At 30.7% G+C, this 60,563-nt stretch overlaps 2 protein-coding genes across 2 annotated transcripts; one reads left to right on the top strand and one right to left on the bottom strand.

Annotated features, from left to right (window-relative positions):
- The first annotated feature begins 2,678 nt into the window (after positions 1-2,678).
- Positions 2,679-33,042, top strand: LOC128393465 (5-hydroxytryptamine receptor 2A-like). Its single transcript, XM_053353649.1, has 3 exons — positions 2,679-3,472; positions 3,997-4,715; positions 32,163-33,042. The coding sequence occupies exons 2-3, from the start codon at positions 4,026-4,028 to the stop codon at positions 32,919-32,921; spliced, it is 1,449 nt and encodes a 482-aa protein (XP_053209624.1). The 5' UTR covers positions 2,679-3,472; positions 3,997-4,025; the 3' UTR covers positions 32,922-33,042.
- Positions 33,043-33,199: 157 nt separating this feature from the next.
- On the bottom strand, positions 33,200-39,186 carry LOC128393463 (endoplasmic reticulum transmembrane helix translocase-like). Its single transcript, XM_053353646.1, has 14 exons — positions 38,971-39,186; positions 38,330-38,892; positions 37,322-38,141; positions 36,922-37,242; positions 36,714-36,842; positions 36,290-36,624; positions 35,951-36,187; positions 35,724-35,835; positions 35,434-35,633; positions 34,896-35,346; positions 34,601-34,797; positions 34,257-34,511; positions 34,034-34,177; positions 33,200-33,951 (listed from the first exon to the last, which is right to left on the bottom strand). The coding sequence occupies exons 2-14, from the start codon at positions 38,591-38,593 to the stop codon at positions 33,844-33,846; spliced, it is 3,573 nt and encodes a 1,190-aa protein (XP_053209621.1). The 5' UTR covers positions 38,594-38,892; positions 38,971-39,186; the 3' UTR covers positions 33,200-33,843.
- Between the last annotated feature and the right edge of the window lie 21,377 nt (positions 39,187-60,563).

The raw sequence follows: 60,563 nt of genomic DNA, 5'->3' as shown, positions 1-60,563 counted from the left end.
CATTTTGTTTTCTATTATCATGATTAGAAAAACAGATTCACCCAATGAGAGATTTAATATCAGAATTAAGCTAAAAAATCTTCTCTTGTTCCTGAATTCAAGTAATTGGATGACAAGGAAAGAGAGAGAGAGAGTGAGATTACAGAATTATCTTCCTCATCATCTTGTACATTTAAATGAAAATAGTAAATCGTAATGATGACTTGAAGACCTATGGCTGATAATAAAAGAGGATAAAGATGAACATAAAGAGAGAGAGAGAGGATAAATGATGATGATGAAGTAAAATTAGTTAACAGTTATTTAGATTAATGTTATTGTTGATTGTTGATTGCTGGATAAAATTGGTTAGGTTGGAGATGTTCAACAATCACATTACGATTTGATTGTTGAGATGCATTAGGATAATAGTCCATCATCTCTAATTTTATGTATATTACTCATCTTCTCATCATCATCACCATCCCCAGCATCCACCCACCTCATCCCACCCTTGATGAAATGCTCTCTAACTCTATCCCACTTAGATTCGTAAGTAATTGAAAAACATTGAGAGAGAGAGAGAGACTATCAGAGGCAAAACAAAGCTCGAACAAACCAATAAAAGGGAAGAAATTAGAACATTTAAAAAGACATGGAAACTTTCAGGGTAAAAGAAAAGAGATAATTTGAAATGATGAACAAGACGAAGAAAAAAAATCATGACGATAAAACTGCAAGTAGTAGATAAAAGTGATTGAACATTAACAAGATATAAACTCTTATCTTTCATGATTTCCAATTGAAACTTCAGGGTTATTATTTCGTTGTTGATATGAATGGATTATCGGAGCTGGTGGATGATAACATGAGGCGGCTGAGAGAGAGAGAGAGAGAGAGAGAGAGAGAGAGAGAGAGAGAGAGAGAGAGAGAGAGAGTTGTTATTGTTTGATAATATAAAGTAACTAAGTTGACAATGGAGTTTACTATTTGTTTGTTTACATTGTTGATTGGGTTGAAGAAAGTAAAAGTTACTCATTGTTTTCCCATGATGATCATGATCATTTCTCATCTTAAGAATTTACATCAACAGTGAAAACGATATTATCACCAAGAAGAAATAAACAGAATGCTGGAAGAAGATGAAGTTTCTGTTTCCTTTTTCTTGTCTGAGTTTTTTTTTCTAATTCAATTTTCGTAACTATTATTATTCTTATATATATAATATTTACTCAGTAGCACCGAGAAAGATAATTATATAACATATATAATATACATTTCTTCATTATGACCAGTAGCTTATTGACTTTACATCGTTATAAGTCATCATCTTAGTGGACACTAACTAATAATTCATCTGTTGATGGTCAGTAAAATTTTTATTCGGTAATTAAAATCTATATATATACAGATTATCACCTGAAACTTGACCATCACTGTTGATCAGCAATTGACATGTTCTCAAGCGAGATAATTATTATCACGTTTATCTGATTTACAGAATTGATATCATATAAGTTCAACTGAATGGGAACAAAGTTGTTTGAACTTTATTCCTTGGGAGTGAAAAATGATTCCACCTTTCTAAACGATAACTAAACGATAATCATATTGGAATTGGAATAACCTGTAACCATAAACTATTGAACTTTTTGAACCACATGGTGACTCTGTTTTTTTCTTGTTCTCCATGAAAAGTTTCAATGTCTCCCTCATGGAATTGAGATATTGTTTTTTTTCCTCTTCATTTAAAGTTACTTGTTGTTGTTGTTATTTTTATTTATCATTGGTTATTGTTTCATGTTAATGGTAATTGAACATTTTCCCATTGAGAGATACTAATGATTCATGATATGAGAGCTCAGGTAAATTGGAACTTTTTTATTTTTCTTTACATTTCATTCTTACCTTAACTCAGTGAATGAAAGAAATGAAAACGCAAAGGATTAAATGTATGGGTTGGAAATAGAGAGAACTTTTCTTTTCTCTGTTGATTTTACTATTTTTCTCTATTGTGTCAGAGAAAAAGGTTAATAACAGGTAAGAAGATGAAAAGAACCATTTTTAAATTGTGAGCCAAATAAAGAAGATGATAAAAGTTATAAGAAGAGAGAGAGAAAGAAGAAAACAGAAAAACTGATAAAAAAGTAGAAAAAGAGCTTAGAGTTTTCTCTAGTCTCTTGTTTTTCATCATCATCTGTCCTCAGAATCAAAGGTAAGTATTAAAGGTCGAAAGTCTTAATGAGTCTTAAAACTTTTTTTCGTAAACTAATTGATAATAATTTCGATAATGAAATGATAGTATTAATAAAGATAATTTAAATTCAATGAATATTGAGTAATATTGAGAGTATGGAGCTTTTTCCTTTTCGAACTCCCAAACTCACCTGAGAAACTAACTGAACTTTTTTATCTCCCTCTCACTTACTCACTTACTCACTCACTCACTCACTCTCTCTCTCTCTCATTCTCTCTCTATTTGAATAAAAAGATTGAAAAATCGGAAAATCAAATGATTAAGGATAATCATAAGTCTCATCTTCATAATTATTGATATCATTATCATCATTAACTATGAATTACACTGAGCATTATGATTGATGATAAATGACAAACTCCGCTCACTCACAATCTCTCTCTTTCTCACCTCGCTTTTTCCTCCACCTACTGAGCCAATATATGATAAGAAAGTACTACTATTTGCTGTCTAGCTCATGATGAAAAGCGCATGAACAGAATCAGAGACCTACCATGGAAAATTTAACATGAGTTAGTATTGAACATCGATTGACTTTCAATCCAAGTGAAACTAAGACACAGAGAAGATAAGAAAAAGAGAGAAAAAAACTTTATCATCGAATTTTTTTCTCATACAAAATCAAACTCTCTCTCTCTCTCTCTCTCTCTCTCTCTCTCTCTCTCTCTCTCTTATTCTCACTCTATTTCCTTATCCCATCACCATCTGACTCCCAGCTACATATAAATCCATATGACTTAAATATCTTCAGTATTAGTTTCAACTTACAATCTTCACCTCAAACATTACGATGATTCCAATTGATATTCATAACTTTTATCGTTGTTCATCAGTGAGAATTTTGTTTTATCAATGATCGTAAATTAAAGGGATGATCTTACCCACTGGTGGAAAAATAAAGACAAACTAAACCTTCGTAAAGGATTTTTCTCCTTAAAGTTATTCCTTTGAATTTCCTCAGAATTTATCAAAAGTTTATCCCTCACCTTGATTGCCTTACCTTCATCTCTCTCTCTCACCTCATCATCCATCTCTTCATCTTGACCATCATCATTGTCCAATGTAAACTTGATAAGCTTATGTCAAGCAAATGAAATACCCAAAGTGACATTGATCAAGTTGTATCAAGGATTAACAACAACAATAACAGCCCAAAGTTCAGTGTATGTTCAAAGTTTCAACCGGGAAAAACTCACAACTCACCCTGAATTCATAAAGCAAAGGAAATAACAAAAAGTAAGAGAAACTAAATTGATATAAATTGACTTGAAAAATAAGGTGATGATGATGGTGATGAGAAAATATTATTATTATTTTTTCCACAATATTAACAAAACTCATGTATTACTTTGATTATTTTCATAAGTTCCAGTTAATTCAGTAAAGTGATAATAGTAATAATAAAGTTTACAAAAGAAACAAACAAAAACTAATCATCATAAGATATCAAAATTTATATAAATAAATAAAAAGTTAATTAGTGTAATAGCCAATGGAAAACTGACAATTCCATTCTAATTGGATAATAATAGTAAATCATTTAAGTGGCGAAGTAAAAATTAACTGACCAGTTGAATATTACTACGATTTCATTGATATAATTACTTTGATAATGTGAATTATTTTAGTAGAAAGAAAGAAGCAAAAAATTTACCGTTATTTTGATCATCACTTGGATAACTTTTTCGAGGAAGTGAAACTAAGTGCTCTAAAAAGTTCTAATTGTCATTTTCTTATTCTCGAATTATTTTCATGCAAAGTTGACCTGATTTCTTTGACGATTAACGATATGCTCAACGGTGATATTCAACCTTCATCTTCAACAAGTGACCTAACAACAATATATTCAGTGTTTTCATCCTCATCTCTTGACCATTTGAACAATGTAACATCCGAACTGGTCAATCAATCAGTTTTCACAATCGCTATCTCATCGGCTCTTGGGGTACTCATATTGATCACAATTCTGGGAAATATATTTGTAATCTATGCGATACTTTTTGACCGTATATTACGTCGGGTGGGTAATTACCTGGTCCTTTCATTGGCTATAGCTGATTTCATGGTTGCCTGTACAGTTATGCCAATCAGTGCTTTCTATGAGGTGACCAATGAGTGGACCTTTGGCTCTGTTTTATGTGAAATTTGGACCTCAGCTGATGTACTTTGCTGTACAGCATCAATCTTACACCTTCTTGCCATTGCTCTTGACCGTTACTGGGCAGTTACCCGGGTCAACCATATACAACAGCGTAACCTTGCCCTTGTTAACAGGATGATCGCCGCTGTTTGGTCCGTATCATTACTCATCTCATTAGCACCGATCCTTGGATGGAAAGATCCAGATTTTTTGAAACGAATTGAAACTGAAAAGGTTTGCCTTATATCTCAAGATATTGCATATCAAATATTTGCAACAGTTTCCAGTTTCTATGCTCCCCTGGTAGTTATCTTATTCCTTTATTGGAGAATCTACAAGGTAAGTACAAAAGAGAAGAAGAAAAAATGTTCGAAAAAGAGAAGCAAAAAAAATTGAAATCAAATTCGAAATATATCACATATCATGTAATCTATTATTACTCAGGATGAAAGTGAGAATATTAATTTTCACCATGGAAGGAATCATTTTCTCATCAAACTGATGAAACTCTTTTCGATTCTCAGCTAATTGTTACCTTGATAGTTTACAGGTTGATATTAATTGTGAGTAAAAAAAAATCTACTGAATGAATAATGAATCGTATCAGATTTTTACCCTTTCTGTTGACAAGAAAATCATGATAATTATATTATCATGGTAATGATAACTTGTTTATTAGTATTCAAAACATTCAATGATAAATTTCATTCTTCTGGTATAAATTGAACTTCCCATGAAATTAGTGGCAACATGATAAGTTGAATGTGTGTACAAACAAATGTCATTGTCCACTCAATCGTAGTGGACAATTGAATAATGTTCAGCCTGAGAAAATTTCCTGAAAAGTTGATAATTGAAATTATAAAATTGTCAATTGCATTTCTCATGATAAATTGTTGTTGTTGTTGTTGTTGTTGTTTTCATTTACTAACCTTGATTAAAAATTAATTTGATACTTTTTGATGTATAAAAAAACAAATCAAAACAATTTAATTGATTTGGTTAAAAGTTTTATGTTGAATTAATTGGGAATTGAGAGTTTAGTTTCATTTGAAAGTTTTTATCATCTAATAGCATGGAAAGAGATTGGATTTAGTTTCCAATTGGAAACTGAAAGGATGATGATGATGATGATGATCGAGTAGATGAAAGAGTAGTGATGATAATCAAGGTAAGAATTTGAAGCAATGAAGAGACAAGAAAATTTGATCAAATTAATTGAACTTAGTTAAGTTAATTGCTGTGAATAAGCTTCTTTTTTTTCTCAATTAGATTTTATCATCTTTTAATCCGATCGTCAAAATTTTTTTTCTTAATCAGAATCAATCTCTTACCTTTTATCATCTCCAATCATCATCATCATCTTCATCTTCATCATTATCTTATCTGTCTCTCTCTCTCTTTTTCATTGAAGTAAATCAATAAAATCAATCTGATTGTTGAATTGATGAACAAGGTTAAAGTTTAAATGTCAATCTAAAAGCAGAGAAAATCAATTAATTTCCCTTAATAATGACGAAAATTAATCTACGATATCTAATCTATTTCTCTGTAGTTAATTGTTAATCCATGTTGATGATTAAAGCAAATTGCCCACAAGGAGCCATTAATAATCTACTAATTAGTTTTCTAGTTAATTGTTTCACAATCAACAAATATGATTAAAATTCAACAGCGGAAAAAAACGTTATTAATATTTACAGTTTATGTTGATCAGAATAACAAAAATTTTCTCAATATTTTTCGTTTACCTGTTAAACCATCATGATTATTTACCGTTAGTAAATTAATTCCTAATTTCGTGATCTGAAATTCTAATCAAATCATGATAATCTAATCATGGTGATGATATTTTGCTGTTCAATGATTCAGGTCAAGTGATAATCTGTTTTTTTTACCGTTATTCAAGTTTATCATGATGATAATCATCTGGTCAATCATTTGGTCAGCATACAATTAACATGGTTCATTGAATTTGGAAATTTAATTGTTTGGAATTCAAATGTTATTTTCATGGGGAAGGGAAAATAAATTTTTCTATTCAATTTTCGAGTCAGAACTTTTTTTTCCTCTTTTCTATTCGAGTTTTCAATTTCTTCTGAACCTTTTGAAAAGTTCTGTTGGAATTGAATTAAAACAATAATTGTTAACTGTTAATATTATGATGGAAATGATTTTAAAGGCAAAAAAGGTAAAGCAATTAAACCGGAACCGGAACTTGCAGGTAAACTTCCTGAATCAATATTAGAGGAAATGAAATTAGATTCTCATCTCATGTTAACATTGAGACGATGAAAATATAATTACTACAATTAAATTACAGACAATTTAAAAAGTATTCATATTACTATTATTATTAAATTGTCATGACTCTTGAAGACTCAGAATCAACAGTTAACATGAGATGAATGAATATAATGAGAGAGTAAAAATCAAACGAAAATTCTGAATCAACCAAATTGAAATTGGAATCGGAATTAAATTGTTGATTGTTAGACTTAAATTTTGTAGTATTATTATACATCCAATAAAAGATTAGAATTAATCATCTAATCAATCGTCTGAATGAATTTTTAGTTTAAATTGTTTTGATGAAAGAGAGAGGATGATGACGATGATGATGATGAAAAGAGAAAAATTTTCTCCATCAACTTTACCCTGAGGCTATTTGTGTTTACCTTTAGTTGGGAAATTCATTTAAACTCATTACGATTTGTAATTTAAAAAGCGATTCTGATTAATGTTCATTTGATTTGTTATTGTCTTTTTTCAAATATTATCATTATCATGTTATTATTATTAAATAATGACTTTTACTATTGTTTTTGACGCTCATTGAATATCACAATCAACTTTTCATGGTGTTTTCACCATGTTCTGGAAAGTTAAGTGTTCAGATGGTTTAAGTTATTTTCTTCACTTGCTTTTCTTTACTCGAGAACAAATATTTAGTTAAATTACCGGAGTAGTAGTAAGTTGATTCTCACTGGTTGTTGACACATAAAATTTAATTTTCTCTAAATTTTTATTACATTTAATCAAAGAAAACAACAACTTATGTATGAAAATAGGATGCGAAGTGGAAGGGAAAAGGATGGAGAGTGTCAGTGGGAGGTGGAAGGTGGAAGGTGGTAAAGTAACTACAAGAAAGTTTCGTCTCTCTTTTGACAAAATGATTACATGGAAATGAATGAGAAGAAAGAAGAAGATAAAAAAACGAGGAAGATAAAGATGAAAGGAAGAAGAAGATGATAAAAGTAAAGAATGATGATTAGGAAGATGATAAGTGACAGAGTGAGAGACGAAAAGTTAAATCAGATTCTGTATTTACTTGGGTATCTAACGAAGTTGGTTACCAGGGTAACATGTATTCTGAGTTGATGAAGATAAAGATGAAAATGATGATAAATAAGGTGAAGTTTATTAGGTGAATATAAAAAAAGGTAAAGATGATGAAGGACAATCATGATGAGGATGAGGATGCTAAAGTTCATAACTAAGGGTTAGAAATTCAAGTTTGCAAAATCAAATGAAATTGAATTTTCTCATGAAATTCGTGAGATTTGGATGCTATTTATTACACTTACTTAGATGAAGACGAGATGAAAGTATTTACAAGAGAGAGAGAGAGAGAGAGAGAGAGAGATTATAAAGCTCTTTCTTCATCATCATCAGAATCATCATTGATCATCATCGCATTTTCATTTCTCATTTGGGTGACATGTATTATTAGACTGATCAATATGAGTACAAGTATTTTTTTCCTGGATGATAAAAGTTAAAATGATGAAGAGAAATAGTGAAAAATAATAAATATATAAAATTGAAATTTCAGGTTGACTGAGCTCCATGAGGGTTTGGTGATTTATCCGGAATTCCAAGTCAATTGGGTGAGTAAAAGAGAGATTGAGAAAAAAAAATGAGCTGAGTTTGTGTTAAATTATTCCTGATAAACTTCACTATCTATTAACACAATGATAATATTAGACACTTAGATATATAATAATAAGTATATATAAATTTTTTTATCGTCTTCATGATTGTATCAGTTGAATGAGAAATAATTTTCAGGGTGAAAAAAATTGACTCAAAATTTGACACATGAACTTTTCTTTCCATCATCATTTTTTACAGGCGATTATGTTTACTTTGGCTAAATGATATTATTACTTTTCATTATTATTATCTTTCCAATTGGTAGCAATTAAATGTCGACAATCATCATCATCAACAATTTACTATTTACTACAATCAACATGTAGCTATCATATTGATAATATAATTCTGATCAATTGAGGAAAATGTTTCCACTTCAACTGATTAATATTGATTGAATTTAAATCATGAAATAAAATCAATGTTTTAAAAATATCATCCAACTTTAGATTATTATTATTATCATCATTATTTAGTAAGTTAACCAGTGACAATTTAAAATAAACTGCAAGTGATTAACTTATCTAATTCCTTGTTTGAATAATTATATATATCATGATAATCGTAATCATGTTGGTGCTGATTATCATGATATGAAAGTTTTATCTCAACAATCAAATGAATTTGAATTGTTAATCATTGCGATCATCGTTAGTTGAGCTTTACAACTTGACAACTAATTAACGGTAACAATTAGACTTTAATTGTTATTGTCATTTTTATCTACATGATAAATTGAGTAAAATATTTAAAGCTCAGATTTTTTGAAACATTCAACACAATTAATGAAATATATATTAGATTATCATGGAAACCATTGTAACCATTGATACAAATTTTTCCGTAACAATCAAAAAGTTAATTGTAATGAAATTTGTTATTATATAAAATCAGAATACGATTAATATGATGAGTATAACAATGAATTTCAGTTGATTGTTTGAAATTTAGTTATTAAATACATGAGAAAATTTCAATTTGTACAAATATTTCATGAAATTTTCATCAAAATTTGTGAAAATTGAATCAATAATTAAAGAGAAACAGTTAATCAAAGTGCTAACAGCAAACTTTCTGGTTATTGTGAATTCTCATTAAACCATGGGAACGATTTTTTCACTCCCGAATGAAATTCTGGCCATTTGAATATCGATTCCAATGATATCATCATGTTTACGAAGGCAATGAATACACAATGAACACGAAAAGTTTAACTATTAGAAAGTGTCCAGAACAACAGGAAGATAATAAGAGAAATGTTTGAAACTGTTTGAAAAGAGAAATATAATAAAAAAAATAACAATGAGAAATGTTCAGAATTCATATCATCATGATTGTTATTCATTGGTATCTACTTTTTGGTTCATGACAAACAATCTGAACAATGTAATCATTTTTCAATGAATGAATAATAATCAACATTCACCAATTATCTTTGTATGATCACCATGAAACCATTAAAAAATCATCAAAATTTTGAAGAAAAAAAACATGAGAAAAAAAAGTTTCCACTGAAAATTGAATTTTCTCCCCTGGAAACATGAATAGCACAATTGTCAGGGTCAAGCAAGGTAAATATTGAGGGTGATAGTCGATGATTATGACACCATGATGATAGATGATGATGGTGATGATGAAGGGACAACATGATGGTTGAGGGGGAAAAAGGTTAGATGGTCGAAGGAATTTCTTTTTTCTTTTCTTTTCTTTTCTCCCCTGAAATTCAAGGTGAAAAAAAAGCAGAAGCGAAAAAAAGTTCCAACAGTTTTTCATGTTTACTTTAGTTGACAAGCCACTTACCTGAAGAGATGCTTTCAAATCTCTTCGTCAACACTTACACAGAACTGGATGGTGATGATAGAGATGCATCAACATCTCAAAGGGATGCAAAAAATAAGAGTAAAGATGATGAAGATTCAGATGAAAGGGAAAATATTATCAAAGAAAAAAAAGAAAGCAAAGAAAAGAGAAGAGAAGAAAAAATCTTCCGAATATGTACAGAGAGAGAGAGAGAGAGAGAGAGAGAGAGAGAGAGAGAGAGAGAGAGAGTCTCATCTTCATCAGATTTCATTTTATCACTTTTCATTTAACTTCCTTCTCCATTTGAGTAAACAATTCAGTTACATGATGAACAAATAATCATGATGCAATAGAAGATGAAGAAAACCATCATCATGATATTCTGGCTCAATGGCAAGTCTATGGCTTTCATGGTTCATAACCAAGGTGAATTATAATCTACTGTTGATAACAATAATATTTATCATCATCATGACGATAATATTAACTATTAATATATAAAGAGAATGGAGAAAAATTTTTTTTTACCGTTATTGACATTGGAATCAAGTCTTTCTCATGGTCTTTTATGAACATTGTACTTGTAACAAGCCACTTGAAAGAGTAAACTCTGAGAAACTGAGTCTCTGAATCACATTCATCCAGTTAATTAACTTTCATTCATCATCTTGATTCATGATAATTTGACAAAGAAAATTCTGATCATAATCAATGGTTAACACATGAAATTTAATATTTCAACATTTTCATCAATCATATTATCATTACTATGAATAACCTATCATATGAATTTCCGGTAAACTCATTAGCAACTTTCTAATATTATTTTCTCTCAATATTCAATTCAATTGATTATCCGGAAGCTTAAGGCTACCTGATATTGGACAATCAACAACGGAAAAGGTCAATATTTAGCTTTCGCTAGATTTACTGTATGATTATTATTATTATTATTGTTATTACATTCAATTACCTTGAGTACATATTATTATTATTACCATGTCCAGTATGTTCAGTTTAGATGAGTAAAGTTAAAGTGAACTTTGTATTTTCCATGATGAAATTGATTCCAATTGAGATTTGACCATTTCAAACGTAAATATCATTTCAATCTCATGAAATATATTAGATGCGAAATGATATTAATCAGATTCAGTTTCAGAATTGGAATGATAACAAATATCAACATTGAAATAATCATGTAAACAAATGAAGAGAAAAGAAAAAAAAAGTTCTCAAACCATTAGAACTTTTTTTTTGTTCCTTTCCATGTATCAAAATATTGACAAAGAGCTTTCAGATAACATTATTATTATTACATATGAAACTCGTTTTACAGTTACTTGAATTCATCATCATGTTTATCAGAATTTTCTATCTCTATCTCTCTCTCTCTCTCTCATTCTCCTCTTCCTTCCCTATCAACAGGAAATCCGAAGTTATCATTAAGGTGGATGCTGATTATGATGATGAAATTTTCTTCATCTCTGTCTACTTGACTTGATCATATTCTATGAATATTTTATGTAAAAATATTGAGAATCGAACTTTCATCATTTTTTTCTTCTCTCTCTCTCTCTCTCTCTCTCTCATTTTCGAACATCAAAATTACATCTTCCTCTATTCAACCGCCACCCACTTCCCACCCATTCTCATTCACCATGTTACTGATGATTTTCAACAATGAAACTCAGGGTGGTATTGATGGTGGAAATGTTGTAATAATAGTTGCCTTTTGTACTGAAAATCAACATCTAATTCATTTACTGATTACTTATCTAAACTGTTTCATCAGTTTAATACTGAACATGCATCATGCTTTATATTCAGAACTTTTTTTTCCTATTCACCAACCTTTTAACTGGTTACTGTTTTTTTTCTAGCATTTCCAACTTTCAACATAATATATAACCATGATAATAATTGAATAAGTGAAAGATGAAAAAAATTGTTCACTAGCAATTAAATTAAAAACCAGGGAGTGAAAATTATCATCATTTACTAGAAATCTTAATCTGTTAATGGTTAGTTTATATTGTAACAATTAGAAATCATTATGATAAAAGCTACTGAACAAATTTCCATGGTAAAAGAAAATGATTTCCAGAACTTTTCTCATCTTCTACTCAGTGTGATGTAAATTATCTTGATTCTGATTATGATGATAATGATGGAAAGAGAGAGAGAGAGAGATGATTCTGAGTAGTGAATTTAATAATGATTGGATTAACTGGTTCAATGGGAAATAGAAAATCAACTTTTATATCTGATAAACTGTGGAAATGTTCATGAAGAGAGAGAGAAATTTTCTTCCATGCTATTAAATGATCTTTCAGAAAGTCATCAACTTGTTCATGATGATTTTCTTGATCACAAGAGATTGAACAATATTGAAGAATCGTAAGTTTCTCATTTATCTCATATCTTTTTTTTTGTTCGTTGGAAATTGAACTTTAAAGAATAGCTTGAAAAGCGACCTGTTGGACATTCAAATGAATCGTTGCAACGAAATTATCGCTTTAGCTATAAGCTTTTAAGGCCAAAATCTAATGTACATTGTACATAATCTAACAGTTCGCCAAGGTATAATATCATCATAATGTGAAGACTGGCAATTATATTTCACTTCATCTTCTTAAATCCAACCTTTACACTATCATTATAATCGTTACACAGGGTGAATATAATATTTATCTACCTGAGTAGTTGATTGAAAATGTTGAAATAAAAGGTAAAGAGTAACTTTAGTGTTAGTCATTAATGATGTAAGTTAACCTTTGGAAACTTTGAGATTGTTACATGGTGGATAATGATATGAACATGATGGAGAGATGAGAAAGTAAAGAGGATCAATTAACAGTTTAGAAAGATGATGATGAGTAGAAGAAGATGAAGATGAAGATGATGATGATGGCGATGAAAAAGATGCGATTTCTCTGTAAATGTGAGTTTTATTTCCTGTCACCTTGATAACCTTTTATTTCTTTGGATACATAACATTAGGTACGAAAATGATAATGATAATGATGACAGAAAAGAATCAGTTAAGAAGTTCCTTCTCTCTCTCTCTCTCTCTCTCTCTGAATTTATCAGGTACACTGAGTATATTATTCTTGATGAAGATGAACTTTCCACTTGGAAAATTTTTTCTCTTCCTTTTTGAGTGGTGAAAGTGTATGAAATTTTCATGATAATGATGTTGAATTGGGTGAATCATCATCTCTACTCCATGAGTTTCTCATGTAATAACAAAAACATCTCATTCAATTTTGATAGATTGTGATTATAAACTTATTTATATGGATTCTAAAAGGTAGGAAACCTGTTGATTAGGATTGATTAACTTTCAATACCTTTTTTCTGGAGCAAAAGTTTCATTCATTTAATAACAGTACATGAGAATCATCATCATCATGTTGTCAAACGTATCATGATAATGATAATAGTGTTTCATGTGGGTTGTTACCTCGTCATCTTCCCACTGTAGGCACGTAGTATTTACTATCATAATAATAGTGATATTAATACAAAGGTGATATGAAGATGAATGAGGTTTGAAATGTCTCATGAAAGGTAAAGGTTTAGATGAGATGAAAGAGGAAACTCCAAAACGATAATAATAATGATTGAATTTCGAAGAGACAAAAATCTTTGGAATCACAATTTTAATCTTGGTTCTTTTTATATATTTACTATTATTATCACTTTAGTATCATGAAGTTATCATCAACAATTGAAAATGAACTGGAAACTTTATTGAGTTGATGGTAAAATTTTCGCTCAGCAGCAAAATTTGAATAATATTGAATCTTTTTTTTTATATTCTTTTTGTTCAATCAACTGGATGGAAACTTTCATGATCATTTCAATAGAGACCAATAAAGTTCTGAGATTGAGATTTAAGATAAATGTTATGTTGATTAACGGATTAAAACTATACTATCTGTGTATTATATATGTAATATATATAAGATTTATCGTTTCCATGTCTATGAATAAGTAAAAAAAAGGCATAAGGATTTGATTCTGGAACTTGATCCTGATAATACAAAAGTAAATTGTATATTAATCATCACATGATGGTCATGATGATTTCTGATAATTGTGTTGATGAATAGAAATATAAACCTGGACTCGAAAGATAATCGTAGTGATGAATATAAATAGGAATAAGAATGTTGATCAAGTTAAAGGTATTATCATTATTGATACACAAAAGGACTTGACCATTGGTCGATGATGATAATGAGAGAGAAAGAGGTAGTGAGAGAGAGAGAGAGAGGAAAGAAAAATATTCCTACGAGGAGAAAAAGTTTTCTTTCTTATTCTGATTCAATCAGCAACGATAATCATGATGATGAATTCAAGTGAATCTGTTATATTCTCTTAGCTGTAAGTCTTGGATATTCAGTTCATTGGATGAAAATGATGAAACTCAGAGATATATACAGTAACCATCATGATAAAGAGTAAAGTTGTTGACTAGAAAAAAAAAGTAAACTGTTAACTGGAATTTGTGTCAACCTTTTACTCACAAGATTCTGATAAATGCCTTTGATAAAATCATCAAACTCTAATCTAATCTAATCTCATTCTTTCCATGGATATTATTATTATATTAAATCCACTGTTCTCAATTCATTATAATATCATCATCGTACAGAACTTTTTCCCCCAGCAAAGTATCAAAAAATCATTCCTAAAACTTGAGATTCCAAATAAAATGATTTTACCCCATTCTCACTTTACTTTAGTATAACAAGAAAATCACTAGACATTGGTAACATTGCGATCTACTGAATTACAAAAGATATGAAATAAAAAATATTAATCTAATAATATTCAGTAACAGTTGAGCTGATTGTCCATCATGTATCTGTCAAAGTCTATCAATCATATTTACCATGATATTATCTATCATATTTTTATAATCTACTGAGCAAATGAATATGATAATCGTTGAAAAATTATCTTAATCCCTATTGGCTAGCATTGGATATGATAAAAACTCCCAAGGATAACTGTTAATATCTCATTATAATCCTGAATGATGGTGATGATAATTAGTGATGATTATGTTAGTTGATAAACAAAAAAAGGTTCATCATCAAAGTTTTTGTATATTAACCATATATTAGTAAATAAACCTTGACATAGTTAATCAAATCATACCCTTAAGGTTAATATTGATTAACATGATCAAAGTTATGATGATGATGATGTATTAATATTATCCCTTTATCCTCATTTTTATCCATATTTTCAGGATTCTCAAAGTAATTAATTGATCTTTGAGTAGGTTAACAAATCTCTAGTGAGATAATATGAGTTTTTTGCTCATCATCAGGAAAAAAATCAATCGATTCATGATCAATAATATGATTGCAAATATCTTTCATCTATCAAGCAATTAGTTGAAGTTTTTTTTGCTGTTAACTCATAATTAATAATTTCTCTATTTAAATTAATCATATTGGTCAACATTCAGATATAAGTTGACCGTTTTTATTTCAATTCAATTCACCTGAATATCAATGAGTGTAAATAATGAAAATATCAATTGATTCTTGATGGTGAAATTTGTTTCCAGTTATCATGAAAACTTAATTTTCCTCTCCATTTATTAATAAGGTTTCTTTATTGAAACAATCAACTGATTGCTAATATTTACTCAAGTATTACTACATTAACAGTTTACTTAAAGTTAAATGATTTAATCAATGAAACAATCAGTAGATTTATCAATGATAATGGTCCACAATTAAGTTGAACCAAGTTGATGATGAAATGACTTTTCATCATTAATTCAATCTGAAGATTGCAATTGCTTTAATTATATTATTGATACAATTGATTGCCAATTGTTGGATTAAACATTGTTGAGATATGAATATTTAATATAAAGTTAATTGTGTGTAAAAAATTTTTACTAAATCAATAATTGTCTTATTAAAATTAAGCTTGAGGAATGATGATTTTTATAAATAATAATAATAAGATTTACGAAAAGTTAATTTAGTTTTTAAATTGAATGATTATTTTGAATCCAATTTCATGATAATCATGAGGTAATGATGGTGATCAAAAATCAATGATAGTAAACAATTGAATTGATTTAATTGTACTCACTGAATCGTCCTGAACTTTCAACAATAAAATCAAGCATCTGAATCAATGAACTTTTTTTTATTACCAACACCACAATTTACATAATATTTGATTGCGACTTTTTGGTTTATTGTTTTCCAATCAAATTAATTTAGACAATTCCTGAATATTATTCATTGTTATCGGAATTTATATTATTATATTGATAAATAAATTCCATAAAGTTATGTGTAAAGTTGAAAGGAAAAAGCAAAGAAAACGAAAACAGCTCAAAGTTAATCCAGTTATAGTTTTTTTTGTTGAGATAATTAGAATTTCAAGTTTCATGTTAAGCTGAGTTTCCCCCTGTTCATTGGGCTGATAGTTATTGATGCAAGAAAAAAACATGAATACTCTGAATAATGAATTGAAATGCTAATAACAGACAAACATATTATTAATAATATCTAATGGTAATGATGATGATGGGGAACAAAAAAAGATGAGCAAGATTATTATTATTATTTTGATGGGTTTCCTTCATCATCTTTGCTGCTCCCTTGTTTTAAATCATCATCCAAAGGCTCATCATCATGTAATATATATTTAAATTGTTTGAATTAATTTTGTTGATCATTTTTCTTGTGCATCAATATGATGACTGAAAAATGTTTATTCTAAATTACATGTTGTTTTCCAATCACTTTTGATCGTCTTGCTGATTCTTTTAATATTTCCACTCTCGAAATCACTTTTCGTTCACCAGCGCGATTTTTTGAATACCACATTAGCTAAACACTAAGAAAAATATTAATTGTGGCTGAGTGCAATTAAAGCTTGTTGAACCCCAGATATGGTCAGAGCGATGAGAAACAAGTTAAATCAAAATGTATCACAAAATAATCTTATGAGTTATCATGAAAAATATCATTTTCAAAATGAAAAATTTATAATTGATAAAATTACCTGACAATAGAATCACTTTAGTAGTTAGGAAAAGGTAGAAAAGGTAGACTCTGGACCAAGTATTTTTCGGGCCAGAATTGTTTGCATGTGTTCAATATTAGCATCATTAGATTCGTAGATTTTTCTACATCTAGAAGACCATGACTTCATCGCATTTTGAATGAAGTTGATTGGTACAGATTTGATCTCCCGTCGAATAGCTGATTTAAATTTGTGAACGTCAGTGATACATTTACGGCTCAGCCTATTTTTCAGGTAACCCCACAAAAAATAATTACAATGGGCTGCATCAGGTGAATTTGCCAGCCATTGATTGTGGGGAAGGAAATTTCTTTTCGAGGAATCCGATGATCTTTTTCGAGCGATGAGAAGGGGCGGAGTCCTGTTGGAACAAGTAATTCCCATCGGGATATAATTTAGGTAGGTAAACTTTGATAAAAGGTTTCAAAACCTTATCAATATAAAACGATGATTGATCTTAACATTTGACAACAATTTTTCTGGGTGAAATTGTTTCATCTCTGATAACCGGAAGTTCTGGTTGAAAGTATTAAATTGTGTTTTCAACGGTTTTTTAACTGAAAGGGAAGTGCTGAAAGGTCAGAAAGACAGTTATGATGGTTCTTTTGCTTACGTTGGTGATAATTGTGATTGTAGTTCTTTTACTGTTTCGGGTGTTTCATTTGAATAATTTAAAGTATGGAACATATCCCTTGCCTAAGTATGAGATTGTAAATATTGTTTCATTATGGAACATAGATCTCTCGAGGATCTCAAGTCTCGTGTGAGAAACAACGGCGAGATTGCAGATGCAGACCAGGATGAAACGCAGGATATTTACCGCCGCCTCAGAGCTCAATTTCTCCGTATAATGGAGCACCTTGTCGGTATCCACGAAGAGATTATTACCCGTGCAATTTTTCTTTTGAAGCACAAAATGCAGATACAACAAAAATAATATATAAACCATTAAATTATTGGAACGATCAAGCGATTATTTCATTAAAGAGTTAAAATGACTTGCTGATCATCCAAATATTTAATGCTTTCAATTATTTTAGCATATGCAATATTATGCATACCATATGCATTTACCTAAAAATATTCTTTTGCATAAAATTCTAATGAAAAATATAATATTGCAAATTTCCATCAAAATGGGAAAAAAGCAAAAGTTTGATTTTATTGCGTTCATCAAAATCATTTGAAATCATAAGATTTATTTAATTTAAATTAGAAAAAAATGAATAATAATTTGAGGGAAAGAAAGAGAAAAAAATTTCACCCTGAAAACTTTATTAGTTGTAAGGAAACTATTGCTTCTGGCTCGGTTGACATTTCTGGCTCAAACGGACATCTCTAGCTCAATTGACATTTCTAACGCAGATACATTTCTGGCTCAGTTTTTGTTGTAACCGTCACCATCACCATCACCATCACCATCACCATCACCATCACCATCACCATCACCATCACCATCACCATCACCATCACCATCACCATCAACATCACACACACTCTATCTTTCTCTCTTTTCTCTCTCTTTATCATGGAGATAGATAAAATTCTCTCCCGTTTCCCCTCCGCAAGAATTGGGCAGAAATCCGCCTCTGGCGGACATATACAAATTTCCTGAAGAGGAAAAAAGACAGAGGTTGGTCGGGTGGAAATTTTCATTAAATATGTAAGGATAAGGGACAAGGCAATGTCTCGGTGGTGTGGACCAGTAGGGGATGTAAGTTTGCGGGGGTTATATTGTTCAGCTTCGGTGGGTGCAATATGGGCAAGAAAGAGAGTGAGTAAGGGGGATTCAGTGGCCCTCCTTGTAACATCAAGTTACACAGGACTACTGATGCCCCCTATCTGAACCCACTGTCGGCTTCTCATCATCCCCAAGGGTCGGTTCATTTGTTATGATCCACAAGAGGGGAGGTCGGGAGTGGGTTGAGATGTCAACTTTATGTGTGTTAGAAATGTATTTTAAATGATAACCTGTTCTAGAGATGTCAGTTCTAATGTATACGAAATGTTGGTTTCATTATGTTTCAGAAATGTACCTGAGCTAGAACTGTCACTTGAGCCAGAAATGTCAACTCTGAGCCGAAAATGTCTTATGAACCAGATGCAATCTGTTATATAAAATGTTGACCGGTTATAATTAATTAACACTCGACAACTGAGTTGTCACACTTTGGCTACTATTTTGGCAATTCTCCAACATGGCGACAAAAAGGCTCAATGAGCTAAAGCGTAAATGACACAAACAGTTGATTTTCTGGGGATACGTAATTAGTTTAATCAAGTCTCAAGGACGAGTTTAGGTTAATTATAATTAGTCACCAAGTTATACAGCAATAATTTGAGACGAGACTTAAGTGTTTAAGTGAATACAACAAATACAAAGGGGTCAAGACTTAATGTCCTTCTGAGAAGGTGATGACGGATAAACTGAAGTTGGAGTCTAATTAACTTTACTTAGTTAAACTTAGTTTAGCTCTACTTAATTAATCTAAGATTGGTAAGGTATTTATACAATACAGAGAAAGGAAAAGGAAGTCAAAGGTTACAAAGGTGAGGAAGAGGAAACAGAAGCAACTAAGTTGCAACACACAGCAAGTGATAGTAACTAAGTTACAAATCAAGGGGTTGTCACAAAATTACACATCATCCTCCCCGACTGAAATTAGACCAAGTCCTCTTGGCGACCAGTAACATCAATGGTTAGATTTCTTCCGTTTTCAACGATTCGATTAACAGGAAAGGCCACAAGTTGAGTTGGTTTGAAACACAATTGATGTTGTTTCAATTTCTTATCATCATTAATGACAGTGTGATCAAATCTTACGATAGAACCAACTTCATTCAATGGCATATCATAGATTCTAATCTTTCGGTTTCCAAATGTTACTTCGAACTTAGTTCTACGATCTTGATGATCAATTGTACTTCTTATGTTATTTGAACCACAAGAAACAATCGCTATTGACTCCAAAAATTTTACTCTTGTTCTGAGCTTTTCAATCTCTTGTTTCAATGAACTAAGTTCATCATCTTTTCTCGATTTCTTATTTTCTTTTAATTCTTGGTAGCGTTTCAAACAATTAGCTCGATTATGTTCTTGATCTGAGATCAACCGTTCACACAAAAGACAATAGTCAGGGTTAAACTTGCAGTGATTAACATGATGAGCATAATATTTCGGGATAGTCTTTTCTTGACAATCGGGAGCATAGAAACAAATAACCACAAGTTCATTAAATTTTCTCCATGATTTCGGTTGACCATCATTCGGCATAGGCTTAACTTTGAGTGGATTTCGAGAGCATCGCCAGGGACAAGTAGCATTAGATCCTTTAGCTTCTTTATAAGCTCGGCTACAATTTCGGCAAAAGGTCACATTACAAACGACACAAAGCATCGGTTTCGTAGCGACATTGAGACAAAAACAACACTCAAAATCTTTAACAGCATTTATATCAACAAAATTTGAGGAACTAAGTTCCGTCGGTTTAACTGTTATCACATTACTCTCAACCCAAGCGGATATAAGTGGATGAGTATTTGGATTCGGAGGAACATAATGAGTAACATGATCAATCTCAAATTCAAAATTCTGTGATTCAATCAAGGCATCAATTGGATCTCCAGTAAGATCAATAGGTTCCCAAGATAAATCTCCAGGTCTTAATCGATGCATAATTTTGAACTGAGTTCGGAACAGTTATCACAATGGTTGAAATGAACTGAGTTCAAATGGTTATCACAAACAACAGATTAAGTTAATTACTTAAAAATTTCCAAAGAAACAAAAGAAAAATTAACTTAAATTATTAATAAACAATTAACACAATTGAACTAAGTTCAAACATTAGTAACACAACAATGACAAAGGAAAAGGAAATGTTTCCAATGGTAACGGCTCGTGGCTCTCAAGCTGGACAGTGGCGACTTAGTTGTGATGACAATTAACATAATCTTGAGTTGACAATTAAATTCAAATGAAAATTTTAGTAAAGAAAAGAAATAGAAAAATAAATATAATTAAAGTTGATTTTGATTCAAATTCAATTTGGATCATTCGCTTTGGTTATGTTACAAAAAAAATTAATTTTGTCAAGTGTCATGCGGTTGTCATGTTAGACTCGACAGCATTTCGGCACCTTCGATGAAAATCAATCTGATTCATCAATCAAATCAAACAAATCATCACGATTAGTTGTACCAGGAATAATTTCTTGATTCTCAGAATCATCAGGATAATTTTCCTTTCTTTTCACTTTTCTTCTTCGTTTCGTCTTTGTCAACTCAGTTGATTGTAAATTTTTATCGATGAGATTATCATATGCTTCATAATATGGTTTCATCCTCTTAACATGACAATCAATTAGTTTAACTGGTCCATCCAAATTAATTAATTCATAATTAACATTATTAAACTTTCGTTTAATTTTATATGGTCCTCGATATCGATCCATGAACTTTTTTGGAGTTCCTTTCTTCAATATCGGTTGATTGATACAAACTAAATCTCCAACATTGTAATTTGGTTCAAACATTTTCTTATCATAGTAAAATTTTGATTTCTCTTGAGCAAATTCAATATTTTCTTTTGCTTTTTCTCTTACTTGTTCACGATGTTTCAAATCATCTTCGATCTTAGATCTTTCTCTTATCTTCGGAATTAGTTTTATCTTTGCTTGCCATGGTGATCTCGCTTCGATACCATGAACCAAGTAAAAAGGGGAAAACTTTGTAGATCGATGAGGAGTAGCATTATAAGCAAATACAACTCGCTTGAGATATGAAGGCCAATTCTTTGGTTCACCATCAGATAAAATCGAAATACTTGTTCCCAAATAACAATTAAATCGTTCTGTTTGTCCATCAGATTGAGGGTGATAAGGAGTGGTAGTCCGATGTTCAACGCCATAGAATTCTAAGAATTCTTTAAATTCTTCTGAAGTTAGATTTGTTCCACGATCAGTTATCAAAACTTCGGGTACACCAAATCTATAAAACCAATTGTTCGTTAGCGCATCCATCACATCGAGACTTGTAATCGTTTTCAAAGGTACAGCGACAGCAAATTTAGACAATCGATCATTGATTGCTAAAACATATTTGTACCCTTCTTCACTCTTAGAAAATTCAGCCAAATCTAATGAAATTTCTTGGAAAATTCTTTCGGGTCTCTTAATTGGTATCATGAAACCTTGATTTGATTTCATGTAAGGTTTTCTCTTTTGACAAGCATCACATCGCTTGATGAAATCATTTATATCGTGATCCATTTTCGGCCAAAACATTTCTTGTTTTAATTTCTGAGAAACTTTGTTCATACCCAAATGTCCTTCTTCATGAGCTTCTTTCATGATAGAATTTCTCAACGGAAGTGGAATGTAAGGAAGTAATTCTTCACCTCTTCGACGATACAACAAATGGTTGACAAACACAAATTTCTTGTTTAATCTTTTCAATTTTCTCTTTGACATCGTTTCATTCTTGAATAATGAATTCACTTTGATCACAAGTGGATCTTGTTTCTGTAGTTCTAAGAACTCGTTTTCTTTTACATCAACATGTAAAACGAAACATTCATCTTCATTTTCTTCGACTTCGTTATCATTAACGTCTTTAGGCAGCGGGTAACGAGAAATACAATCAGCATCACCATGTAATTTTCCTGATTTGTATTTGACTTCAAATTCAAATTCTTGTAATTTTAAACTCCAGCGAGTTAATCTTGGTGTCAACTTCTTAGAAGTCATGAACCAACACAATCCACAGTGGTTAGTTATAACGGTAAATTTTCTCTGGAACAGATAATGTCTTAACTTAATTATACTCCATACAATTGAAAGACATTCTTTCTCTGTTACTCCATAATTTTTTTCAGCAGGACTCAAAGTTCTAGAGATGTAACAAACGGGTTTCAAGTTGTTCTCCTCATCTCTTTGATACATTACAGAACAAATACCATAATCACATGCATCGGTATGAAGTTCAATGTCTCCAACAGTCTTAAAACATGCTAATACGGGTTTTGAGGTAATAGCCAATTTAAGTTTATCAAACGATTCCTGTTCAACCTCAGACCAGACAAATTTTACTTTATCTTTTAATAAAGCATGAAGAGGTCGAGCGACTTCACTAAACTTCGGGATGAATCTTCGGAAGTATGAACATAATCCAATGAAAGTTCGTACATCCGATACACTTTTTGGTTCTAAGAACTCAACAACGGTAGCAACATTTGCTTCACTTGGTGTTATCCCATTCTTTGAAATGTTATAACCCAAATAATCGATGTTATCGACACCAATTCGACATTTTTCTCTTCTTAATTTGATGTTATTTTCTCTTAATCGTTTTAAAACTTTTCTCAAGTTTTCATCATGTTCTTCTTCGGTCTTACCAAAGATCAAAATATCATCGAAATAAATGTAACAGTTTACATTATTTAAACCAGCAAGGACACGATTCATAGTCCTAACAGCAGTAGCAGGGGCGTTCTTCAAATCGAACGGCATTCGTAGAAATTCAAACAATCCTTGCGATACAACAAAAGCTGTTTTAGCTTGATCATCTTCTTTCATCTTAATGTGCCAATACATAGCAGCAACATCTAAAGAAGAAAATTTCACACAACCTTCCAAAATGTCCAAAGCATCTTCTACTCTTGGAATTGGATAGGGATCATTCAATGTTATTTTATTCAAGGCACGATAATCAACACAGAAACGAGTTGATCCATTTTTCTTGGCAACCAGAACAATAGGACTTGCCCAAGGACTCGTACTTGGTTTGATTATTCCTTGATCTAACATTTCTTCAATCATGTCAGAAATTTTATCTCTTAGAGAAACTGGGACTGGATAAGGTCGAGCATAAATAGGTGGATGATTACCAGTATTTATCTCATGAGTGACTCCTTCAATCCATCCAACATCGTTCGTAGACTTAGCAAACACATCATCATAATCTTTTAGATCAACAAAATTTATCTCGTTTTGAACTGAGTTCATTCTTGCAGGTACTTCCGCTTGAACTGAGTTCTCATTAGTTAACGGGTTCAATGTCACCTTTTTATTTAACACAATCACATCATTACTTGGCTTAGTAATTTGTATTGAACGTTTAGAGAATAAAACTTCAACACCATGCGATTCACAAAAATCCGCACCAAGGATCAATTGACGACTCATTCTCAACATTACGATGAACTTGACTGGAATCATCAAATTATCAATTTTCATCCAACAATTAGTGTAACTATAAGGATAATCGTGATTTCCATTCGCCATTGTCAATGGTCCAAATGTCCATGGTAACAATTCTAGTTTACATGATTCACGACAATCGTCTCTCATCAAACTGATCTTAGCTCCAGTGTCAAGTAAAGCATCTCTTCCGACACCGTTGATATCAACATTTACTGTTGGTAAATTCGCACCAAAATTAAATTCAACAGCGGAAATCGTTGCGTTGATTTTCCATCGCTCAAGATCAATTGAAGATGTCGTTAACTCAAGGTCACTTTGATTTGATTCAGTTGTTTCTTCAACATGATCAACATTATTCACAAGATTTATCTTGAATCTTTTCTCAAACAAATTTTTCTTATTTGTTGATGCTCGAAGTGCATCATAAGGTCGTTTACAATTACTCACGTAATGGCCTTTTTCGAGACAGTTGTAACAAATCACATTTGACGGATCTCGTCTCTTCATTTTTCCGTCGAATTCTCTTTATCTCGTTCCTTTGAACGTGACCGGCGATTCCCTTCCTTCTGAGAAGGATTTCTTTCTCTCTGACTTTTGTTCAAAATTTCAGCATCACTAATGTTACGTATATGAGAGGCTAATGTTTTCAGTGATGAGGTACTTCCCAACACAGATAAAGCTGTTCGATTCATCGGTAACATTCCTCTTAATACATAAGTGATAATCGTTTTATCAGGTAACTTGTCATCATAATCACGACATAACGAAAGCATATCATGGAAATAGGTAGTCGTTTTCTCGTTGTAACCTTGTTTCCTTTGGCTTATCTTCATCTGAAGATCCATTTTATCAGCGTACCTGACATACGTTTCTTTAAACATTTCTTTGAAATTTTCCCAATCGTGTTCTCCAGGATTAACGCTTGGTAGGTAAATGCAGACATACCATTTTCGTGCATCACCTGTAAAACATTTAACCACACCCTTGACAAGATCTTCTCCTTGCCAATTATTTACTGCAGCACAGAATTCATAGTCGATTAACCAACTCGCAGCTTTCTCATTGCTTCCATCGAATGTCGGAAAATCTTCTAACTTCACTTTGGGTCGAACTGAGTTCGAGTTAACAAATGTATTCAACAATGAATGTTCATTCGGTCTTCTCAGTTCATTTCTTTGATTCGTTCTTGAATCATAAGTAGTACTAGTTCCTTCTAGACCATCATTTCCTTGATTCCTTCTTGAATCAACTCTTTGATTCGTTCTTGAACCAGTAATTGAATTATTTGATTCTCCAGTTCCATGTCCTTCTAAGAAGGTAGATTGAATCGGTACCACCGATTCCAACGCATCAACTTTCTTAGAAAGTGCAGACAAACCAGTCTTCATCGAACTATCTGATCGATCAATTTTCATTTCCAATTTTTTCATATTCTCTTGAATAGAGTTTAATGTTCCCATAACCACTTCCAAGGTTGATTCGTTCTTGGCTCCTGACAATATTGAGGGAGTTAAAGGGTTTGACAAAAACGTTTTCGGGTTTTCTTTATCCGCCATAGTTGAATTACTTTTCAACTTAGTTGATTTCTCAGCAATTGATTACTTTCAATTATGAACACACTAAAAGATTGATTTCTTTCAATCACAGTTTTTGAGTTGATTTCTTTCAACTCAGTTGAATTAACACCACGATGATTGAGCTCTTTCAATCACAATTAATAAGTTGATTACTTTCAACTTAGTTGAACTTTATTCACTTAACACAGAAAAGATTGATTTCTTTCAATCTAAATAGTTTGATTGAGATGGGAATCGGCACTACACTTGCTTACGATTTTAAATGAAAGAGATACTCCTCCCCCACTTAAAATGAGATCACAGATCGAAAGGGAATCTCCACCAAATGTTATATAAAATGTTGACCGGTTATAATTAATTAACACTCGACAACTGAGTTGTCACACTTTGGCTACTATTTTGGCAATTCTCCAACATGGCGACAAAAAGGCTCAATGAGCTAAAGCGTAAATGACACAAACAGTTGATTTTCTGGGGATACGTAATTAGTTTAATCAAGTCTCAAGGACGAGTTTAGGTTAATTATAATTAGTCACCAAGTTATACAGCAATAATTTGAGACGAGACTTAAGTGTTCAAGTGAATACAACAAATACAAAGGGGTCAAGACTTAATGTCCTTCTGAGAAGGTGATGACGGATAAACTGAAGTTGGAGTCTAATTAACTTTACTTAGTTAAACTTAGTTTAGCTCTACTTAATTAATCTAAGATTGGTAAGGTATTTATACAATACAGAGAAAGGAAAAGGAAGTCAAAGGTTACAAAGGTGAGGAAGAGGAAACAGAAGCAACTAAGTTGCAACACACAGCAAGTGATAGTAACTAAGTTACAAATCAAGGGGTTGTCACAAAATTACACATCAAATCTTTTCCTTACTACTTTTATTTCCGGAAGTTACCACCACCCACATCATCACCTTTAAAACCGGAAATGGTCTGTACTGCAGCTTCCGGAAACACTTTCCCCCCTTTTACTACCTACTATTTCTACAAATTTCGAATTTCGCGCTAAAAAAAATATCAAAAAATTCTGGTCTAGAAACCTCACTTGGGTCAAAGTCGTCCTTTTCCTAACTACTCACTTTGTTCGTGTTGAATCTATGGAAATAGGGGAAAAATGAATCGACTTCATGTTGAAAATTATTTTCTGAAAATTCTCCATCTATATAAAAGTTATCACAAGTTGACGATTCTCGATTTCATCAAAACTTCTCGAACTCCTTAATCAAGTTTAAATTACTTGAAAACAACAAAGTCCTTTGAACATCCAAAGTCACACTAATCATTAGGACTTGCCGATCAATTTGATTTAGATTTCAAGATTATATTTTGATTCCCTTGAAACATGATTCATTTTTATTAGAAAATAAATCAAAACATAATATCACTCTCATGGCTAAAATCGAGTAAATTGTTTGTTAAATTTAATCTAAAGATTAGAAATTAATAAATCAAACTATTATTTAATAGTCATTTTGATTAATTGTCTGAGTTATGCAAATAAAAGTTGAATAGATTAATGGTCAATTCAATGATTATTTACCGATTTTTTTTGCATGTTCGATTGGTCAGTTATGGGTAATTGATCAGATTAATGTGAGAATCATTTGATTACATGGGAATTAGAGTTATAAACATACACAAGAAAGAGGATCAATCTTGAAATGGTTGCAATTAAATAGCCATCAACAATCAATTACACCACAGCACAACAATCAGGAGGAAAACCCTTCACATCCCAGCGACTAGCAATTTACCACCCTGTGATCAGCCAACCATTAATCACTCATCACCTTGATTCATGATTCAATAAGTCATGAAGAAAAAAACAAAAATCAAACTGAATTGAAGGTGAAAAAAAGTTCACATATCATTTGCAATGAGGGACAAAAAAAGTGTCTCCAATGGTCAAGCAAGAAAGGCAAACAGTTCAATCTTGTCCACCATCAGAATAAGCAAATATTATGCAAAAAAAATCATTCTTGGTTCAGTTTGTCCATGGGTAATGGTCAAGTTTTTTTCCGTGGTAGCAAAAATTGTGAGTAAAAAAAGGCGAAAGGTAATATTTGCTTTTCTTTTCCAATGGTGATTTATGAAGCAAATATTGATATGATATTGACCAAGAATCACTCAATACAAATTGTCAACAGACCTACAAGTTATTCAGTTATATTAATTTTCACTTTCACCACAGGCTGAAGGAAATGCTCGTCTTCATGCTGACCAGTTACTTGTCCTCTTTGTGAATGTGGGTTTGCATTCATTATATTTATGATGTATTATTATCATCATGAATAACTAAGCAATGGTTATGAATACTCAATTGATCAAGTTATTACATGGACAATGATAGCCAATGATAATGAACATGATAATCATGATCAATTCATCAGCTACGATTTCGTCCAGACTGAAATTTGTTTTCTGTTGCCATTCAACTGGACAAAAGTTCAGCTATCATCATCATTTTTTTCATCTCTCAGCTTATATGAGGATCTCTCTCTCTCTCTCTCTCTCTCTCTCTCTCTCTCTCTCTCTGCATGAACTTCATGAGGACTTCATCAATGGTTTCATATACTGAGAGATATTCTTGAGGATATAATTTATTGCTTGGTGATAGTGATAATCATGATTATTATTATTATTCAATTGGTTTCAATTATTCCCAAGTGAATTGGAGATGCAATATTATTGATGGATTACATTTCTTGTTTCGTATAATCTTTTGGCTTCCATGTTTGATTCATCGTTATGATGATAATAATCATGAAAACAACTGAATCATAAACACAATTATTCAATTGAGTGAGAAATGAAGAGCCAACAATATAAGAGGAAACAAAATGTAAACAAAAAGTTGTAAAGGAAGCTTGGGAAAGTCTGAGAAAAAAAGTTCATCATATGAACAGATTCAGAATCATGATCAACTTTATGGTTGAAACTCTCACTCTCGAAACAAAAAACAACAAGTTCTAATTTTGAAGAAAATTCTTAACATGAATCATAATCTTACAAACACATACACAGAAAGTGCAAAGTTCTGGGTCAGAATTAAATTATCACAAGTGATGATAAGTGATGCGAGATTGAAATATCTTATGAAAACATCCTTTTGCTATTCATTCAATCAATCCCATGTTCATGGTGATAAAAAGCATTCTCATCAGAATGATGATGAAGTGAATAGGTTGAAAAAAGTTCAGTAAAAGGTATCAACACTTTATGAAGAGTTTATTTGTCCCTAACAAGAAAAAAAAACATGATGAGATTCAAAGCATTTTATTATTGTTGTTGTTACATGGAAATGTCAAAGTGGGTGAAAGTGAAGGTGTTTATCTTCATGGTGAGTCTGGAAAGAAAAGTTCAGCTCAACTGAAAATTTCTCAATTCTTAACGTACATAACAAAAAAAGAAAAGAAAATTTTTCATCAAACAAAAGAGCGAAACATTTTATTTTTTTTCTTCATGGAGTTAATTTCATCATGCAAAGTGACACATACACACAGGGAAAAGTAACATCTAATCAGCGTAATGCTGATAATGGACTGAAATTATTAACCCTGATTGTTGAATGTGACAAGTTTAATGAAAATTTTTTCCATCATGTTGTTTATTGCAGAGAACTGAGTTTATCTACAATTCTGCATGAAATTTATCTTAAAATTTGAATGTATTTTAATAAGTTGAAAGCATTTACTTGTCCAAAAGTATTTGCAATACTTTCAGATAAACAAAATGCTTTTTAAATGATTATCAATCCAGAGAATCAAAAGATTTATTCCAATATTGTTGTTATTGTTGTTGTTGTTTTTTCTTTTTATTCTACATACTGTATTGTAGCATCTCAATTGTTCATGGTGACAAACATGATGATCTGAATAAGAGAGTGAAAAAAGTTCTTTTGAATCAATCTGTTGATATTTCACTAGATGACAAAGGTTACCGTTAGATCAAGGGCTAAAAGGAAGTGAAAGTTTGAATGAAAATCTTTTCTTTTTTGTGTCCATTTTCATGTGAATATGATGATGGTCAAGAATGAGAGAGAGAGAGAGAGATGAAAATTCTGATCAATAATAGATGAGACGAATTACATTTTGTTAAGTGAAAAATTTTGTTTCCATCATCATTTGATTATCACCACCATGATGTCCGAGTTAATTGCAGGGAGAAAATTTGTTTACTTTGAAAGGTCAGTTTTTATGTTGACCAACAGATGAAATTAAAGTTACCTGTTGGATTGAAAAGTCAAACCTTCATGAATCGTTCATGTAAGTTTCTTATATTGTTTGATGAAGATGAACAAAATGATAACAGGAGATAAAATGTAATCTTACCTGTGTGAATATCTACACAGAGGAAAAGGTGAAAGAAAAAGATGAATCGTAAGAAGAAAAAAGTAAGATGAAAACTTTTTGAGGTCATTTAGTGTTAACAATATCATACACATATGGACAATGTCCAGTTTTCTTGGAGATTTTTTTTCTTCTATTCTCATCATTTCATCTTCATCATCAATTTTCAAGTTTCTTTTCTTTTTTACTTTTTTCCCCTCTTCTTTTTCACTCTCATGTTATCCACTGCAATTATAGTGGCTAATATTTCATGAAACCTCATGAAGTTTCAAGAAGATAAATCTTGAAACTCAACTAACACCTTAACAAGGATTTCAACTGGTCAAGTTTTCCAACAGTGGCTTAGTTAAGGTGCCAATCGCTGTGGCTACTTTCCAACCTCTTATTTAGTAGAAACTCATGGTGGAAATGATGACCCACCTCAATCAATTCTTTTCTCCATCTTCCTATTTATCCTCTTTTCTTTTTCTTGAATCATTAAAAACCCATGAAGGTTAAAAGAATCATTTTTTTCTGTCTGAGTTTCTCTTTCTCTCGTCTACATCATTTGTCTTCTTATCCATGATGGAGATTATCTGAGTTTGGAAATTTATTTTTTGTCATTCTTTTTCCTCTGATTTAATACTTGATTCTTTGACAGTTCCAACCATGATTAAGGTGTTTCGATAAGGCTGATTTGGAGCTTTTAGTTCAGTGGGTGTTGAGGTAAGAAAAGGTAGACAGATAATTGAAACAATTGAATTCTCTCATGTAAGTTCAATACTTTGGTTCGTCACGATTTTATTACTTCTATTGTTTCAATATCTTCAGTTTTGATTGAATCGAAATCGATAAAAAAAAATAATAATTTCAGCCTCAAGTTTATATTGTAAACTTTTCTCTTCTCAGTTCACCAGAACTTTGATTCACTTATTAATCTCAGATTCAGTCATGAAATCATCATAACACTTTGACAACATTGAGACAGAAATTTAATCATACCGACACATGATTTAAGATCAATCTGATTAAATGAACTTACGGAAGTACATACCGATGAGTATAATTAATTGATCGTCTCCAATAACTTAATTTATTGATTATTGAATTTCAATCTATCGGTTGAACCATCATGTTAATCTTGGATTCACAGTTTTCTCAGATTAATTTTCTTGCTTCACAAACAGGAAACTCTCTCATATTGATTCGGATTGACTGAACTTTATTCAACGATTACTCAATATGATTAATTGACCTTCACTGGTTTTGTCAGTATCTTTATTGTTGTTGTAATTTTCCTTTCAATCAGAGTCTCAGAACTTTTTTCCTCACCATGAAAATGCAAGATAGAAAAGTGGAGAAAAAAATTCTCATAACATATTCATCTTTCTTTACACCTTATTTATCAATTGTTAACCTGAACTTTTGTAATCGCTCATGAAGTTATCATCATGTTACATTTTCCTCCATTTTTATGACAAAAAAAAACCGAAAGATCTAAACTACGATTAGAATCGAATTCCATAAACTCGATTCAATGAAAGTTTGACGATGACAAATGATAGAAATCATTTATCATCTCTAATTAATATCACGATTCTGATATCGAGACAAAATTCAACGACAGAACAATTTGTTCAGTGTTTGCCTTTCAATCATAAATAATTCTTTAAACAGTCAACAGATGAATCGAGAACCAATTTTAAAGTTAGACATTCGAAGAGAAAGAAAATAGATGATTCTAAATTCCCTCAATAGATGGAGCCTACGAACAGAACTTTTCGAAAACGATAAAAATTGATAAGAACGAACTTTCCAATAATAGTAATTGAATATTTTTCTTTTTTAAAAAACTCTTTTCTCAAGGTTGCCAAAAAACGAATTCGCCATAAACCAGGACGAAACATGACATCGAATCTTCGTCATGCAAACGCTTCGTTAGCCAAAAGTGATACCAATCGATGTAAAGAAATGGACTCAACGATCATCACAAGCGACGATAATAATAATAATAATAACAGTAAAAACAATAGCGTTCATTGTAAAAATAATAATAATAGTGCTAAGGATTTGAGCTGTTTGGGAGATGAGATTAAATCAGATGAAAATGGTAACAATTTGGGGTCAACCTCGAATGGTGGTTATCATGAAAATTTACACCAAAGTACGGAAACAATTAACACCACGAATGAGGTTAAATTAAACGCCACTGGATCAATTAAAAGCTCACTAATTATTAAGACAAGCGATCCAGGGTCACCTAATTCAAAGACTTATTGTCAGGTGAATAATCATCAAAATCATCATAATCATCATCCATCACCTTTACCTGGAACCAAGGAATCGCTTGAGGCTAAACGTGAACGTAAAGCGGCAAAAACTTTGGCCATTATAACGGGAGTTTTTGTCATCTGTTGGTTACCCTTTTTTATTTTAGCTCTTATAAGGCCGATTTGTGGTGACTCATGTGCCCCTCCCAAAACGGTCCAGAGTATATTTTCCTGGTTAGGTTTTACCAATTCGACTCTTAATCCAATAATTTACACCATTTTCAGCCCAGAATTCAGGACGGCCTTTCAGCGTATTTTAACTGGTCGCCACTCGAGGGCTTCTTGTAATGTGTAAATTGTAACAAAAGATCAAACTTTTAACCGTTTGATTAAAACATCATCAAAATTGATTACAATTAACAAGTTTATCTAATTGTAAATATATAAATCATAATTATAATGTACGTTAAATGTTATATCACTTTTTTTGGATCATCAAGATAAAACAAAACTTATAATATAAATTTTTCTTTTTTTTTGGTAAAAAAGAAACAATTAAAAGTCAAAAACTGATCATAATTAATTGTTGACTGTAATTGTCAACAATTTTGTTAGGCTGATAATGAACAAAAGTTGATTTGAATGATTGGATTTATTTTAAACTTGCTGAAAGGCCAAGTTTGTATTGTTTGCTGCTTCCAATGTAATATATTGGTTGAAACTTTTAAATTGAGATTTGATGGTTAATTGATTGTTTGATTTAATTTATCTCCAGATTAGAGGCAAAATTTTGAGAAGTGATAACTGGACATCAAATCGGTCAAGACTTTTGTTAATCACCATTGAGGAGAGGATTTAAACACATCAGATCACAGGGATTTCCCATTGAATTGTAAAAACAAATGATTCCGCTTAATTAATGATTAACGATCAGGTGGAGGGAGGGAAGGATAATTTGGTGACTTTTTTTGTATTTCCTTTTCCTTTTCAATTTTGACTGAATCAAAAAAAAAACGATAACTTCAGTTTGTTCAATTGATTGTGGTGAAGAAAGTTTGAGATTCAGTTGAAATTGTCAAAGAAAAAGAAATCAAATTGACAAGTACGTGTATCTATATAAATGGTTTCTTAGTGACACCTCAAGATTGTGACGGATTATTTGACAACATCAAAGGTACAAACAACAGGTATAAATAGATTGTTACAAGATATTTAAATAGTTAATTAAATAGACTTTTTTTTTATCTAATTGTTTAATATCCGAAATTTACCAGGGTCTATATCTTTCTTAATCTTCCTTTTCCAAATAGAAATTCACATGTTCTATCAATAGCAAAAGCTAAAGTTAAATCGGCTCCTAATACGGTTAATACGACCACTTGGAACTAAAGAAATTAAAAGGTAAAAGTTATAATAATTGGAGGATTGAGTGGTTTAAGTCGTGTTTTGATCGATTGATTAACTTACTTCTTGTGGGAATTCAACAATAGCAAATTGTTGGGCTAAGTCAGGGAAATAGCCGGTAACTAAAGCGATGACCGCAATGATAGAGCCAAAAATGCTATACATTAAGGGTTTGTTTTGTCTCAAACTTTCCATAAATGGATGACCCTGTAACCGGTGGTTAAAAAAAATAGAGTATAGAAATAATTAATATATGGCTCCAAGTTAGGATGAAAGAAAAGGTTACCTTATAATTGACAGCAAAAGTTGACACTTGAAGTGCAACTGAAATTATATAAACTGTACTATTTAAAAGAGATGGTTGAAATTCTGATTCCAAGTTGGCAAATTCATCGCTTTTGGGAGGTGTACGGGCGTTTGCTTCTCGAACCAGATAAATTAGGGTACAAAAGTGAATAGCAAATTGTAACATGACTGTTGATATGGTGTAAATATTGAAAATATTGGCTAATGGTCTAGTCTTTGAAAGTACCGTTAGTGGCTGGAAAAAGAAGGAAAAAAAATAACATGATTAGTACAAAATGAATTCATGATTATTATTAACAAATTAAAACTATATAATAGTTGTACCTTTGAACGAGATATAAAAAGAAAGCAACCAGCCAAAAGGAAACCTTGTAGTGTTGCTTGACCATCGCTAAATTTAATTCCATCTAAGTAAAGGACGCTGTGACTGTAGGCCAAAATAAGTGCGTTCAAAGCCAAAATTTTGAACATTTGAAGTGTGGTAACAAGGGTACATCGTCCTTGTTTAATAATGTGACAAACTAATCAAGTGAAGAGAATAAAAAAAAAATAAGATGAAAATGAGTTAGTTGTAACCATAATGGATAAATCAAATTAATTTAGGAAAAAATTTACTTACCACATTGAATGGAAGATAATTTTGATGTGAATGGAGCGGCAATACTTGCATCACCCAATTTGACAATTGAAGCCTTTTCTTGTTCATCCATTTCTTGTAACATTTTCTGAAGATTCCGCTGCATCTCAGCATATCTTTCAGCTCGAGTAGCCGGTGGTTGGGCTCGTTGACTAGAACCTAATAAACTTGATCTATCCCTTGTTGGTTCACCACGACGAGTTAATCTATTACGATTACCAGGAGAGTTTAAATCAGAAGATGGGAATAGATTTGAACCAATAGCTGCTGCATCAATGGGTTTCCGGGGTTTAAAATCATTCGGTGTAAGAGGAGCATGAGTGAGTAATGCAACACCAACTTCAGCGTGTTTTAAAGCACCAACATCATTAGTTCCGTCACCGCACATTAATGTTGTGTATCCTAAACTTTTCAATGATGTTATAACAAATTCCTAAAAAAAAATAAAGTAAAATAAAAGGAGAAAAGAAAAGATAAAAATAAGTATCAAATTATTTCCAATCCGATTGAGTAAATTTACCTTTTGTTTAGGTGCAACTCGAGCCCAAACAACAATATGAGGAAGTATTGAGTAGAAAAATTTATTATGATTCTCGAGTAAATAATTCATTCCATCACCGGTAAGGCAAAGATCATAATTTTGATAAAACTCTCTTTTCATATTTGGTGAACACTCGTGTTCAGATTCATCGTAGATACCTTTCCATTTCCATTGGGTTTCTGGTAGCAAAAATTAAAAGAAAACTCATTTCAATAAGACTAATTAAGTTTTCCAAATTGAATAAATCATAAGTTTATCGATTTAATTACCATTCTTTGTTTGAGAAGATGTTAAAATCAAAGTGTCATCATTTCTACAGAAGTTAAGTTCCCTGGCAACATGACAAGCAGTTAAAGGTCCATCTCCAGTAATCATCATGACCTGGTGAAAATAAATAATTAAAAGAAATGATAAAATTAGTTATAATAGTATCTTGATACCAATGGTGGAGAGAGATGATAAAATATTCATTTGATTAATATTCACAAGAGCTTACATAATGACTTGAATCAATGATCTCTTTTATCACAACTTTGGAATCTTTTTTGAGTGGACATGAAATCACAATGAAACCAACAAATTCTAAATTTTTCTCAATATCATCACGAGTAATATCTCGTAATTCTTGATGAGATAAATTTCCCATCTCTTTTCGGCCCAATGATAATATACGAGCTCCTTTTTTAGACATGGAGATGTAAATTTCATCATAATTTTCAGGAACTTTGGTAAACTGTAAAAGAAAACAAATAAATGAATTAAACAAACCGACACAAGAAACAAAAAAGAGAAATTCAATCAAATCATAATCGATTGTCTAAAATTAAAGACTAACCATGTTACGAAGTACTTCGGGTGCTCCTTTCGTTAAACCTAAATAAGTAGTTCCTTGGGATCCAGTTGGTGTGTAACCAGCGATAACTGACATTCTCTTTAGACTAGATGAGAAATGGAATCGATGGAAAATCTTAACAGCCGGATGTTTACCCTTTTTGGGTATTACAGCTTCGCCTTTGGTAAGTGTCCAATCGATTGCGGAAAGAATTGACTTTTCTAAAGGATCACCTACTAAACCATCATCTAATTGAACCAGGGAATGACAAGCGGCTAAAACTTGAATAGTCTCGGGAGGAGCATCGGTAACAGGAATAATACTCGTCGATGGTTTTTCTATTAATCAAATAGAAATAAAAATTAATTTCATTTAATAATATTACTGAACAATAAGGTAACGAGGGAGATGTGTATATGTTATATACCTTGACCCTTGATTCCGGTGATTCCTTCAACTACAAGATCGTCACTGGTTAAAGTACCAGTTTTATCAAAGCAGCAAATTTCAACTTTACCGGCAAAGGGAATGCGAAAAGGTTCAGTACAAAAAATAACTAATTGGAGGAAGAAAAAAGGAAGAATATTTAAAATTAATTAGATGATAAAACAATTGATGAAAATTGTGGAACTTACATAGCTTTGATAGAGATAAAAGGGAAGTATTTACAGCAAGAGATAATTCAATTGGAAGCTCTGGAGGAACGACTGAAGTTAAAATGAGTGTACACTCGAGGAAAAGTTTATAACGATTTCTTTTTGGATCTTCAGTTCCTTTAATCCAAACGTAACTTGCTGCCGCAATTGCAAACACCAATAGGAATAAGATGAATGCAAATGTTTCTAAATTGTTGGCAGTAACTCGTTTAACACCAAACAAAATAGTTCGAAGTAATTTTCCTTGGGATGTATTGAAACTAGTTCGCAAAACGTAGGCAGTACAACCTCCATCAGAAGCTAAGAGATGGAAAATAAATACATAAGATTAAATTTCGTCCATTGGTAAATGATGAAAATTGGTAGAGGGATTAATTACCTTTAATACCGGTGGTTGATTTAACGGGTGGAGTATTTTGAACAACTTTGGTACCTCCATAGAGGATATGAAGTCTTCCATCAGCGTCAACATCAAGAGGTCGATCAAGTTCATTAACATTTTCAATTGGTTCCTTCATTTGGGGAACAGATTCACCGGTTAACATAGATTCATCGACAATACATGAACCTCGAAGTAATAAAAGATCACAAGGAACAAGATTATCATTTTGAGATCTATTTACAGAGATTATATCACCAGGTACAAGTTCATCACTTGGAATTGATCTCCATCTACGATTACGGTAAACTTGAATTGGATAAGGTTTGTTTCCCATTTTACGAATTTCGGAAAGATTTCTCAATTGTTGTTGAACAAGAACACATTCAAATGCTATTAACATGAATAGAGTGAATAGAGAATAATACCAGAATTCATCTAAACACCAAAGAGCAACACAGAAAACTTGGAAAACAAAGAAAGGTGCTGTTGCTCGTTCTTTAAAAAGTTCCATAAATTCAGGTACAACCATTTCCAAATCATTTTTACCATAATGTTTCTCAGCAAGGGAAAGTTCATTCTCTTCTTGGTGCCCTTTCCATTCCAGGTAAAAGGATAGATTTAAATTAACTGGAAATTTGAGAACCTCAAACTGTCCATCTTTCTCATTGTAAATATATTTAGTCTTTTGAAATCGAAACCATAAAATTTCACTATTATCATCCGATATTTTAGATCGACATAATCGCACCAATTCAGTTGATCCATTATTAGGTGTTGGTACAACTTTAGCAAATTCTCCTAAAGATGGATGGGAAACCTGAAGAAAGGATAAATAATCAGAAGTAAAGGAAAAAAAGAGAGAGCCAAATGTTACAACATATGATGGTGATAATGATGATGTAGTCAAAAAGATTTTCTTTCTATGTCTGGAGAATCTATTGAAAGATTGATAAATACCGATAGATATTAATAAAAGGAAAAGTAAAAAATGACCGGAAAACTCACCTTACTAAAGGCAAGGAAACAATTTACATCTACTGACCAATGGCAGAAAAGGTAAGTAAGTATTTGTAAGATAACTGCAACAGCCACCCAAATGAACCAAATCTCTTGAGATTCAGTTGTAGAATATTTAACAAACCAAAGATTGATGAGAAAAACATAGATACACAGAAAAGGGGCCAGGTACAAATGGAAAAGAAGGGGACGCGAATTGTAACATGATACATGGGAAACCAATTCGTCAACCGAATCTCTGATCTTTGCCATGATTGAGGAAGGTGGTAGGCAGGTAGAGAAAAGACACGCACGATAGACAGAAGAGAGAGAAAAAAATAGTCTCTTCCAAATAGAAAGAAAAAAAGGAGAGAGAGAGAGAGAGAGATGAAGAAAAGAAGACAGAGATAGCAAAAGATGTTACCAACACACTGAACCAGAAAGATGGAAGAGAAAACCCCAAGAAAAGAATATAAGAGAAAATTAAACGATGTCAGATGTTAATTAGAGTTTTAAACATCAACCAAGAATATGGATAATCCTAGAAAGGAGCCAAATTAAATTAGAATTACCTGAATTAAGGAAAGAAAAATTCTAAATTAGTCTAAATATGTTCAGATAACAAGTTTAATGCACATTATTAATCTTACATCATCAGAGATTGAATTGTATTTATCTCACAATTTGTATCCAAATTTTTCGCAACAAAAATCATTCAAAGTAAACTGACAGCACCTGAAATGATTAAACTTTTCAATTGTAAAAGTAATTGTAATCCATTGAAGAAAAAAAAAACAATTAAATTACAATGTAATTGAATTAAAATCTTGAGAAAAAAAAAATTTAACCAAAAGAAATTGAAGAAAATGATTAAAAGAAAAAATAAAAATTCGGATTATGATCAAGTATCTGGATCCAAATGGTAACCATGGCAACGAGTTTGATAGTCAACAGAATTTTAAAGAAAAGCGGTAAATTTAAAATGGACAGAAAATTAATTTTGATCAATTAATCTTTTTATTTTTACCATTTGGTTAACGATTGAAATTTAATTGAATTAGCAAATGAATTACTCAGAGAAAGTTTAGTGAATTATCTAAGGATAAGTGAGAAAAGAAATAAAAAGGAAATTTTCTGTTCGATTGAATCGGAAATGAGTCGAATCAACAGAATTGCATCTTTTATCATCATGGTTTATAGAGAATGAGGTCATAGGATGAAGAGAAAGAGAGAGAGAAAGAGAGAGAAAGAGAGAGAGAGATGAAGATAAGGATGAGGATGAGGATGAAATGAGTGAAAACTGAAAGGAACATGAAACATAACTGTAAAGATGAACCTTTCGAGGATGAGGATAAGTTACATTTGAAGAATGATATTAGTTTGTTGACGGAAGAGAGAGAGAAAAAGAAAGAGAATGAAGATAAAAATGGAAGATGAAGATACGAAATGAATCAAAGTGAATCGAGTTAATTGTCGAAATTGTTAATCTTAATCCTCTTGTTGTTCATCACAAAAATTTAACACAATACGAAAAAAAGAAACAAAACAAAATTGTCATCCTCATCTTCATCATCTTTCAATAATTTTTCATCTCTCTCTCTCTCTCTCTTTCTCTTTCTCTTTCTCTTTCTCTCTTAATCGGTGATTAAAAGCTTATCCATCATAGTAAATTTCAAATCAATTTATTAATCAACAGGAGAAGCAAAAAAAATGGTCTACCCAATCAACTAATCAGTGATTTAGTTTCATTTTTAAATTGTTCAAATTCAATAAACATCATGTGTTTCTTGTCAACAATTAACCAATATCATCATTATCATTATCTTAACGATTACAATCAACTTGACAAGGGATTTAATTAGTTGATTCAAAAGTAAATAACAATCAAATTATGATTATCAAGTGATTAACAACAAAACCTCAATTCGTAATCAACTTAATCATCAACATCAAAAACAAAACCATTTTTTGTGCGTTGAAACGTTTTAATTGTTTTTTCATTCCGCTCAATTACATAATCATGAGGATTAACTGATTGTTATTATTATCATTTTCATCATCCACCATTATCATTAAACATTAAGAAGATTAACTTTCTTAATCCAATTAAGTTTAAATAAACAACAACAACAATCAAGTAAAAAAAAAACACTACCAAGACCAAAACAAATAGTTTAATAATAATTAGTTAATTGTTAACCTTTTCCTTTTATAATAAGAAAACATATAAATCTAATTGTAAATCAAATTGAATCATGTTTTTATTGTACAATTTATTATTATTGTGCATTCAAAGTGGCTCATTATTGTCCAATGTAATTGTCACCGTTGATTCAAATGATTCAATCTCATCATTATCATCAGTTTTATCCTCATCCTCATCATCATCATCATCATCTTTATTGTCATCATCACAACTTTCCACCCCCTTGGAACCATCAAATGACAAAGTAAACACCAACAATCAAATTGACAGTGAACAATCAAGAGTACGACGAGATGGTAAGTGAAGACTAAATTTACCGTTATATTTACTGAGTTAATTAATTGGAGAGAAAAATTTTCCCTCTTCTCAGAGACAAACAATTAACTTAAATTTCCTTTAAATGATAAAATAATTTCATTCCAAATACTCATTCAACTCATTCAGTCAGTTTATTAACAACAATATCACCTCCACCTCAACAACCTCTATTGTTAACCTTATCATTAGAACCTTTGGAATCATTGATTTTACTTTTACTGTTATCGATTTACCATGATAAGGTTGAGAATCAACCTTTACCATGGGAATCAGGGGAATGCCAGAAATAAGAAAAGAGAGAGAGAGAGAGAAAGAGAAAAGAGAAGTAAAGAAGAAGGAAAAAAAAAATGTTCCAAATTCTGGATCAACTGAACTTCTCAGCTTCTTTGAGATAAAAGTGTTGCCTTAAGCTGGAAAACTTTTTTTTCTCTCCTCAGTCACATTCGATTCTTATTCTTGGTGATGAAAATTCACCCATGAAATTGGTATAAAACTGATAATAGAAAATGTCTGCCCATTGGTCATCATCACTTATCTGCTATTCTGAAATACTATTCAAAGTTATTACTTTTCTTTTAAAAGAGAGAGAATTTTTTTCCTTACTGATTTCCACTTCCTATTCCAATCATTCACCCATTGGGCTAATCTTATTAATCTTCCATTATCATCATCTTGTCTTCATCATCAAGAAAAATGAATGATGAAGAAAAATCTTCCAAAGATAAGATGTAGCAACCCTTAGGCTATGGACAGAAAAAAAACTAAAAGAAATTATTTTATTAACATTTCGAATCAAGTTCAATGGTGGAAAAGCGAAATGAAAGAATGAAAAAATATTCGAAACTCAGAAAATTCTTATATTTCAGTGTGTACTCCATGGGAAGAATTTAAATTCTTTATCATCTTATATCGTTTTATGAGCGAAAACTTTGTTTTTTATTGGAGTTTTTTTTTCTTCGACAAAAGTTTCTAAATATATTATCATGAAAGTTCAGAAGAATTCTGTTAATTTTAGATGAGATTATCTTTGTATTCTTTTCTCTTAAAGAATAAGATAAATAATTATCGATATAAAACTAATAATAATTCATCATGTCATGTTGCTCAGAGATTTTTGATAATATTACATGAGGAAAAAGATGATTACACTCAGGGAATGCTGAGAAAACAATAGGAGGGAAAATCTACCAAGAATTCAGGGAATTCTGAGAATAGGAAAATGGAACAAAGTTTCATTATAATAATTAATATGATGAGAATACGTTGATTCAACTTTCAGGGTAAATATTCAACAGAATCAACGATAATAATCAATAACCAGCCTTTAGGATGATAATTTCTTGCTCAGGGTGATCATCAAAATAATAATAATAGTTGAATGAATTTTCAGTGTTTTTGAAAGTCTAATCAAAAGAAGAAGAGAAAAAAATTACATTTCAATATCATTCCAGTTGAATGATATTCATTATCATGAAATTTCAATAATGATAATCATGATACTCTTGGTGACCATTTGCATTTGAAGCTTTCACCAGGTTCACTATAATATCTTGATGAAAATGATTTGAATTTTATATCTATTTTAAAGTTTATTATGATTGATGGATTATGAGAAAATATTTATATCATGAAATTTGATTCATTATCATGAAATCAGGTTGATTATCAATTGAAATCTCATTGAAACTTTTGTTTCCAACTTGATATCATTTAGATTGATTTACAATCCCAAAAGTTTTAATGATAACTTTTTATATTCTTGATAATATCAAGAGTTGAAAGTTCATTTAGAGACTTTGAGTTTATTGATATTTCCAATTCCCTGGATTACCATGAAATTGAATTTAACCTTTATCACCACCATGAGAATCATATTCATGAATAGTTATTCATTATTATTACGATAATTACGATTATCAACCAACTAATAAAAATAACAGGATAAAGGAAAATAATAATCTACTGATTACATTATAATACTTTAAATTTAATTGTTTCAACAATTAGTTGATTCTATTTAAGGTCATTCCATGGGAGATAATATTTTCTCGTTGAATTTAAAATATAACTTTTTAAATCCAATTGAATCCAACGCCATCATGATTCAGTTGAGTTTGAATCATGAAATGTATGAATTTCATGATTTCTTTTACGTTGTAGTTAACAGTTACTTTTTATCCTTCCCTTTCATGATGGAGTAGTTTAAGTAATCAGAATAGAAGAAGAAGGAAAAAATTGGAATACAAATAGAACTGAACTTTAGAGGAAGGATGAAATGTTCTGAAGAAAGAAAGATGAGAGAAAAAAGGAAGAGGTAATGATAATAGAAAGAGGAAGATGAAGATGGAGATGGAAAATAATGTAAAGAATCAGATCATGAATGAAAAAAGAAAACAATGAGTTCTCATCTTTTCCATGGTGATGATGATGGTGGAAAAGTTTCTCTCTCACTCTCATTATCTTTTTCTTATCGTTATGTAATGAAAAAAAATCTCAAAAGTTCTGAGTATCCGATTATTAATCGTAAGTTGTCATGAAAAACTATGGATAAATAATGAAATGTGCTGACCGTCACTAAGATAATATGAGATGATAATTGATGAGATTAATATTATTCATGGAGATTAGGATTAGGAAAGATGAGTTTAAATATCCTTGAAAGGATTAAAAAAAGTTTCTATTAATCTTTTTTTTTCTTTACTTTGTTTCTCATTAATCCTGGAAACTCAACTGATTCCATGGTGAATTTTTTTCTTCCTCTTTTCGGTGAAAAATTGTAAATCATGATTAATATATATACGGAATTGTATTGATAGGGTTTGAATATCAGTTTCATGGTTAAATCTTTACTCTCTCTCTCTCTCTCAAGTTGATTACATTATTGATACAATTGATTACTGATGATACTTATTATTATTTATTGGTTATCGTTATCGTTTCCAATTGTTGTTATTTGTGCTGAGATTATCATGTGATTGCCATGAAAAGTTGTTAATAAATGTTGATTGTTGTTGTTGTTTTATCGATCAAAATAATAGATTTATTATCGATCGGGACAATTTAGCTGATTAGCCTTATTTACACTTATCATCTAACTATAATCATCTTCATCTTGAAACATATTTTCATTCATGATAATCATGAATGGAAATTGTTACCATTGATTATGTAGTTTATTATTACAACTATCAATCTATGGGAGTGACTTTTATTATTATTGTTATTGAATTAATAGGTTGATGATGATCTTGATTATCATGAGAATCCAATATTCAAGAAAATTTTTCCAATATCATGAGAATTCAATTTCAATATTCTATCGCTTTCTTTTTCCTCTTTTACCTGAATAAAAATGAATTTTCATTGGAACCTCAACTGTTTCTGACATTGGATCTAAACCCGAATAATAATCATGGATGAATTTCTCCCATGTAATATTATGAAATCTAATGACATGTAATAGCAATTAATTCATGTTCCATGAAGACTGAATTTCTGACATTCAATTATATTTGTGTTACATTCCGAATCCAGAACTTTTTTGCATCTCTCTCTCTCTCTCTCTCTCTCTCTCTCTCTCTCTCTCTCTCTCTCTCTCTCTCTCTAACTTCATCTTTCTGTCACTCTTTGAATTCAACAGAATCAGATTTCATGATTGAAGATATAGTAAAAGATTTGAGATAAAAGTTCTGTTGACAATGAATCATAATCATCCTCAACTGAACAACATTCATGTTAATTGATTTTTTATGTTTCATTTCCGTTTCCCCATTAACTTGAAATACTTTTCCAGTAGTAAATGTTGTTACCTCATTGATTTATTAATTTCTAAGACAAATGAATAATAATAATTCATAATCAACAAGGAAAATTGTTGAAATGATTGAGAATCCATCAGCTTACATGATAATAGAAAAGTTAAATTCATGATCAAGACTTGAATTCTTGGTAATTGTTGATTGAATTGATTTTTTCAATTCCAATTGATGAATTAAAATAAAAACAACAAAAGTCTAAAACCAAATTAGCTAATTAAAAGTTAAAACCAATTAATCAACAGCAAACAATTTGAATAAAACAACAAACAATAAACTTAATCAAATTAACCAAATTAAACTTGTAAATGTAATTAAATTAGCTGTTAAATCAGATAAACAATTTGATCAATCAGCCATTTGATTGTAATAGATGAACAATTAAATGAAATTGGTGTTAATCATTTGGAATAAGTAACAATATTGATTAAAAGACATAAAAAATTAACGATAACAATTTAATGTCGTTAGTTTTGAAGCAAATCAAAATCAATTGGTTAACAATGAAAGTTTTCAATTCTAACACTTTTGAAGCTCAATTATTGTTGCTCCAATTTGATATAGCAAATAAAAACAATAAGATAGATGGTCAGTTGGATTGACCATTAGCAACTATTATTATTTGTATCATGATCCTTTTCTCATAATGATTGTAACAATTTAGTTCCTTGAAATGATTAGAAATCAAAAGGTAACAAGAGTTACATGGATTCCCAATCAGAGATACTGGAAACACAGTTAACATGAAAAGATTGATTAAAAACTTATATCATTAACTTGACGATAAATAATATTGGTTCATCCTTTTACCGAGGAAAAGAGGATGAGGATGATAAAAAAAAACTAATTGTCATCCAATTGATGATGATGATGATGATGAAGATAATGAAAACGTGACTACCTTGATTATCAAAACTTATAAACGATAATGAGAAAAATATTACTATTATAGTATATTAGTGATGAAAAGGAAACTCAAGTTTAATCGTTAATTTATTTCATCATCTTCGTAATCATCATGATGATTTGAATTTTACATCAAGCTGATTAGAATCAAAACAATTACCATTTGATTATATTCTTAAAAATTAAGTAACATGATTGATCGGTTAATGTTTGGAAAGAAATTCAGTTTTCTAATTCAGAGAGATAATTTTATATTCTCAACAATCATGGTGATAGTTTCATCATTTCTCTCTCTCTCTCTCTCTCACTCACTCACTCACTCACTCACTCAGCCTGGTAGTTTTCACTATTTGTTACAATGATAAAATAATCACCAAGAAGCAAGAAGATTAAATGAAAAACTCTTGCTGTTAACTTTTCTTTTTATCATCATTAGTTTATCATAATCAACACGATGTAGATTACTGAATGATTATTGTTACACAATTTCTCATGAAAATCCACTCTTTTTCATATATATTATCAGATTATCATGATAACGATAATGATGATTGTTTAACTGTTGACATCATTTATTTTTCTTCATTTTTTTCTCCTTTCAATCCAATTGGGAACTATGTAAATGTCATCATGTTAATGTTATTTTTTCCCATTGTAACTTTTTTGTTATCTCTCAATTTTTCTTGTTCTTATTGTCCCGTTAGATTATAATATTGAATAAAGTGAATTCTGAGTCTCAGATGATTATTGTTATTGATACTCAAACATTTCATGATGTTCTGATTTCTGTTATTTGCTGTTTTCTGCCTTCATGTGGGTGGATTTATCATTTGTGATGATATTTTCCAGTTGTTCCTTTCTTGCTTTCGACGTTTTCTGCTTCATCCTTCTGATATTCAAATACTTACAAGTAATTTCATCGTCCAGCTAATTCTGTTGGTCATCACCCTGAAGAAGATAATTGATACTTTTGAAATTCATTCATGAAAATTTATCGTTTTTTTTTCTTACGTTTTAATTTAGTTTTCTACATGACGATGAAAGTAAATCATGAACAGTTGAATGATTTTCCAAACGGAAACTCAACTCCTATCAATCATTTATCCACATTATCTATTACTTATCACGATAGATATTGTATTAATATATATCTCTCTTTCTGTGATATTATCGATATCATCTTGTTGATCATGCTACTGGTCATCTCTCTTACTGGTCAATCAAAAGATGAGGAAAAAAACTTGCCTCAGAATCTTTTCTTTGTACTTTTAGATTCATTATCAATCACCACAATCATGATACTCATGAGAACCGTTGGTGATTATGATGACAATGATTACCTGATATTTTTTTCATTGGAATAAAAAAAATCTCAATTATTTCATCTTCTGATCAATGGTCAGTTTGACTTGTTTTTCTGTATTCAAGTCATAGTCTATTGGAAAAAACAAACAAAATTCTGAGTATAATTCTTGTGTATTCAGCAAAAACTGTTAGATTTCTCATCATGAACATTATCATCATGTTGATTTACTCTTTCTTTTTTTCATCTTCTCTTTCTCTCTTTCATCATCATCATCATCATCACCCTGATTCATCATGAATCCGTTGTTTCCTCTGTTTTCCTCATATATTATCATTATTATTACTATTATTATGGTCGGTCAACATTTTAACTATGGTCCATTGGTCTTAACATCAATCAACATTGTATTTCATTTATCATTCACATGAAGGATCAGGTGATGGTTTAACACACGATTCAATGGATTCTGATAGATTCAATTCATTGATTTCCCTGTGTATATAATGTTACCCTGATTAATATTATACTCTGAATCTGATGATGATGAGGATGCTTAACTGAATGTACTTAGCAAAAAAAAAGAAGAAGAAAAAATTAACTTTATCTATTATATAACATAAATATTATATTCATTGATTCATAGATTGAGTGGTGTTGGTGATGATGATGGAGAGATAAAGATGATGAGGAAAATATTCCCACTGAATACACTTCTGAATATACTTATTATCTTCATTAGATATTAATAATAATATGAGGATAACTTTTCTTTGCAACTACTTAAACTTATTCTCATCTTAAGTAATAATATTTACTACTTACAGGGAAGGAGGGAAAATATGATTAATAAGTTTGCAACTTTTTTTCCGCCACCATGTGTATCATAATATTCATCATGATGGTTACCATGGTTAACCTGTTAATAGAATTTTTTTTTCAGTAGAAAATTTTTCATTCCAATGAGGAGGATAACTAAATATCTAATATAAATTAGATTTGCCTGGAAAATATCAGATAACATGAGTTCCAATTTCGTGGAATTCATTTTATTGGATTCAATTTATTTCATGAGCTTCTTTTTTCCCTGATAGTTAATTGTAAATCATTTGAATTTATTCAATTCTGTAATTTGAAACGACTGTTTTTCCGGAAAGTTGAGAGTTTCTTTCTACTATTTTAAGTCAATCATTTTATTTTCAGTTTCTTTTTGACCATTGGTCAGTTTTTCTCTACCCTGACAGAGTAAATAATAATGATGCTAATAAAATTCACTATGATTGAGATGAGGGCACATTTCTCAGCAGAGGAAATGCTAATAATAAGAAAGAGACAAAGACAGGGCTGGACAATGTCCACTGGAGTGAATTTCAATCACCTCATCACTTTGAGTAACAATGAACATCATGAAGATGAATATGAATCTTTTCAGTCATTCATCATGCTAAAAGATTGATCTAATGATGAAAAAATGAAGTCATCTTCTTTGAAGAAGATGAAGTTAATCATTTACTGATCATTATAATGATGAAACATTTTCCATGTTCTCAAAGTTAACGAAAACTTTTGAAAAGTTCAATTTTATTAACAAAGGAAATCGTAAGTTAATCAGACGAAAAATGAACCTAAACTCAATCACATGAAAGAATGAGAGAAGAAAAAAAAATCTCAGAACTTTTTTCTCTTCACTTCTCGATTAAAGTTCTAAAAGTTAATTCAACTTCCTTTCTTCTTTCGTCTCGATATCTCGAGTTATTCAAATTCGTAGATTTAGTTCCTTGAGTAGAAATTTTTTTTCTTCTGAAATATTCTCATTCGACAGTTGAACTATTTACGAACTTTTATTTCTTAAATTGTAAATTACATTTTTCTTTTCTTTTTCACCAAATAATATCATTGGAATATCACAATTTTAGAAAACTGTAAATCCAGTGACATCTCATTCCTAATCTAAGTTGAGACATGAAGTATATTCATGTGACTGTCTGTTATATCACTCGAATAGAAAGAATTGAGTTACGAGTATTACTATTCTCATGGAATAATAATAATAATATGAATAACGAAAAAACAAAAACTCGAAACTGAAAAAGTTCTGAATAAATTTCACCTGCTTGATGCAAGTTCCAAAAATAATATTATTACACAGAACAAGTTGAGATGATTGTTGTTCATAAACTGATTTTCATCATGTTTCAATCATTTCTTAATATTAACACACTAATTTAAAGTCGATATTTCAACTTTTCAAACGAATGACATTTTCCCGCTTTCTATTTTTTTCCTCTTCCTTTTATCAAGTGAATGAAATTCTGATACAAAAGACTAGAGAGTTGAGTTCAACTGGAGATGAATGAATAAAATTTCATGTCATTGGAACTCATGTTTCATGAATAAACTTTTCCAAAATGAACTGGACATCAATCAAAGTTTCGTATAAAAATATTCCGTTGAAAATTTTGATGGAAAAATATTAAAAACCGGAAATGATATCTTCTGCATAAATCTAATTCCCAATATTATCATGATAAAATTTCATGGTAAAAGATTTGGGATGAAACTAGAAAAAGCGAGAAGATGAAAAGACAACGAAAAATAGAGTCAAAGTTACAGAGAGATAAAAAAAAGTATAAAATCAATCCCAGAAGATTTGAGAATTTTTTTATTTCGATAACTTCGATAAAGTATCATTTCGAGTTGATTTTTTTCTTCTACTCTTTTCAACCATTTTTCTTTCTGTTCATCTTTATGATTCAATTTCAATGTTGAACTTTTGAACATTATTTCCATGGTGAACTCTGTGAAACCCTTACCATCAATCGCCCACCATCATGATGGTTTCTGGTGTAATTCCTCTTGTATTATTATCGTTATTGAACTTTTCTTGTCAGAACTTTGAAAATTCTCGCTTAATGTTCAGTTTATCAAAACATCATCCGGAATTCTCTCTCTCTCTCTCTCTCTCTCTCGAATCATGATGATTATGACGATGATCAGTAAATATAAGAAGGAAAATATTATTAAAAGAGATGAAAAAAGTTCTTAAATTGAAAATTGTTCATTTCTCTCAATCTTTGTCCTTTTCTTATCATTTCAAATAATCTTTATTACGGTTCACTGAAATTCCCATGATATTGAACCCACATCATGATGATCATCAACAGTTTAGAAAAGATGAAAAAAGAAACTTTTTCTCACCATTATCATCATAATCATCATGGTAACTTCATGATCATAACTCGAATCATTATTATTACATTCAAAAGGTTTGAGAATTGAAGTGAAAGAAAAAACAATCTCAACTTATCCTGAAAATCACTGAATGGTTTCCATGGATAATAAGGAACCGGAGATGGAAAAAGGAAGATGAAAAAAATGATTTTCTCTTTTTTCTCTCTCTCTCTATTCAAACTCCCTGAAAACACCATGAATCCAATTGCAAATTCAAGAGCATATTGAAAAGAATTGCAACTTTTTCCATAGACTTATTATTACTTATGCAAATACTAACAACAATTGATCAGCTTATTCTTCATAAGTAGAACCGTTTCTTTAATGAATAATCATTTCAATATTTTCTATCCTTCCATGAAAGCATGATAATGATTCAGCTTTTCCAAAGCAAACTTTTTGCCTTTGGAGTGAAAGAAAAAGTTATAATAATAGTAAAATGATTCGCCGATTTTTTTTGTTCCCTCGAATTCAATCTCAACATTTCCATTTACTCTGTTCATTATCATGAACATTAAATAATCTCACTCATGATGTGATAATAATTCTAGTTTCATTTGGAACTGAATTGACATTGAGATTCCCATTTTCTTTTCTCTCTCTGATCCTCAGAATTGTGTATGCAGGATATCATTTGAATCTCATCATCATCACCATGTTCATGATGTTCATGTTGAAGTTTATCTCCTTTTGTCAATTTGAAATCTCATCAAAGTTATGAAGATGATTATGATTATTATGATTCTCATTCATTTGAAAGGTGAAAAATTTTCCATGATAACTTTGAGCTGAATAATGAACATTCAATTGAAATGTTTACTTTTACTAATTTTCTGGTTTACACAATCAACTTATGAAAATTACAATGAACCGTGATGATGATAAATTTATAATATTAATCATGTTAATTTTATCATTCTCATAACCATGAGGCCAAACCAACATGATTGAACATTTGGAAAAATAGTTCTGGCAATTGGACCATTGAGTTTCATATATAAAACATGATGATTCTCATGATGATGATAATGATGATATGTATTTTTTGCCAGGAACATCCTGAACACTGTTAACATCTTCCTACTCTTGTCACCATCATGATCATGATGTTGAATGAACATTACTATTCATTCAAATCTGTAAAAGAGAAACTTTTTTTTCTCATTCTCGATTTACATTGATTTCATCTCTCTCTCTCTCTCTCTCTTTATGTTTTTTTCTTTCTGGCCTCCATGAAACTGGATCCATGATAAAAGCGAATATAAATTGAAAAAGAATTGAAATTGAATTGACATGAAGCAAAAGAGAAAAGAAGAAAAAAAGTTCTTTTGTTCTTTTCTGCTGTTCACCAAAACCAGAATTCTGGTTTAACAGAATCAACAACATGATTCAAATGATTTAGTAATTTCATTCATCGAATACATTTTATCCTGAAAAAAACTCTTCCTTTAAGTTTCCCACTCCCACTTATCATTCTCAGTCATATACTCGGCATCTAACACACCCAATCCACCCTCGATTCAATTGTCTTGATTTATCATCGTTTTCTCAGTGAAACATTCCCATTCCAACTTCCCACTCCTCCCTTTCCTCCACCACCACCACCTCCTTCTGAATCTGATGATGAAACTTTAACAATCATTAATACTAATGGCGATGAAAATGATTTAATTACTAGGGAAATTTAACTCGAACTTTTCTCTATCATATTCAATAGAATTGAAAAAAGTTCATTCAATGAATATTTCTCAGCACCATGGAAATTAAATTCTAATGATAATGATCTTGCTCCTTTGTCATTTATCTCTCTCTCTCTCCACCCCACCATGATACTTTTACCCACCATTCCTAAATCTTTCTCTTCCTAATACATCATCATCATCATCATCATCATCATCATTCTCATCATGATAAGAATACATTGTCTTTTTTGACCATTTTCTTTTGCTTCTTTTTTTCTTCCATCATCTCAGAAATGTGAAAGATCAAAAGAAAAGGAGAAGATGCTGAAAATGGAGCAAAAATATTCTCTATTCGCTTCAACATCAATTAGTATTACGAACTTATTTCGTCTTGATTAATGGTTATCTTAAACTATTATCATGTTCAAGAATATTCTGAATGGAAGAAGCAAAAAGCAAGAAAGAGAATAGATAACATTGAATATATTACATGGAAATGTATTCACGATAGTGAGAGAGTAAGAGTATAATACATATGCATAAGAAAATGTCAAGAGAATCGTTTGGTTGATTGAATGTAAAGACGAATTAAACTCCTATTCAATTTCATCTCATCCTCATTTGGAATCTCAAACGCCTCCACCACCTCCTCCAATCGCCATGTCAATATGCCCTAAAGTGGTTCAGATTATCTTAGATTGAGATATTAACTTGATGATTGAGTTTCTCCTCCTCATCCTCATCCTCTTAGTAGATCCATAAATTATCAACATCTTATAATCTCCATTATTAACTTTCCAATCTCTTCCCATGAATTGTGATTATAATCATCTTCTTCCCTTGATCTCTATTTATCCTTCAAACTCTTATCTTTTTCCTCTTCCCCATGAATTATCTTCATCTTCAATATTCTTGAATCTCATTATTATTTCTTATTGTTCACCATGAACTATCTTCTATTAATAACGACTCCAATCAAGCTAATTATTTGAACTTTTTGTTTTCTCGTTTCGTTAGAGCAAAATTAAACATTGACGAACATTTTTCCCAACTTTTCTTTCCAATCGATTAATCTTTGATTCAGAATTTTTCTTCTTTCTCATTTTCGATTGATTCTGTTCCATCTTCCTTCACCTCTCTCTCTCTCTCTCTTGCTCTCGAATTGTATTGGAATAATTTCCTTCATTCTCTAAGCTTCAACTCGATCGTAATCAATCAAAGTTCAGCTTGAGATTTTTTATCTACTCCTGTTTGATTTGATTCCAGGGTGAAACTTTTCCAGAATTTAATCAACTTGGTTTACATCATCATTATCATGATAATTAAAATCGCTAAATTGCTGAGAGGTTGAAAAAACGGTTACAATTAAAATACGATGATGATTATTTATTCATTCATTTCCTGAGTTTTAAGCAAAATTCACCAGAAATTGAAATGAATGATTATTAGTATTTGATGCGAGTCATGAAATGAAAAATTAAAGTTCAACAGGAAATCATTATCACCAATGAAAAAAAGTAATAATTTCAAATGAAATTATCTTTCCTGATGATTATTCAGCTCGAGAATTGCCTGAGGCTAATGAGTTACAAAAAAATACTCCATTGAAAAAAATGAATAATTGCAAATTCTGAGACCGGAAAAGGAACTCACTGCTTCATGATAATTCATTTGTTTTTTTTTCATCATTTCACCTCAAACCTTTTCCTTCACCCATGCAATTGAAATACCTTTGAACATGAACTTTATCCCTTAACACTCATGGTATCAAATTAATCATTACCAATATGAGATAGTATTACAACTGAAAAGTTATTCAGATTGATCCATCAAACCGACCAGAATAATAAAAAAGATTCAGTAACATTAAGCTCAGTTGAATAGCAAATATGTAATAATAATTTGTCGATGTTAACAAAATGATACATGGTGTTGCCTGGGAAAGAAAAGTATAATAATAAGTAACAGGAAAGGTGAATAATTTACCATGAAAATTGAATGATTACCAAAAATTTTGGAAACTTTTCTTATTCATTCTGTAAACATATAAGCTCAATCGTCGTTTCTGACGATTTTTAAATAATAATAATAAAAGGATATTGAATTAAACTGTATCATGAATTTTGTGGCTTTATTGTTGAGATTAATTTTCTTGATTCGTAGCAAATTATATCGATTCAAAGTAAAAGAGTTGAGATGAAATATGATAGCGGTTCGTATACGAACATCAATATAATGGCTTTCGAACTTGTTTCTTCAACTTGTTCTTTATTTCGATTCTTATGTACAAGTGAAAGAATTATTCTAAAAGAATTATTTCTTCTTTTATCGAGTTTCATTTCTTTTTTCATCATCATCTCTCTCTCTCTCTCTCTCTTACATGTATTCTGTTTTCTAGTGAATTTCGAGCCGCTCATTTTTTTGTTCTCTTCTCTCTTCTTGTTCATGATAAATGTCTTTTTTCATGTCCTTTTTCATTACTATTACATCTTCATGATACTGAGTTTTCTCTGTCAAACTTAATCTTTTACTCTTAAACCTTATATATTAATACATGTGTGTATAAGGTATGCCTCATCTTCACCATATCATCTTCATCTAAATTTATTCATATTATTACCACCACATACAAACACCATAGAGAAGTCAAAAGTTTAAGTCTTCTCCAGGGTGAAACCTTTCTAGCTCTTGAAGTAATCTGACTAACATCAAAAATAGAAAGAGAAAGCGAGATAGAGAAAGAGAAACTATTCAGAATACCAAATGAGTGAAAATTATAGTCCATCCATTCAGATTCAAACATACTCTTGAATCAGAAAATTCTGATAATAATATCATCACATCTCATGACATACACATTTATATAAACACAAAGTCAGTATCTTTGACAGCAACAGAAAAAAATGACTTCCAGTTATAAATTATATCTTCCTCTTCATGATAACATTTATATATCAGATAAATAAATGTATTTTTGATTCATTTTCATGTGTTGATATTGATTATGAATGCACACAAGCAAATATTAAATATAATAAATATATATAAATCTAATATTTATCAGCAGAGAAAAAAACTCCATGTTAATACATAAAAAAAACTTAGTACCTTAAACTTTTATATACTTATAACATATTCAATATTTTATTTCAATGAAATTTTAGTTTTTTTTAAATATTAATAAAAATAATTTGGGTTAAATTTAATGGTTTAAGGATTAATCGATCATAAGATTGATGGATAATTACATGTAAAAGATTAATAGTTTTCCTTGTCCATTGTACCAACTAAATGTGAACTTTAGTCAACATAGTTAAATATATGATACCGACTATAATGACTAATAGGTTATATAAATACAAAGTTCATTTCCAAATATTTATGATTAGCTAATGTGGCGCAAACGGTAAGACGTTTGCACCTACCACCTTCTTGAAGAAGGTCCTGGGATCAATCCCCCTCTCATAAGAGTAATTTACTCTTTATTGAGGATTAAAAACTGTTCTCCTAATCTGTACCGAGCCTAACCTTGAAAAGGGGAGTTAAGGAATATGGGATAATCCTTAACTCCTTCCTTTTTTGGCGCTAATTATGTGAGACTGAATTTCTTTATTACTTCGAGTATGAAATTATTTTCCTTAGATTCTCAGCGAGGTCTCTGTTTTGGTTAATTGTGGAGGTTTAACTCTTAATGTAAGGTTTATATCGAAAGGTACAAAACGTCCATGATACAATCACATTTGAGGACAAATTGAACTATTTGCATTGAAGCTGTACCGAAAAGTCAAGTTTTCGTATCATTTACCATCGGGTGACAAAAAGAGAGAACATTATTTTAGTTTTTTGTTTTATCTGAACCTTATTCCTTTTTTTTGTATGCCTAATGAATTCTCACAAGGTAGAAAGAGGATATTAACAGAATGTCATTTGATCCTAGTAGATAAGTTACCAAGAGATGAGAGAGCAAGATAATTGTCACACTGAGAGTAAAGTAAATTCATCTGATAATTAATATGATACTTGAAATGAATCTCTGATGAAAAGGTAAATATTAACCAAAAGAGATGAACACTCAGAGGAAATTAAATCACACCTATTGAAAAAAAAAGAATAATTTTTATTCGTTTTTACCTCTGTTTCTCTCTCAACATCATCATCAACACCTCTTACCTCTTGCTTCACCTTCAATTTGCTTGTTGTCCTGTTTCAACTCTCTATGAGGTTCATTTGTTTTGTCAGCAAATCGTTTACCTTTAATATCAATTCCTCTCCAACTAATGGATGTTGGAGTTTTTTGCTCGATTCAATCTTATTCCCAGTCTTGTAATAATAATCTTGGCTTTTCTCTTTCTTCAGGATAATCATGGTGAAAAAGAAGAAAAGGAATAAATGAGAGTTGAGAGAATAGATGAAAATGATGAGGAAATAAAGTGAGTACTTCCGTCCGAATGAGAGATTTATCGATTTATTCTCAAAATCGATGGAGAAGTGCTTTCGATAAGAGAAGTTCAGAAATAATTTCTCTCTCTCATCATCATCATCGTTTCTTTTCTTACTCAATCATTGAATAAAAATGAATCAATATCAAGAGTCTTCACCTTTTCTCCATCATAATAGTCATTATCATCATCATTATTGTGAATGAGTCTCAATTCTGGTTTCCCTCTTCACCCATCAACTTTCATCTTCTTTTTCCATGAGTAAACTTTTCATTTTTGTTTCGAAGTTTGAACAGTTCAATCAATTGACCATTAGAAACAATTGATAAAAAAACAATCAATAATCGAGACGAAAATTAAAAATTTTCCCAATAGGATGTCAATTAATGAAAAGTATTCTTGATATTTCACTTTCGATGATTAATTAGAACATAATAATTAATCTAATTAAACAAGTGGAATTTCAATAGAAAACTTTTACCTTTTGTTGATTGAAACTATTCTCAGTTCTTGATAACCTTTACAATTAGTGCTAATTATATGTATTAATGTAATTCTGTAATTCTCACAGACTATCTTGGGAAATGATATCGTGATCTTTTTCATGACAAGTTACATTATCATGTTTACATTTGAAACCTTTGAACATTTCAGAAGCTTTAATCATGATTCTTATAATCAAGAGATACAATTGCTACTCACGGAATCACGATTCTCAACTAATTGGTAAGATTAATACAAACAGAGATAATATTGAACAATTTAAGATTCCAACACTTTGATTATAATGATCAGTAAATTCTGAATGATTGAGAGATAAATGCTCATCAGATATTTGAAGTGAAGATCATGATTGAGTCTCATTGGTTTTAGAGAAGGAAATTATCAAAAGAGTTAGAAAATAATTAATGTGACGATTCGAACAATAATGATAATGATAAGTTCGAAAGCTCAAAATTTTCCTCATTGAAGAACGAAAAATTTTTCGAAGTTTTCGTTTTCGTTTTCGTTCTCATCTTCAATCTGATGCTTGATTCTCAATGAATTTCCGATTCTCACTCTTTCTTTTCATTACTATCATGATAATGATAATGAATTCTATTGGTATATTTTCATGGTTAAAGTTGATTGATTAAGATAAACAGATAACTAATCATGTTGGAAGATAAATATTTGATTTAGATGAACAGAATATACTAACTATGTTAAAATGTTTATTCAATTTCATCTTACAATTTATCTTGACTCACACAATGATTATAATATAATTTCACTATTATCATATCAGTTAATTCAACTGATTGACTGTTAATCATGTTATCTTATTATAAGTTAACTGAAAATGGTTCTCAATGTGATCAGAAAATTGAATTAGAAAGGTGAAACCGATGAAAATGTTAACATGGCCTCAGGCAGGGTTCATGAAGGAGATGATGGTGGTGACGGTGATTGATTAGAGAGACAAAGGTGATAAGGAAATAAATTCATTGTTTGATTAAGATTCACTGAGAAAAGTAGATCATTTTCCTGGTGATATATCGAGAGTAGGTAAGTAAGTTAAATGACATTGAAATTGATTAGACAAATGAAATCGTTTCCATTTGTCTTGGTTTTTGTACTTTCTTTTCAGGTTAATATATATGATCATCATGATAGTTTGTCACAATTTGTCACAATAATCAACATGATCATCTCTTAAATTATATCTGAGGTGTATACGAGTTGAATTATCTTGCGGGTAAATAACTGATAATTAAATTAATTATAATGATTATTATCACAAATGATATTTCAAGTTTCTATTTTTATAAGAATCCTATTGAATGAATGAGTCTATTCATGGTCATTGAGAGGTATGAAAATAAGGAAAAGAAAGGAAATAAACAAAAACTTGAATACTCATGAGATATTCAGAGATAGTGAAAGTTACCAATGAAAATGCGCAAATCAGTTGCTATTTATAAGGAATTGAGTTAATTGGATCGATGAGGTGGTTCATGAGAGAGAAAGAGAATAAAATTTGTGTTCGAAACAATCATGTTGACTGAGATGATCGTTCCAAAGCTCAGAATTGGAAGGTATTCTTGTGGAATATTTTTCTTTCTTCTACTAACTAACTAACTTGACGATTCAATGGAATTAAATTAATACATAAAAACAAACATTAACTGAGAAGCCAAGGTAAAGATGTTCATGTCAATATCAGTGAGAGAATGACAAAAGGAAAAGATGAAGATGGAAAATGATGAAGAAAAAGAAGAAGCAAAAAAAACGAGAGAAAACAAGAAAATAAAAGGAAAAAAAGTTCAGATTATCATCTTCTCAGTGCTAAGAACTTCTATCATGACTCGACATCCTTTCTTCCTCACCCATTTATCATCTTTATATTCATTCACATTCCAACCTTCCATCTTCATCATCATCATCATTTCCTCATCACTTTCAGAATATAATTAATTTATTCATTTCTCTTTTTTTTTGCCTTCTCTTGCTATTCCATTAATGGTCTCATTGTTTATCTCCATGAATTCATATTATTATTGTCTGAATGAAGATATTAACCAACAATTGATTATAATGATTACATTGTCATGGTAAACAATCAATAATTTTGTTTTGTCTCAGGAATCTTATTGATCACCATGTAACTTGGGCTTATACAAGAATTTCAAATTAATCATTGATTATGAATAAAAAGTAACATGATAACAATTATAATGTTTTCCCTTCAATATTATCATCGGAATCTAATTAACATTTACATGATAACAACTTTTATCCTCTTCTTTTTGTTTTAACTATAATTATTTGCTCCCCAATTAATTACGATTATCATGTAATTAGTGATACGGTGATGATATACAACTAATCCTTTCATCCTAATGAGAAAATCAGAACAAAGGTTCAATTATTAATAAGAATCTCTCTCTCTCTCTATCTCTTATGTTCAGATTCACCATGAACTTGTAAGTTAGATGAGTTGTTCATTGTTTTCTCAATGTAAACAAAAGTTTATGACCAGAAAATGTTTACCTGAAGATGAAGAAAAAAGTTTTGGGTTATTTTTTGGGTTAATCTTTTGATAACCATTACCTGGAGTCTTTTTTTTGAGCTGAAACTTTGAATCTGTCATGTTTGTGATACTTTGATGAGCTTACCTGTCGTAGATTGTTACTATTGTCGTTCCTTGAGGAATATTATTATTATTATCTTATCATCCTCATGTTTCTATTTCATCAAAGTTTACACTCTGTTGTTACACTAGAATGAAAATCTAATCCTAAATTCATCAATCATTTCAGAACTTTTTCTTTCTCTCTTTTCTCTCATTCATCTTTACTGTTCTTAAGTTTTATCTCTCACTTGCTATTATCTGATTATTATTATTATTATTCAACTTATTGGCTTTACCTTTCAAGATGAAGGTGACAATGATCAGTATCTTTCAAGAATGGGACACAAAGTTTACTACAGAGAATTGTAAATATTGTGAAACTTTTATTTATATAAATTGACATATTTTCCTTGTGACTTTTTCATCACTTCAAATGATATCTCATCTTTTAGCAAGAGTTACCTGTTTTCTTTATCAATCATTTTACTGAATCAATTGAGATTCACCCTGTAATCATGATGAAATGACCGTTATCATGGTTACCTACTTGTATGGTCATTGAAAGGGAGACTCTTATAAACCTTTGTGAGTTTTGATTATTCAAATGTAGATGATTGAACAATTTCAGTTATCATCTCATTTTAATCAGCATTTCATCAGATTACCATGAATCTGCCTTCAGGATTAAATATGATTTTCAATTGTGCTTTTCATTGGTAATTAACTTGTACATATATTACTTGTTGACTATTGTTAGTAGTAATTAATTGATTGCTTGCAATTCACCTTTAGGATTGGTGATTTTTTTTTGTTGCTCTTCACTTTTCCTCAGTTTTATCCAATTTGATGGTCAAAATGATAAACTGACCATCATGTATGTTGGCTAATGACTTTTTTTGCTATTGTTATCATACATCTTACATGTCCACTCATTGCTTTGTATCTACTTTTTTAGGTCAATGTTGAAGGAAGTGACCAAAGGAAAGATGGACATTGATAGGAAGAGAAACAATTTCTCATTTGAGATTTATCATTATTGACAATCAGGTCAATATCCTTATAATCAAAAGTTAATTTCAACTCAATTTATATGATATTTATCTCGAGATGAACAGTAGTTTGCTACTATTATGCTTGACCATTTGTCATCACACTAAAGTTTTAGGTCATTATTGGATTGCTTTATAATAATAATGACCAACACATTCCTCTGGTCATCTCTATTTTT

This window comes from Panonychus citri, unplaced genomic scaffold (genome assembly GCF_014898815.1).
Source record: "Panonychus citri isolate SS breed McGregor unplaced genomic scaffold, ASM1489881v1 Contig00138, whole genome shotgun sequence".
Classification (NCBI taxonomy): domain Eukaryota; kingdom Metazoa; phylum Arthropoda; class Arachnida; order Trombidiformes; family Tetranychidae; genus Panonychus; species Panonychus citri.
This window is presented reverse-complemented; position numbering and strand designations above follow the sequence as displayed.

Excerpts from the sequence above, each read along its gene's own strand:
- LOC128393465 (XM_053353649.1), top strand. The coding sequence starts at position 4,026 with ATGCTCAACGGTGATATTCAACCTTCATCTTCAACAAGTGACCTAACA. Across the intron at positions 4,716-32,162 it reads TTTATTGGAGAATCTACAAG|GTTGCCAAAAAACGAATTCG; the intron begins GTAAGTACAAAA and ends TCTTTTCTCAAG.
- LOC128393463 (XM_053353646.1), bottom strand. The coding sequence starts at position 38,593 with ATGGCAAAGATCAGAGATTCGGTTGACGAATTGGTTTCCCATGTATCA. Across the intron at positions 36,625-36,713 it reads CACCGGAATCAAGGGTCAAG|AAAAACCATCGACGAGTATT; the intron begins GTATATAACATA and ends TTTGATTAATAG. Across the intron at positions 33,952-34,033 it reads TTGTTGAATTCCCACAAGAA|TTCCAAGTGGTCGTATTAAC; the intron begins GTAAGTTAATCA and ends TAATTTCTTTAG.